The sequence below is a fragment of the Gracilinanus agilis genome, chromosome X (genome assembly GCF_016433145.1).
Source record: "Gracilinanus agilis isolate LMUSP501 chromosome X, AgileGrace, whole genome shotgun sequence".
NCBI classification, from domain to species: domain Eukaryota; kingdom Metazoa; phylum Chordata; class Mammalia; order Didelphimorphia; family Didelphidae; genus Gracilinanus; species Gracilinanus agilis.
The window spans coordinates 64,424,728-64,496,060 of NC_058136.1; the positions used below are offsets into that span (position 1 = coordinate 64,424,728).

The 71,333-nt window shown below is 46.1% G+C and overlaps 1 protein-coding gene across 2 annotated transcripts; it reads right to left on the minus strand.

Moving 5' to 3' along the window:
• Positions 1–23,725: 23,725 nt before the first annotated feature.
• On the minus strand, positions 23,726–57,757 carry ACSL4 (acyl-CoA synthetase long chain family member 4). 2 transcript variants are annotated; one of them, XM_044682957.1, is made up of 15 exons: positions 57,714–57,757; positions 47,368–47,604; positions 46,489–46,666; positions 41,496–41,605; positions 40,863–41,001; positions 37,044–37,194; positions 36,362–36,485; positions 35,498–35,569; positions 33,938–34,077; positions 32,157–32,329; positions 31,539–31,613; positions 28,270–28,461; positions 27,287–27,401; positions 26,060–26,217; positions 23,726–24,666 (listed from the first exon to the last, which is right to left on the minus strand). In XM_044682957.1, exons 2-15 carry the CDS (start codon positions 47,593–47,595, stop codon positions 24,509–24,511), a joined length of 2,013 nt encoding a protein of 670 aa, XP_044538892.1. In that variant the 5' UTR covers positions 47,596–47,604; positions 57,714–57,757; the 3' UTR covers positions 23,726–24,508. The 2 variants fall into 2 exon arrangements, with proteins under 2 accessions (XP_044538892.1, XP_044538891.1); XM_044682956.1 differs by lacking the exon at positions 57,714–57,757 and having other exon boundaries at positions 47,368–47,771.
• Positions 57,758–71,333: the final 13,576 nt, after the last annotated feature.

The window sequence follows — 71,333 nt, forward strand, 5'->3', positions numbered from 1 at the left end:
AATTCTGAAGTTATTTTCCTTTACAGTGTTGTATTCATTGTAGAAATTGTCCCTCTGGTTCTTCCTACTTCCTTTTGCATCAGTCCATAGGCTATGGTGTCCCCAGGCTTCTCTGAATTGGCTCCGTCCGTCATTTCTTGCAGTACACTAATATTTCATTACCAGAATGGACATTTTGAAGAGAATACTCAAGGGAACGGGGGATGGAGAAGAAAATGAGTATTCTGATGGTCACATACTAAGAAGTGGTTTTTCATGGCCAGGGGACTTTCCTCCTAAGTCATTGAACCTGGGCATGAGGACAAAAGGAAATGGTCCACTGACTTTGTTGGGGAAGTGGGTTAATCATAAACTAAAAAATGAGTAGAAGTTTCCTTTGGTTGCTACTCACCATAATTGAAAAATTGGTCATTCATGTACATATACTTAAAAAAATTACAGGACATATTAGAAGAGAATAAAATGAGGGGATCGATCCAGATAGTTTTATAGAAGGCCTCAAAAATACAGATGGTCAATGCCAAAGCTAGAGAGGCTCAGTTAACTGAATTTCCCATGTCCTTACTTGGGACTTTGGAATCAGAATAGCTGTATTCAAATCCCATTTACTACCTGTGTGACCTTGAGCCTCAGTTTCCAACTCTGTAAAATGAGTAGGTTGCATTCAAAGGCCTCTAAAGGCCCTTCCCACTCTAGATCTACTCCTCTAAGTTACTTCCCCTCCCCAGGCCTCAGTTTTCTCCTTTTGATCCTTCCACCTGAGCATCTTCTGCCTAAGTGTCTTCCCTCCCTTCAGTGAGTCTTCTCCTTCCCCTCTAGGTGCAAAAGTACCTTCTCCCTGGGTGCTTTCCCCTCCCGCATAGGCATCTGCCCCACCAACAACTCTATATCTGACCATGGAGGATCCTTGGATAACCTGGGGCAGTTGCTAGATTAGGGATAGGAATATTGAAGAGAGTGACTTTAGTGGTGTGTTATCTCTTTCCTACCCAACTGTTCTCTATTAAAGTGTTGCACTCTGTATAAAATTGTCCTCTCGGTTCTTCCTACTTCCCTTTGCATCAGTCCATATAATATGGTATCCTCGGGCTTCTCTGAATTGGCTCCTTTCATCATTTCATTCATTTCTTGCAGTTTACTAATATTTCATTACTAGAATGAACATTTTGAAGAACATACTCAAGGGAGCCGGGAAAGGGGAAGAGAGTGAGTTTTCCATGTTGGTCACATGGGGGCCCCCCGAAAAGATAACTTGTTTGTCCTGAGTCTATAGATCAAGTGCCTATGGACCTGCAGGAAGGGTCAAAAGGAAACAGTGGAAAACAGAGAGAATAATTTCAAATTACATAATGCTAGGGAGGGGCAGTGCTTTCTGCTAACTCTCAGGAGAAGGTAAGAGAAGCCTTGAAGGCAGATATCCTGAGAGAGGTGGACTTCCTCATGTTAGACTCTAACAGTCAGAGGATGTTTTGAGGAACTCCAAACATGTTTTACGATGCAGTCCTGAGCAAGTCCTTCCCCTCTTTCATGATGTCTCATCTGCCCCTATTAGAATGGATCCTCATTCATGAGCTCATAGAGCACAGATCTAGAACTGTCAGGGACTTCAGAGGCCGCATCCAGTCCCAAACTCCTTCTTAAGTAACAGGCACAAGCAAACCTCCAACATCTTGACTGCCAAGGGGGAGCGGGAGCAATTGCTTCCTATGTTTCCTTCAAGGTTTCTCAACTTCTTTGCATATATGGCACAAAGTGGTTTGCCAGAGGCAGAGTGGCTTAGTGGATAGAGGGGCATCCTTGGAATCCGGAAAACCTGAGTTCAAGTTTGCCTTTGTCACTCTGGGTATCAGAACCTCCCAGGGCTTCCAGGAAACTCTGTAATTTGTTAAACTCTGTGATATAGACTCCAGATTTCCACCCTTGTCTTGGAGCTCTGGTCCATGGCTAGCTTTGGCCATTTTCTTCATATCCTTTCTCAGTTTTGCTGCGTGCTCCTTGACATTTCTTTAAAATAATTCAAACAAAAATGAAAGGAAGGCAATCAGACAATTAGTTTGTAGTGATCGTTTACTAAGTTCTTATAATAATAATAGTTGGATACAAATGACAAGTACTTACATACAAGTGAGTAGATTCCGTTTAGGATCAGCTCTGGATTCGAAACTGTTAGGGATCTGATTTTGTAGTAAGAAATAGTTCCAGCCATTGATAGATTTTCATAAGCTGAATCGAGTCAATTTTGAAATTTAAGATGAATGGTAAGCTAATCATTTAGATTGAAAATATGCGTATAACTGACTATTTGTCCTCTCCCCTTTTGAAACCCGATTGTTACAAGTTACCTGCGTATTAACCCAAAGGAAGAGTTTCTTACCTGACCATGATCAGATCCTCTTTTCAAGGGAGCTGTCAAAACAAGATAACCAAATGATGGACACATATATACTCCTATCTGATCCAATGTTAGAATTGTCAGAAACCTCACCTTAGACACACCTTGGAACTTGCCATGGTAGGGTTAGGAGCAAAATACTGCAAATCATTTCATCCTGGGATCCCCCTATCCACCTGCACCTCAATTTGATTTTACCTTTCCTTTCTTAAGTTTCCTTGATGGAATCCCTGTCTTTGCTCCTCTTCCTATAAGAAAAATCCTACTAGCTGTGGAGGAATTGCTGCTCTGCACTGGTGGTGGGAGTTTCCATACCATAAGTCCCCCCACACTGCTGAAACAAACAGCCCTCTCCTCACAAACAAACCATCAACCCACAAATTCTTTGGGCAGCATTTCTATTGCACTACCCGGCATTCACCAGCAGGTGTCAGAAAAGCAATATCTAGACCAAATAACCATAAGTGGAGAAAATTGAGATGCAAGTTTCAGAGGTTTGGGCAGACTGGCTACTTATATGCATAGTGATGGAAATGGTAGTGGGGTTGGGGGTGAAACCATTTCAAAATGTATATGGCCAGGGAGACAGCTAGGTGGCTCAGTGGGTTGAGAGCCAGGCCCAGAGACAGGAGGTCTTGGGTTCCAATCTGGCCTCAGACATTTCCTCTCTGTGTGACTCTGGGCAAGTCATTTGACCCCCATTGCCTAGCCCTTCTCTCTTCTGCCTTGGAACTGATACCCAGTATTGATTCTAAGAAAGAAAGGAAGGGTTAAAGAAAAAGACCTCAGCCACTTTCCAGCTGTGTGACCGTGGACAAGTCACCTAACCCCCATTGACCAGCCCTTACTGCTCTTCTGCCTTGGATCCAATACATAGTGTCAATTCTAAGACAGAAAGTGAGAGCTTTTCTTTTCTTTTCTTTTCTTTTCTTTTCTTTTCTTTTCTTTCCTTTCCTTTCCTTTTCTCTCCTCTCCTTTCCTTTTCTCTCCTCTCCTCTCCTCTCCTTTTCTTCTCTTTTTTAAAGGGAAGCTGAGATCACAAAGAGTAATCAGGTCTCTGGCTCAAGAACAAGTCATACCAGACTAAGCTTATTATTTTCTTTTTCTTTTTTCTTTTTTTAATCAGGTGACTAAACTGGTTGATCAGGGGAATGTTGTAAATACAATTAACCTAGATTTATGCAAAGCTTTTGATAATGTATTTCATGCTGTTTGGGTGGGAAAGATGGGGAGAGGAGGGCTAGAGGCTAGTAGAGAAAGATTCTAAAGTAGTTGAGTGGTACTCAAAGAGTGTTGTTTAAACTGGGAAGGAAGACTTCAGTAAAGAGCTCCAGGAATCTGGCCTTGGCCTCGTCCTAGTTAACATTTTTATAGATTACTTGGATGAAGTCACAGATGCAAATGCCCATCAACTTGGCAGATAGCACAAAGCTGGGAGGGAGAGCTGATATACGAGATGCCAGGGAGAGGTTCTAAGAAGGAGAACTGAATAGGATAAAATTCAGTGGGGATAAAGGTAAAGTCTTGTCCTTGGGTGCAGAAAGTCAACTTAACAAGCACAGAATCTATAAGGGAGCCATGTAACAGAGAACTGGAAAAAGTCAAATGAGGCAGGGAAGAGAGCACTGGACCTGGAGACAGGAAGACCTGAGTTCAATTCTGGCCTCAGACACTAACTGTGTGACCCTGGATAATGCACTTAATCTCTGCCTACCTTAGTTTCCTCCACTGTAAAATGGGAATCAGAATAGTGGGCAACTCACTTATCCTCTTTCTACCTCAATTACTTCAACTATCAAATGGGAAAAAGAATAGAGGGCAACTCACTTACCCTCCATCTACCTCCCTTTCCTCAACTGTAAAATGGGAACAATAATAATGGGCAAGCCACTTAGCCTCTGCCTTTCTTAGTTTCTTCAGCTTTAAAAAAGAGAATAGTGGGCAATTCACTTAAACTCTGTCTTACCTCAGTTTCCACAACTGTAAAATGGGAATAGAACCTAATTTCACAGTTGTGAAGACCAAATGAAGAGAATATTTGTAAAGCACTTGGCCTGTGCCAGGCCCATAGTAGGCACTCAATTCATTCTTGGTCCCTTTCTTTCTTCCCCAAATAGCTCTTTTCAAAAGAAGGAAAGGGATCGGTCTCTAAACTATAAGCCAGTGAACCCTGTGAGGAGTGAATTGAATTGGATAGATTCCAGACTGGTTGAATGGCTAGAGCTAGTCCTAACTAATTAGTTCAATGGAATCTTGGGGGTCTCCAGCAGAGTGCCCCAGAATTCTGTACTTAGCCCTCTGCTAGTCCTCATTTGTATCGATGACTTCATGAAAGCCCTGACGGAATGCCCGTCAGCTCTGCTGAAAGGGAGAGCTGACGTCCTCGACAACAGAGTCAGGCTGCAGCAGGGGTTCTTAACCTTTTCAAAGTCACAGACCCCCTTGGCAGGCTGGTGGAGGGAGCCTAATGGGCCCTTGCTCGGAATGCCATATTTTTTAGAATTCGGGATTGGAAGGAAATGTTCCATGTCTATCAGAGGCTGGTGAACAGAAAGGGCTACTTTATTCTCATCCAAGTTAGTAGACCTCTAAAATCTCTCCACAGATCCCAGGTGGAGAACCCTGGATCTAGAGCCTCTGAGAATTCCATATACCTCATGTGGCTCAAGGACCCAGGAGAATTTCATGGCCCCATAAACCCCTCAGGACTGAACCTGCTCTACAAGCTTGAGTGCAGATTGAGAGGGAGAGTGCCTCAGTTGACCCAGGCCCAGCTCCAGTTTGCTGTAGTACTTGGTAACCAACTGGGTTTTCCTAGGTACTAAAATGGTAGAGGCTAAATGAAAATTCTTTTTGTTTTAAACCTTCACCTTCCATCTTAGAATCAATACACTGTATTGGCTCCAAGGCAGAAGAGTGGTCGGGGCTAGACAATGGGGGTTAAGTGACTTGCCCAGGGTCACACAGCTGGGAAGTGTCTGAGGCCAGATTGGAACCCAGGACCTCCCGTCTCTAGGCCTGGCTCTCAATCCACTGAGCCACTTAGCTGTGCCCTCTGGGTAAATTCTTATTGCTTTCCCCAATTCTATACTGATTGCAAAATTCTGCCTTTTAAACTGTTCTTTTCTTGCCAGATCTCTTCCATCTTTCTCATGATGTCAGATTTGAACTCTTGAAGATCTTGTGACCCATTTTCAATTTTTTGGGAAGGGTTGGAATTGTTTGTCCTCCTCTGTTTTCTGGGGGTTTTCTGTGCAGAAGTTATCAAGTGTTAGGGTTTTTTTCTTTGTCTTGTTTATTTCTTGGGCCTTGCTTGGCATCATTATGTTTTATCCTCCAGAAGGCTGAGTAAGGTGATCTGGTTCTCTTTGTACGGAGTTAGGGAGAAGTTTTTGCCTGAGGCTACTTTGTGAGTCTCCTGGCTTCTCTGGGGACCCTCCTGGGGTCTCTGGTCTAGCTGTTTTCAGGGTCGAGCCCCCATGTTCCTAGCCGGCTGCCCAGAGCCCAGAACTTGGCCCACAATTGCTCCTCCACCTGAGATCTTCCCCTGAGTCTGAACGCACTGAGCGCTGCTGCTGCCTCTCTCAGCCCCACTCCCGTGTCCAAGGTCTGTGCTCTCCAGCCTCCTGGGGTCTCAGGTCTTGCTGCTCTCGGGGGCAAGCTCCTAGTGGTGCCAGTTAGCTGGCAAGGAGCTAGATTTTGTGCCCCCGCTGGCTCTAACTCTGGTGCTCACTGACTCTGGTACTTTGGGTGGAGTGGGGGAGGGGTGATCCACTCGCGTTTGGATGGAAGCTTATAGCGTGGAAGTGCCCAAATCCCACGTACCTTCAATACTGCGCCTTATTGTGGGGTCCCTTCTTTCATCTGGATTTAGTTTTCTTGTCCTCTAGTTGTACTCTATATCCGTTGGTAAGGAGAGAAAGTCGCCCTGCCTCTACTCTGCCACCATCTTAACCCAGAAGTCCCCCCCAATTCTATACTGAGACAGCTGGTGGTATAGTGGAAAGAGCATTGACTGGCTCTAGAATCAAAAGGATCTGAGTTCAAATCTTGTCTCAGACACTTACTAGCTAGGAGACTGAGCAAATCACTTAACCTCTCTTTGCCTCAGTTTCCTCAAGCTATAAAATGGCTATCATCCACCTCCTAAGTGATGCTTTGAGGAACAAATGAGAGTGTTATTGTAAAAGCACTTCGTACAGGGTCTTCCCTTTTTCATCTGTATCTTTTGGCTGGCTTTTCTCCTACATAAGGGATACTCTCCTTCCTCACCTTTATTTATTGGCTTCCCTGACTTCCTTCAAGCCTCTGCTCAAATTCTCTCTTCTGTAGGGGTCTCTTCCTCCCCACCAATTACTGGCCCTTCTCAATCGCCCTTGCGTCTATACTGCCTATGAGCTATATGTATAGTTTTTTTTTTGCTTGCTCATTTTTTTAAAATAATTTTTATTTTTTAGAAAAGTTATCATGGTTACATGATTCATGTTCTTACTTTCCCCTTTACCCCCCAACCTCCCCCCCCCCATAGCCGATGCACATTTCCCCTGGTTTTAACATGTGTCCTTGATCAAGACCTATTTCCAAATCGTTGATAGTTGCATTGGGGTGGTAGTTTCGAGTCTACATCCCCAATCATGTCCACCTCAACCCATGTGTTCAAGCAGTTGTTTTTCTTCTGTGTTTCCTCTCCTGTAGTTCTTCCTCTGAATGTGGGTAGTGTTCTTTTCCATAAATCCCTCAGAATTGTCTTGGGTCATTGCATTGCTGCTAGTACAGACGTCCATTACATTCAATTTTACCACAGTGTATCAGTCTCTGTGTACAATGTTCTTCTGGCTCTGCTCCTTTCACTCTGCATCAATTCCTGGAGGTCTTTCCAGTTCACATGGAATTCCTCCAGTTTACTATTCCTTTGAGAATACAATAGTATTCCATCACCAGCCTATACCACAATTTGTTCAGCCATTCCCCAATAGAAGGGCATGCCCTCGTTTTCCAGTTTTTTGCCACCACAAAAAGTGCGGCTATAAATATTTTCATACAAGTCTGTTTATCTATGATCTCTTTGGGGGTACAAACCCAACAATGGTATGGCTGGATCAAAGGGCAGGCATTGTTTTATAGCCTTTTGAGCGTAGTTCCAAATTGCCAGCCAGAATGGTTGGACCAGTTCACAACTCCACCAGCAATGCATTAATGTCCCAATTTGGCCACATCCCCTCCAGCATTCATTACTCTCCCCTACACTCATTTTAGCCAATCTGCTAGGTGTGAGGTGATACCTCAGAGTTGTTTTGATTTGCATTTCTCTAATTATTAGAGATTTAGAGCACTTTCTCAGGTGCTTATTGATAGTTTTGATTTCTTTATCTGAAAATTGCCTATTCATGTCCCTTGTCCATTTATCAATTGGGGAATGGCTTGATTTTTTATACAATTGATTTAACTCCTTGTATATTTGAGTAATTAGACCCCTGTCAGAGTTTTTTGTTATAAAGATTTTTTTCCCAATTGTTGTTTCCCTTCTGATTTTTGGTTGCATTGTTTTTGCTTGTACAAAAGCTTTTTAATTTAGTATAATCAATCATCCCATTCACATTCAGAGTTATAATTATCAGTTGTGTATTCCCCAACATTTTGGTATCCTCTCTTAGTTCTACCCCTTCTTCTTAGGCTATTTCCTTTTAAACCAGTGATTTGTTTTAAACCAGTAACCCTTGTCCCCTCCCTTGATTTACTACCCTTTCTACCCCTTCCCTTGTTGTTCACCTCTTTTTATTTTTAAGGCCTAATGAATTCTCTCTCATTCCCTCCCTTTTTTGACCTCCCCACTCCTCTGCTCCCCTTGGTTTATCCCTTCTCACTTTCTCAGTAGGGTTAGACAGAGTTCTATATCTCAATGGATATAGCTACTCTTCCCTCTCAGGGTTAATTCCACTGAGAGTAAGGTTTACATATTACCTCTTCAAGCTCTCTTCTTCTCCTTCTTATAATAGTATCCATCCCCCACCCCTTCCCATGCCCTCTTTGTGTGTAATAGAATATCCTATTTTTCTTATTCATTCGAGTTTCTCTTGGTGTCCTCTACTATTCACTCCCCTCTTTCCCACCCCCCCCAACATCTTAGACCACTTAGTACTCCAAACTCTCCCTGTGAATAATTCTTCTAATTACTATAATAGTGGATACTATAATAGTGAATAGAGTTCACTACAGAGAATTACACATAATATTTCTCCATATAGGAATACAAATAATTAGATCTTATTGAAGCCCTTAGAGAGGCAACTTTAAAAATAAGAGTTTTCTTTCTTTCCCCTCTGTTTCTTATTTACCTTTTCATGTTTCTCTTGATTTTTGTGGTTGGATATTGAACTTTCCATTTCGTCCTGGTCTTTTCTGTGCAAATACTTGGAAATCTTCTATCTTGTTGAATGCCCATACTTTCCCCGGGAAGTATATAGTCAGTTTTGATGGGTAGGTGATCCTTGGCTGTAGACCCAGTTCTCTTGCCTTTCTGAATATCATATTCCAAGCCTTGCGTTCTTTTAGTGTGGAGGCTGCCAGATCCTGTGTGATCCTGATTGGTGCTCCTTGATATCTGAATTGTCTCTTTCAGGCTTCTTGTAAAATTTTTTCTTTTACTTGGAAGCTCTTGAATTTGGCTATTATATTCCTAGGGATTGTCTTTTCAGGGTTAAATGTAGAGGGCGATCTATGGATCCTTTCAATGTCTATATTGCCCTCTTGTTGTAGAACTTCAGGGCAATTTTGCTGAATAATTTCCTTTAGTATGGAGTCCAAATTTCTATTAACTTCTGCTTTTTCAGGAAGACCAATGATTCTCAAATTATCTCTTCTAGATCTGTTTTCTTGATCTGTCAATTTCTCAGTGAGATATTTCATGTTTCCTTCTATTTTATCAGTCTTTTCACTTTGCTTTATTTGTTCTTGTTGTCTTGAGAGATCATTGGCTTCTACTTGCCCAATTCTTGTATTTAGAGACTGGTTTTCTGCTATAAGCTTTTGATTTCCCTTTTTGAAGTCTATCCTGTTTTCCAGCTGTTTGATTTTGGTCTCCAATTTGCTTATTAATTCTTTTGATTTGGGGGCATCTTTTTCTAATTGCCCAATTCTAACCTTTAGAGACTGGTTTTCGGCTATAATCTTTTGGTTTTCCTTTTGAATCTGGTCTGTTTGGTTCTTCAAGGCTTCCAGCTGGTCATTTCTGGTCTTCAGTTTGCTTATCAATTCATTTGATGTAGTGGAGGGGGGGGGCGGACATCCAGAGTAGCACCATAGTCTAGAAGGCCCATGGAGGTTCCATAGATCCCAGAACTTGGGTTGGAAAGGCCTGAAAGGCCACCTCATCAACCCATATCTGAAAAAGCATCTCCATTATGGCTAAATGTTCCATAAGAGAACGAATGGTGGGGCTTTCAAGAACAAAAATCCAGATGGAGAGAAGATAGAATTTCTGATGAGAAAGGAGTAGGGACCAATATGGCACCTTGAGAGTTACAATCGGGTTTTAAAAGGCCACATATGAGGGTAGAAGTCAGGGCAGGTAACTGCTGAGAAGAATAAAAATGTTGTGTGGCCCTAGAAGAATGAGGGGGCAGTGCTGGTGCCTTGAAGAAGGATATTGGGGATGAGAAGCTGGGTGGTTCAGTGGCTAGAGAGCCAGGCCTGGAGACAAGAGGATCAGAGTTCAAATCTGACCTCAGACACGTTCTAGCTGAGTGACCCTGGGCAAGTCGCCTAACCCTCATCACCTAGCCCTTACTACTCTTCTGCCTTAGAACCAATATACAGTATGGATTCTAAGACAGAAGGTGGGGCAGCTGGGTGGTTCAGTGGATGAAGAGTCAGGCACAGAGATGGGAGTTCCTGGGTTCAACTCTGGCCTCAGATACTTCCTAGATGGGTGACCCTGGGCAAGTCACCTAACCCCCATCACTTAGCCCTTACCACTCTTCTGCCTTAGAACCCATATATGGTATGGACACTGAGATGAATAATCAGGGTTTAAAAATACAAAGAAGTCAATAATAAGTCAGAGTTCTGAACTAGGGTTATGGGCACTGAATTCAAATCCATGTTCTTTCCTATTTATCATCTGTATAATCCTGGGTAAGGCCCTTCCTTCCCTGGGCCTCAGTTTCCTCTTCTGTACAATGAAGGAGTTGAATTAGTTGGCCTCCCAGGGCCTTTCCAGCCCCATTTCTATAAACCCACAGGTGTGGCCACACCTGAGCACATTGTAATCCGTCCCTGCCTTCTCATTTTGTTCCGTTCTTGCCTATGCCCTCCCATATGGAACATTCCGTGCATGTATTAGACTGGAGGGCTGCCTTCTTCTTCTTTTATTAACCCTTACCTTTCATCTTAGAACCAATACTGTAGATTGGCTCCAAGGCAGAATGGGAAGAGCTAGGCAATTGAGGCAAAGTGACTTAGCCAGGGTCACACAGTATATCTACAAAATATAAAGTATATATAAAAATATATATAAAGACAGAAGGTAAGGGTTTAAATTACTTTCTGTCTTAGACACAATACTGTGTATGGTTTCCAAGGCAGAAGAACAGTGAGGGCTAGGCAATGGGGGGGGGGAGGGTAAGTGACTTGCCCAGGGTCACCCAGCTAGGAAGTATCTGCAGGACCTCCTGACTCTAGGCCTGGCTCTCTAGCCACTGAGCCACCCAGCTTTGCTGGGGTTGCTTCCTTCTTTGGTCTCTTTCCATTTCCTGGGTAAATGTGCACCTGTTAGTCCTCTGGCTCGCTCCATGGCCAGCCCACTTCTTTCTCCTATCATGTGTGTCTTCGAGGGTGTCCTCTGGGCCACCTTTTGCCTAGAAATCATCATTGAGAACTTGATGCAGCCTGTTTCCACCCACTGTAGCTTTCTCTCTACATGGCCCTCTGGGTTCCTTTGGCTGGAGAGATGGGGATGGGGTAGAGGGCGGCGTGGGCCTTCCTTCAGCTCTAGGCCACTCGGGCTGCTTGGTGATTTCTATGACCTTTATTAAGATATGCTAAAGATGTTTACTTCTTAGAATTTGGTAACTGAAAGTTCTTATCTGGCTTTGTGGGAATACAAATGAATCGAGAGTGTTTGCTAGAGACTCTGCAGCCCACGCCCACATTCGGGCTGTGCTGCCTTCATATTTGGGGCCTTGGCCCCGGGGTTGGGATCTTTGTGCCCATGACAGAATTCCAGACGCCATAATGAAGAATAATCTCCAAGGAAAAAAGCTATCACGACCTCCAAAGGTCTCGGCTGGAGGACCTTTGAGCTCCACTTGCGGGACCAGCCCAAGGCTGGCCTCCTGGCATTCGTTCCCCAGGGAAGACTCAGCTCCATATTACTTTTTGTCCATTAACCCTGTGTACCAGGGGTCGGCAACCTTTCTGGCCGGGAGAGCCCTAAACGCCACCTTTTTTAAAATGTCATTTTGTGAGAGCCGTACAGTGCTCACAGTGCCGCTCCTGTAATAGCGCCTGAAAAAAAACGGACTTTATGGCTCCTGCAGAAAGAGCCATCTCTGGCCCTCGAAAGAGCCAGATATGGCTGAAGAGCCATACGTTGCTGACCCCTGCTGTATACCAATGACGTCTTATCCATTCCTTTCTTTGTTCATTCACGTGTTGATTTCAAAGACCCTCACCTTCTGTTATAGAACTGATACTGAGTAGCGGACACTGGGGTTAAGTGGCTTGTCCAGGGTTACACGGGGAGTGTCTGAGTCCGGATTCGAACCGAGATCCTCTCAATTTCAGGCCTGGAGCTCCTTCCACTGAGCCGTCTAGCTGCTCCTTTTAAAAAAACCAAACACCCTTCCCTTCCATCTTAAAATCAATACTGTGTATTGGTTCCAAGGCAGAAGAGTGGTAAGGATAGACAATGGGGGTCAAGTGACTTGTCTGGATCGCCTAGCCAGGAAGTGTCAGAGGCCATAGTTGAACACAGGGCCTGGTTCTCTATCCACTGAGCCACCTAGCTGCTCCTACCTACGTCATTTTAATTACCTCTTGCTTTCTTTTGCTGTCACTCTTGAAACTAGCCTAGAAGCCTCTGTTTCCCCACTTAGATAACTTCCGAGATTATCGGTCCCCTCAACCAAAGATTCCCTGAGTCTGAATTTAGTGGTGGAGGCATCAGACAAGGTTTCGTTCCCCCATCAATCGCCATCTTGGTGCCTGCCCAAAAGGAGGAGCGTCCCCACTCTATGTCACAGATGGGACTTTTCCCGTACCCAAAAAAGAAAAAGGAAGGAAGCCACCTTTGGAGCTGCCGTCCACTCCCAATATGGACTCAGACTTGAAAGGCCTCCACCCTTCAACCCGCTGTAAAGGGTATCCTTTCATCTATCTCTTTTGGCTACATAGCTTTGTTTGTCCTTCCGAGAGGCCCCACGGCCACCCATTTGGAGAGAGGCTTTTGCCACCAAGGGGAGCAGCTCACACAGAGAGCTCAGAGCTGGAGAAAGGCCACGATTCAGGTGGTCCGTGATTCATGGGCCCGGGACATGACCGAGGTCAGACAGATGGCCACACCAAACCGAACCCACTAAATGAACAAGAGACGCAAAGTACCGTCTGAGGTCTGAGCAAGTTCTGACTTAGAGAGGCAATTTCTGGAGTCAGAGCACCTGGATTCCAATATTAGCTTGGATGCTTAACCCTGTTGTGACTTGGGGAAATCACTTCCACTCCCTGACCTCACCCAGTTCTAAATCTGCAGTCCTCTAGGTGACCTTGAGCCAGTTACTTAGACCCCCCCCCCTCGCCGAGCCTCAGTTTCTTCCTCTGTAAAATGAGAAAGTTGGAGTTGATGGCTTTTGGCAGCCTCTGTACCATTGCTTCTTTGTGTCGGGCTAGATAGCCTCTGATATCCCTTCTAGGATCCTATGAGTGACCTTAGACAAGTCCTTTCCTCTCCTTGGACCTTAGTTTCCTCATCGGACTAGATGGCCTTGGAGATCCCTTTCTGTTTTAGATCTAAGAGGTGACCTTGTTGAAGGAACAACCTGTTAGGGGCCCAGTTTATTTTTCTGTAAAAATGAGGGGATTAGATTAGCTGAACATCGAGGCCCCTTCTAGCTCTTCATCTATGTTATCCTGTGTGACCTTTCCCGGGCCTCAGTTTCCCCAACTGTAAGGCCAAGAGTTTCATGAGATGGCCTCTGTGGACCGTCCCAGCTCTAGATCCACGAGCTTATGTTGAGGAGAGGGAAGCCTGGAATGGTAAGTGGAGGAGCTGGTATATGAGCTGGCTATTGTTGGCTGGGTGGGACTTCCAGGAGTGGGCATAGGGAGAGGGCCAGCGGGGAGAAAGCAGAACTTGAGTAAAGGGTAGGACAGGCATGGCCATCACTGAGTGATGTGTGTGAGGGGTGTGAGGGGAGGGAACGAGGTGCAAGGTGGGGAAGGTAGGACTGTGCCAGACCGTGGAGGGAGGAGGCAGGCCACGAGCAATGGCAGCGCCTCTGAGATAAAGGGTGGAGTAAGGAGGAGCAGGTTTGGGGGGGTTGAGAAAGTGACAAGTAGAGGCAGGCCCTACAAATGATCTCCTCAACAGGGTTTGAAATGCAAATCATAGCTTGGGAGAAAGCTCAGGGCTCTTTGGGAAGAGCAGAAGGAAGGCTGGGATCCCATTGAGAAGCTCTGTTCATGGCTGGTGTGCATGTGTGTGTGGGTGTTCAGGGAGGCCCAGCACCTCCGGGGAGAGGGCTCTCCTCTCCCTCTGGTGTCCACCTGCCACCCAGTTCTCACCCGTGGCTCCAAGGAGCTGTAGCATGGGCAGTGGTCACACCCCAGTAAACCGTCAGGGCAGGCTAAACCAGGTTGAAGGTAACCAACAGGTCTCAAGCCCATTGGTGAGTCAGGGAGGTGCCTACTCCAGGCTTGCAGGCTTCCCCTGAGGGAATGGGTGGATGAGAACAGTTTGTTCCATGGGCCTTAGAGGAGGCCGAATGTGAGCGCTTCGAGCTTGGGCAGATGTGGAGGAAGCCAAGGCCATCACCAGTCGTGCCTTTGATGACTGGAAGGGAAGATGAGGCCGATTGATGACTCTATGCAGCTCTGCCACACTTCAATCCAATTTATGCACAGCTCGAAAGCCATTTTGTTCCTCTTCCAGTACAAAGGACGATAACCACCCAACCACCCAACCACCCAACCGACCATTTCCCCCAGGCTTTGAGCAACTCGGACCTAGAGATCTGGGTTCCTTTGATGTTCTTGTCAGTTGGCTTGGATACAAAGTCCTGGATGTCACGCACACTGGTTTTGCAAATGATGCCAAGCTAGGAGGGCACAGTTGGCACCCACAGGGTCTTAATAAGTGGAACATTAGGAGGGAGCCAACAAAACGACGTTAAATAGAGAAAAATGTAACTGCGCAAGAAGCAGTCTAGTCTGGCTAGTCTCAGAATGAGAAAGATCTGAATTCAAGTCTGCTTCTGACCTAGCCTGGCTGTGGGACCCTGGATAAGTAGCCGTTCACAAGCTCTTTGGGGGTCATTTTCTTCTTTTTTTTTTCAACCCTTGTACTTCGGTGTATTGTCTCATAGGTGGAAGATTGGTAAGGGTGGGCAATGGGGGTCAAGTGACTTGCCCAGGGTCACACAGCTGGGAAGTGTCTGAGGCTAGATTTGAACCCAGGACCTCCCATCTCTAGGCCTGACTCTCACTCCACTGAGCTACCCAGCTGCCCCCAGGTCATTTTCTTCTGGGAGTCACAACTGCTGCCTCCTACCCTTCTAGTCTTCTCCCAGTCTCCTCCCCACCACACTCTTTTAGCAACTGGCTTGTGCTCCACGTATGGAACGTTGCCCCTCCTCATCTCCGCCTCTAACTCCCAGATTCCTTGTCTTCCTTCAAGGCCCAGCTCTTAATACAAATGGCGGTCATATCTAAATGAAATGTTTATTCAGGGCCACACCAATCAAACTGCCAAATAATTATTTTCTAGAACTAGAAAAAATAATAACAAAATTCATCCGGAAGAACAAAAGGTCAAGAAGACTCCACTCAAATCCCACCCTCTGCAAGAACGCCTTTCCTGGTCCTTCCATCTGCTCGTGCCTTCCCCTCTGAGATTACCTACCATTTCTGCTGTCTGTATCTTGTAGGTACATCATGGTTTGCATGTTATCTCCCCCTTAGAATGCGAGCTCATGTTTTTATCTTTCTATCCCTAGTGCTTAGGGAAGGGCCTGGCACACAGTAGGTGCTTAATAAATGCTTGGCAATTGATCAATCCATTTACAGCTTATAAGTGCCTCAGACAGCTCTTGAAAACCATGAATGGCAGAGCTATTGCACTGTAGAAGCAATCTCCTTCCAGGGAGTTCTCTACATCCATGAAAGTATAAATGCAGGGATTTTCCATTAATTTACACTTGTGGTCAAAACCCTGACTTCATCCACCAAGATGGAGGCATGGTTTAGGCAGCAGCTTGGTGGAACAGGTAGGTGGTTCAGTGGATAGAGAGCCAGGCTTAGAGACGGGAGGTCCTGGGTTCCAATCTGGCCTCAGACACTTCCTAGCTGGGTGACCCTGGGCAAGTCATTCACCCCCACTGCCTAGCCCTTATCTCTTTTCTAACTTAGAACCAATATATAGTATTGATTCTGTGATATTGGAAATTTGGGAGTCCTTGAACTAATTTTGAGGTCCCTGATCTAAACTTTCTGTGGACATTTAGGACTCTTTCGAAACTACATTTCCCATGATTCCTCTTGTGTAATGAGGTGGACAGGAAGTGTGATAACGTAGACAGAGGTATAAAGACTCAGGACAGGATTGGTACGCTCTCTTTTCTGCGATCATGGAGCAGCGGGAGGATGGGAGGAGCTGGTAAATGGCGGGTCCCTTTAAAATAACTCAACGGGCATGTGGCTTCATTTTTCTAAATGGCTTTCAATAAACCCTTTGAAACCATGAGATTTGTAATTTTATCACTCTATATTAATTTTGCTACAATTCTAAGATGGAAGGGAAGGGATTAAAAAAGAAAAGGAAAATGATCTGGGGGTTTTAGTGGACTGCAAGCTCAATATGTCCATAGTGTGATATGACAACCAAAAAAAATTAATGTGGCTGGGTGCTGCTGGTAGAGGCCCAGAACTAGAAATAGGGGGAGATGGTCCCACCCTGTCTCTTTACCCCCTCCTCTGGAGTACTGAGATCAATTCTGGGTACCAGGTTGAAGAAGGCTATTGCTAGAGGGGGAAGCTCTCAGGAAGGCAAAGGGCCTTGAGTCTGTGTCATCTGAGCATTAGGTAAAAGAACTAGGGACATTTCACCTGGAGAAAAGCAGCCTTGCCGGTGGAGATGGGGATTCTACTGGTTGCAAATGGCCTCAGAGGACAGATCCAGGCATGAAGGGTGAGAGTTGCAAAGGGGTAAATTGAGGCTCACTCTCAGGAAAATCTTCCTAATGATTTAGTTAGGAACAGGGACTGGAATTGTGATTTCATCGGTATAAGGAACTCCTGGGGGAGGAAACCCCCTTTTCCAAGGGCTGGTTGGCACCTCAGGGTCTCACAGCCAGGTTGGGTAAGGGATAACTTAACAAGTAGAAAGCATCGCATCAAGACAGAGTGTGTCTTCAGGCACCGTAAGTCTTCAAGCAGAGGCCAGAAAAGCACCGGGCACATGGTAGTGGAGGTTCTCAGGGGGTATGGGTTGGACTAGACACCCACAAAGGGCCCTTCCGACTTTCAGATTCTGGGATGACTGTGTGCAAGGAAGGACCAGGGATACCAAGTGAAAGGAGCCAGGCCTGGGCCTCAAGGACCTTAGAGGAAATAGGGGAAACAGAGGCTGGCCCTTTTCCACTGAAGGGACGGAGCAATGCTTACATGAGTTGACTTCTCTCTACAACGTAGAGTCTTAGGGAGCTGGCTCAGGGTCCCATGGCCAGTCTGGATCAGAGGCAGGTACTGAACCAAAGTCTCCCTGGAACGGAGACGGATGCCAGGGGTACGAGAAAGTGCAAAAGAGAGATCTAGGCCAAATGTTCTGGGAAGTTCAAGGAGAGAGCAGAGTGCCTACCCCTAGCAGGCAGGAACAAAGAAAGCTTCGTGAAGGAAGCTGACCGAAATGGGCTTCCAGCTTTGAAGGGAAATAAAGACATGCTGATGGGGGTCGCTGGGTGGCTCAGTGGATTGAGAGACAGGCCTAGAGACGGGAGGTCCTGGGTTCCGATCTGGCCTCAGACACTTCCCAGCTGCGTGACCCTGGGCAAGTCACTTGACCCCCATTGCCTAACCCTTACAGCTCTTCTGTCTTGGAACCAATACATAGTGTGGATTCTAAGATGGAAGTCAGTGGGTAAAAAAGGGGGGTGGCTTAGTGGATAGAGCTGGAGTCAGGAGGACAGGAATTCAAATGTGACCTCACTCACTAGCTGTGAAACTAGGCAAGTTGTTTAACCTCTGTTTGCCTTAATCTCCTAGAGGAAATGGCAAGCCACTCCATTATCTTTGCCAGCATAGCCCATGGGGTCACGAAGAGTCAGACACGACTGAAGGGGGGATGTAGGGGTGAGCCAGTCTGTTCCAGGCATCGGAGCCAAAATTTGGGCAAAGGCAGAAGGATGAAAATACGGTAGTGAGCCCAGTTGGGCTAAGCCGGAGTCTGAGGGGACCAGCATGAGATAAGACTGGTTAGATTATGGAGGGCAGCAGGTCGGTTTCGGTATTCAGTAGGGCCCTGAAGATGTTTGTAAGAGAGGAGTAATGTGCATCAGGAAGATGGAAGTGGTGGGAATGGAGGAGACATCAGAAAGGGGAGGGTTGTCAAAGCTGAGAAGAGCTAAACTCAAGGTTGCATTGAGAGTGGAAAGGAAGAGACAGGCGAGACCTTGTGGAGAGGGGAAAGGGCCTTAGTAACGATTTGAGGTTCCAACAACTGCCATCCCTAGAAATAGCAAGAAGTTAAGAGTTGGCAAGAGAACTAGACGGAGCTGACCAAGAGAAGGGGTTCGATCCCAGAACAGAGATGGGGGAAAAGACAGAGATGGAGGAGTCAGGAAGCCATGGGAGTGACTGATGAAATGGTGAAGGGAGAGAATGTGGGAGAAGTTGCAGAAACAAGGTGGAGGGGAGAGAGCCCTGGCTCCTGAGGCAAATCCTGCCTCTGCCCATCTGTCCTTTTTCTGGCTATGCTAACAGCAAGACACAGTGGCCAGTGCTTCAGGCTAGTTGCCCCAGTTTCTCTAAGCTCCCCAGCAAATATTTCAGACCTTTGCACCTCAGCTATCAGCTCTTGGATGGTTTTTCTCATGTGGTCAATACAAGGCAGGGCCATATCCATATCTGCACAAATGAGGTAGGTGATGCCCGATTTGAGAATGCCAAGAGTTCAGCCAGTATTTCTCCCATCCTTCCTTCCCTTATATGGGCCCCATAACAATTTATGAGCTACTTTTGGTACAAAGTTGGTGGCGTGTTTCCCTAGGAGAGAAGTATCATGGGAGAAAGGACAAAGAAAGCAGAAGGATGGTCTGCTTTAAGGACAGATGCCTGGACACAAAATCTACTAGGATTGAGCCTGTTTTTTGAGGAATCTTTTTCAGTGCCTGCCTATACATCCCGCCTCAAAAGACAAAACATTTTATTAGAACCCTTACTTTCTGTCCTAGCAACAACTCTAAGGCAGAAGGGCAAGGGCAAGGGCTAGATGAATGGGGTTATGTGACTTGCCCAGAATCATACAGCTAGGAAGTATCTGAGGTCAGATTTTAACCCAGGTCCTCCAGGCTCCAGGCCTGCTTCTGTATCCACTGAGGTACCTAGTTGCCCCAAAAATACTTCACAGCTTCCAGTTCATAAGCAATTTTCTTCTAATTTGGGGGCAATATCCTACTAAACACAGAAAACTTGTAACGTCCCTCATTAACTAAAAGGCTTCGGGAAGAAAAGCATGGCACTACTGAGTGCCAAGAAACCATATGATCCAACTTCTTCATTGTCCATAGGATGCAACTGGAGCTCAAAGGGATGCAGGAGGCCCTTCCTGCTGGTTAGCGGCAGAGCTGGGACTACCCTTCCTCCTGGGCCAGTGGCATTTCCCTGTAGGCCTCAGGAGTCACACCAGTGGAGCTGTGAATTGATTGAACCATTCTGGAGGGCAATGTGGAACTATGCCCAAAGGGGCTATAAAACTCTGCATATCATTTGATCTGGTAATGCCACTTCCAGGATCCCAAAGAGATCATAAAAAAGGGGAAAGGATCATTTGTACAAAAATATTTCTAGCAGCTCTTTTGTGGTGGCAAAGAACTGGAAACTGAGGGGATGTCCATCATTTGAGGAATGGCTGAGCAAATTGTGGTACATGTTGGTGATGGAATAATCCATGTGTGCTATAAGGAATGAACAGGATGATTTCAGAAAGAAATGGAAAGACCTCCATGAACTGATGCAGAGTGAAACGAGCAGATCCAGGAGAACATCGTACCCAGTAAATGAAACATCGTGGACTGATGAAATGTAATAGTCTTTGCTACAATCAGCAATGCAATGATCTGGGACAATCCTGAAAGATATGATGGGGAAGGGGAAGGCTCTCTACCTCCAGAGAAAAGATCTGTTGGAGCTGTGTTTCACATCATATCAGTGTAGTTTTGGTTTTATTTGGGGGTTTTGGTTGTATATGAGCCACTGACCAATATGAAAGTTTGTTTTACACAGGCAGCTGGGTAGCTCAGTGGATTGAGAGTCAGGCCTAGAGATGGGAGGTCCTAGGTTCAAATCCGGCCTCAAGACACTTCCCAGCTGGGTGACCCTGGGCAAGTCACTTGACCCCCATTGCCTAGCCCTTACCACTCTTCTGCCTTGGAACCAATACACAGTATTGACTCTAAGACCGAAAGGTGAGAGTTTAAAAAAAAATTCTATCAATGTCTGAACCACAGAAACAAACAAATACACAGAATCTGTTAAGGGCTTAAAAAAAGAAAAGAAAAGTTTGTTTTACATAATAAAAATGAAAAAAAAAAGTCATACCAGCAACTCGCAGGGCATTGGATCATCTGGTATTTTCCAAATTGTATCAAAAATAAATAGGGACAAAAAGGAATACACCTTCTTTTCAGCTGCACATGGTACATTCACAAAGATTGACCATGTTATAGGGCATAGAAACATTGCAAACAAATGCAAAGGAGCAGAAATAATAAATGTAACCTTCTCAGATCATAATGCAATAAAAATAATAATCAGTAAGGGCACCTGGACAGGCAAATCATAAACTAATTGGAAATTAAATATGATTCTCCAAAACCAGTTAGTCAAAGAAGAAATCATAGAAGCAATCAACAATTTCATCGAAGAGAATGACAATGATGAGACATCCTACCAAACTCTGTGGGATGCAGCTAAGGCAGTACTCAGGGGGAAATTTATATCCTTGAGTGCATATATTAACAAATTAGGGAGGGTAGAGGTTAATGAATTGGGCATGCAACTTAAAAAGGTAGAAAGTGAGCAAATTAAAAATCCCCAGATGAAAACTAAATTAGAAATACTAAAAATCAAGGGAGAAATTAATAAAATCAAAAGTAAAAGAACTATTGAATTAATAAATAAGACTAGAAGCTGGTATTTTGAAAAAACAGATAAAACAGACAAAGTACTGGTCAATCTAATTTAAAAAAAAAAAGGAAAAGAAGGAAACCAAATTCTATCGATGAATGCACGAATTGGATGAGACACAGAATTTCCAGGCTCTAACAGCATGAAGCCTAGATAATATGGGAATCAGTTTGGTCTCATACCCAAAATCTCTCTCAAAAAGAAGGAGTCTCAATTCCCATGATCCTTGATCTCACGTGGGGCAGACAGACAAAATGAATGGGGGCAGGTGTAAATTCTAGTTTTGTGTGAATTTTTTTACCTTCTATTTCTTGGTGGGGTTTTTGAAAAACCAAGTTTTAAGTTTTAAATTGAATCGCCTGCCAAAACCGGGATAGAGAAGGGAGGGAGGCAAGGAGATAAGTTCAAGCAGATATTTTAGGAAAATGTGTGTGGAAATTTGTTATTACATGTAATTGGTAAGATGTGTGTGTGTGTGTGTGTGTGTGTGTGTGTGTGTGTGTGTGTGTGTGTGTGTGTAANTGTGTGTGTGTGTGTGTGTGTGTGTGTGTGTGTGTGTGTGTGTGTGTGTGTGTGTGTGTAACTAAAACGAAGTTTTTAAAGATCCTTAAAAATGTTTCCTGGCACCCGCGCATCCATTAAAATTCTACTTTATAACAAAACCAGACACGAATTGGCTTGATACTATGGATGAATTTATTTCTCAAGATCTGAGTGCAAACTTTGAAAATACAACAAAACTTTCCATTTGGAATCAACACACCACACCCAATAATGATTTTGCAATCATGCATTTAAACAGAAAGTACAAATAGGTGCATATTTGAAAATTAAACATTTCCCCCTAGACCAAGAAAACAGCACACTCCTCTCTGTTCCTATTTCTCTACTTCAGAAACACGTTACATATTCTAGAAACAATATCAGCTAAGTATTCTAATTCATCTCTGTGATCAAAGGAACGAAGCCCTCTTTCTAGGTGCTCTGACTTCGTGAACCATTCAAATGTATTTCATCTCTGAAAATTATGCAATTATACTTCTACATACAATGGAGATCATGAAAAAAAAACAGTAGAAATTGAGGCAAGATGAGATATTGTAGGTGTCGAAAGCAAAAATCACAGAGGTTCAGCTTAGAATCATGCCTATGGAATTGGGCTGGTTTTCGGTTTCATTTTTTAAAATTATGGCTTTTGTGAAATGGCTGACATAATAAAAATCAACAGTGAGCAATTTAAACAAGTATAAAAAATATGTGGGGTCAGTCTCTGGGATCAAATCTCTGAAAAGCCACTAGTGATAGGGAAAAGACTTTTCTGTTTATGTAAACAAAGATGCATTTAGATTTAAAAAAAAAAAAGTGGGGCGTAGTGGCATCTCCCTGGTCCTGGTCCCTTAAACGATATTTGGATTTTTGTAAAGAATTAGCAGCACCTAAAAGTGTTAATTTTACTCGATCTAAAGGGTCTAGACAATAGATTAGTTGGCAGTGTTCTAGCTTTAGGGAGATGAGAATAGGAAAATGAAAATCTGAGAGAAAATATCACACATATTAGATCAAAGTCACCTTTTTCAAAGGTGGCTTTAAGATGGAAAGAAAAATTAAGTTAAAACAGTCTAAGAAAAGAGTCCCTAAAGGCCAGTCCCAAAACAGCAAGCCACAAACAGTCAAGGTTGGTGAGTTGTCCACTTACTAACAATGGTTGACTTTTACAGATCAAAGGAGAGCTAGGGGATAGGGAGAATATCCACATACACATTTCATTGCACAATTTGCCCAGAATTTCACATCCCTGAACACGAAGCAGATACATCTTTAACAAAAACCTTCATTCCAGATTATTTTCCTTTTTACCATCATATACATAACATTTAAATATTTATGAATAGAAGAATCTATTTTCTTTATAATATAAATATTTTAGAGTAAGGAACACTATCCTGTTGTAGTGGCGGCCAACTTTTTTTTTTTAATTTTTTTTTTTTTTAAGAAATGTAAGGAGTACACGCACACACGCAACATAAAATGATTAAGAAAAAAGTGCAAAGTAGAACGTATGTATTAAAAACGTTCACTTTTTTTTTCTTTAAAACAGTAATCATAGTTCAGGTGCGAACAGCCAGCAGGAAAAAGGGAGAGTGAAATCTTGAAAGGGTTTAAAAAACAATCACACACACACAATAAGTTACAGCATAAACAATAAACGAACACTTATTGAACGGGCCCACACTCACACCTAGAACTTCCAGTTTCTAACTTCTTCCACCAAGAGGAAGAAATAGGATGACAGTGCTTTCTTCCCTTTTAAGCCAACTTCCAAAAACGGAACCAGGTTATTCACCCATCGGACCCGAAAATGATAGCTAAGGAAATACTGTATTTGTCAATCTACTAGAATTAGGGTGAACAGCAAGACTTGGCAAAATGAAGACTACTAATGATCCCAAACAGTGACAGAAGACCCCCAAAAGGGAGCCATTATAATGGAAGTACACTTAGAAATGGATTCCCCAGAGTCATCCAGACAAATAGCAAATGTGAGCTCTTCTTAAGTCCTCAGTGCTGTGTGTTAGTCACAAGCACTGGTGAGACCCCATCGTCTTTCAGATGGCACATATTGTAACCTTCCAGCCATCATTTTGCTTTCGATCCCAGACAAACGATGATAGACATTGACAGAGACCCCGCCCCCCCCCGCCCCCCCAGACACATGCTCGCCACTTATAAATGTCAAAGGAATGTGGTTTATTGAATTTGGAGCTCCTTCAGTAGGAAGAGCAATCCAGTTCCCCTTAAGTATATTACTTTAGTAATGTTTTTTGTTTCAGTTCACGCTTCAGGCACTGTAAGAAGTATTCCCAATATTCTACTGCCATACAGATGACACCATCTCTACCAGGCGTCTGTAAACGGATTTCTCTGGCTTACAGACCCTTTCCAAGAATACTGTATTTCGTTTGTATCTGGAAATGACGCTAGAGCCACAAATTGGTCTTTTGGTGACCGTCAAAGCCCCCGGGCGGTGCCGCACTGAGTAGTGATATCATAGATTTGTCAAACCTGACTTGTAGAGAGGTTTCTAAATGAGGAAAACAACTGACCCCAGAGAGTGCAGATTTGCTCTACTGGGGCCTGAATTTACTTTGCTTTTCCACTTTTGCTGTGGTTAAGGGATCAGAAATGAAGCCGCGGCCCAATCGCGTCCGGGAGTCATGTTTTGGCTTTGTGGCTCGGATGGGGTCAAAATTTAAAATCCAATCAACTAGCTAGAGGCGAATGACTTCGCGTCTAGGTTTTTGGTTAGAATCATGTAAGGAAAAGTTAGAGGAGACCCAACAGCCATTGGGATTGGTCTTTTGTTTTGCTTTGATTTGATTAACTTTAGATTGTATAGCTATATGTATAGTCTAATAGCCAGAGAGGCGAAAAGAAAACACTGGGGCTTGGGGCTTGGTACTGTCGAGGGCACGCCCCAACTCGATTTGAGAAAAGGCCCGCCAATCATTTGCCCCCGTACATTCTCTCAATGTCATTGAGATAATGGTTCTTCAGTTCTTTCCGTTTCAACTTGAACGCGTCCGTCACCAGGCCAGTTTCAGGAGTCCAGGGCTCTGGGCTCAGGCGGACTTTGATTGGGATCTCAAAACGCTCCAGTTTCACTAAAGGGAAACCAAGTTGATTAATAACGTGTTTCATAGCACAGCAATGCTCCGTACACGCGAGAAATGAGCTCAATGGGAATGTGCGCTAGCGCAATAACAACAACAACAACAACAACAACAACAATAGTGCTGCCAACCCTTCCTCTATTAAAAAACAAAAAACATTCACCACCTGCCATCTTGGAGTTGATAGTGGGTATCGGTTCCAAGGCACAAGAGCAGTAAGGGCAAGGTTAAGTGACTTGCCCAGGGTCACCCAGTAGGTACTCCCTGTTTCACAAGGTGGTTTCATGTCCCTTCCCTTATTTGGATGAGCTGCTTGCCTAAGGAGGCACTTTCGAAAGCACGCCTTCCAGGCATTATGGGAGCTCAAGTACTAAATAGGAGATATGTCCCAAGCCTTCCTAGATAGACTTCACCAGATTGCAGAGAAAGACAGGGGGAAACTGACTCTTAACACTGGGAATTTCACCCTAGTAGGAAAGTCTCCGACGGAGCAGACATTCCATTTAGGAAGCTTTCTTTGTGACCTCAGCTAAATCCCTTTGTCATCTACCAAATGGGGAAAACAGAAAGAGGTCAAAAAGAGCCTTCTAGCATTACTGCATAATACTAACTTCCTGGGGCAGCTGGGTGGCCCAGTGGATAGAGACTCAGGCCTGGAGATGGGTGGTCCTGGGTTTAAATTTGACTTCAGACGCTTCTTAGCTGGGTGACCCTGGGCAAGTCACTTGACCCCCATTGCCTAGCCCTTACCACTCTCCTGTCTTGGAACCGATACACAGTATTGATTCTAAGATGGAAAGTGAGGGTTTAAAAAAGACAAACAAGACGGACTTCCTGAAAAGATTCAAGTGTGAAAACACACTAAAGGAAACTATTCCAACTGAGAATCTCCCCCTTTGGCAATAATAATGTCATAATGCTGCTTAGGACTTAGGCAGTGCTTTTAAGCTTGCAAAGCATTTGGCACACGGGATTTTTAAGACAGAAATGGTGATTGGCAATGGCCTGCCTTGGAAGACAAGCCCACTTTCTGTGCTGAGCGCAGCTTTAAAATTTTCTGCAACAGAATTCAAGGGGTGTCAAACTGCTGAAATCATTCGGGGCGTTTCCAGGCTTCCCTTATGTGTGGGTAACCTCCAGGGCTCTCTCCTGTTCACTCTCCTCTGCTCATTCTCTCTGTTCCCATCAGTTCCTGGTAGGGGAGACCCTGTCGCAATCCTCGAGTATTTGAACTGCTGTTTGGGCTTAAGAGGGGGGCCCTGGAACCCCTGGACTAAGCAAATAATTTCAGTGACATTTCAGAAAATGTAAAGCCCCCCCCTCGGTTCAGGGAAGAGGACAGCGTGGTCACGTGGGAGTGGCCAGAAGCCAGTGTCATACGTACTAGTGTTGGCGGCTTCTTTGATCTCCTTCAGTATTTCTGCTTCCATGGTGGGGTTGTTGCAGATGTCCACCCACGATCCTTCTACCCCTTTCTGCTGGGCCAACGTCATCAGCCTTTTTTGATTAGGAACCACAAAGCTGATCACGTAAGACTGGTCGCTGCAAGATTGGCAAAACACGTGACATTGACAAGCTGCCGATCACGGACGACGACAGAAGAGTTAGGGACGGCCTGCTGACTACGTTACCACAGAAAGAGGACGCACCGACCCGCGCAAACATGTGGCTGCGAAGCTCCACGCCATGGTTTCGTGCATCTCAGCATTAAAGGGTTTCGGCTCTACACTTCCCCGACAGTCTGGATGTACATGTATACCATGCCACAGTTTGAAATAAAGCCTGATATGATGCTCAGTAAAAATTGGTACAGCATGACGTCCCCGGGAGCTTAGCTTTAACATTTTCTGTGGCAGCATTCAATGGCCTGTAAGAGCTCCCCAAGGGGGGTCCGGCCTCTCCTTCTGAACGAGTTGCACAACTGGGTTTATCATACCCTCAGGGAATCCCAGAAGTAGTTAGAAACAAATTTTGGGCCCCCAAACTGGGCAAGGGCTGAAAAAACTGGGGTTTATGAATGTGTCTGACTATTACAACATCAGAAGGGGGCAGCTGGGTAGCTCGGTGGATTGAGAGTCGGGCCTAGAGATGGGAGGTCCTGGGTTCAAATCCAGCCTCAGACACTTCCCAGCTGTGTGATCCTGGGCAGGTCACTTGACCCCCATTGCCCACCCCTTACCACTCTTCCACCTAGGAGCCAATACACAGTATTGATTCTGAGACGGAAGGTGAGGGTTTTAAAAAAAAAAAAAAGCACATCAGAAACTCGCTTTCTTAAGATAGAATAAAACACAAAGAGGGGGAAACGCTATGCACTGTCGGTTGCGATCTCCATCTTTTAGAATTTTGCTTGTGTGTGTGAGAGGGTAGGCACGATGGGGTGATTCTTTCTTGGAAAGCGCACGTGTTGAAAGAAATATAACAAGAGAAAGGAAAGAAAGAGAGAGAAGGGTGGGGCTACAGCTCTGAAGTTCCTTCCATTCTGGAGCATTCTCTAAGTACAGGACGGACGGGTAGGCACCCAGCCACCGCCCGGAGCTCCCTCCTTGCCCAATAAGCCCTGCTCCTGTCAGAATGCCATTCAGCTACAGAGGGCCCGTCGGGCACTGACCTTTTGGCGTAAGCACAGATGTTGTCTATGAGTGGACAGTTCTTCAAGGCAGCCTCCACCTTGCCCAGAGACACATACTCTCCAGCTTGCAGCTTCACCAAATCTTTCTTGCGATCTAGGAAGTCATGGAGAACTTTGGGTTACCCAGAATGTCTCGTTTAGCCCAAATCTGGATTTCACTTCCTGTGCCGCAACGTCCGCTCCTTTGCTGCACCTCCTCGTCCTTGACCTTTATTCTCAGAGCAGCTCGGAACAAGAACACAGCACTCTATACATACAGCCAGATCTGAATTTGAAACCCCTGAAGAAACCTGTGACAAAATCTCCTCCTACTTGATCCAGGACAAATGCCTAAAAAAGAAGACCCGAATGGGCCCAGCGAGCCCGTGGCTTGAAGTATTTCGCTGTGCTGGAGCTCCAAGGGACCAGGAAAAAGGCCTTTACAAGCCGAGCACTGGGGCCAAATCAAAGGCTGTGCAGAGTCCCAATCCAAATGGGATTTGAGAAAAGTCCCAGAAGTCTAGGGGGCTCAATGAGCCTCTCCCAAGCACCCCCCCCCCCCCCCAGGAATCTTCTGAATGAGGTAGGGTCAAAGCAGGAAAAACCGAAATCTGGCTGTCGTTTCCCAATGATTCAATCGGGCTAGGCCTACTTAAGAAGCGATCTCCTACCAAATCTGTCTGTGCCACTCCTTGGCAGTCTGGCAATGGGAGCGATCCAGAATTAGGGGAAAGTATAGGTGTGGGGGGCCAAGTGAGCTAGGACAGAGAAGCAGTGTTGTTCAGAAGGGCCCACAGGAACGGCGGTGGCTGCACACCTGTGGGTTTATTTTCACCAATGCCACTCGTTGGCATCGCGCCGCCCCTGCCCTTCTCAGCTCATGAGAGCCCCAGCCCTACACCTAGCCCCGCGCTCTGCAGATAGGTAGGGCCCGAGAATTTGGTTACCTCAAATTAAGCCCGCAGAAAGGAAAAACTACTGACCAATGATCTGTAAGCAGCCATCAGGATGGAATTCGCCAATGTCGCCAGTACAAAACCATCGCTGCCCGTTCTCGTCCACAGAGTAATCTTCGGCAGTTTTCTCCTCGTTTTTAAAATAGCCCATGGAAATATTCTGTCCGCCGATGACAATCTCTCCCCTGGGATTTGGCTTGTCGTGGATTGTGTAGCCTCCTGGAAATCAGAGAAGCAAACGGGCTACCTTCTAGCTTCTAGAAACACGGCATTCTTTGCTAATCCTTCAAGCAACCGTTGCTATAACTGGCTGATGATCAAACATCATGACAAATTAGGCTAAAATAGTGTTTTCCGTAGGGTTGGCCTCATGTGTGAGTAAGCTAGGGAACACCCTGGGTGGCAATGAACCTTGAGATCATTCTATTGGAGGGCCGGGTGAAATCTGAATGGAAGGGGCAGCTAGATGGCCCAGTGGATAAAGAGCCAGATCTGCACTTGGGAGGTCCTAGCTGTGTGGCCCTGGGCAAGTCACTTAACCCCTCCCTTGCCTAGTCCTTAATGCTCTTCTGCCTTGGAACTGATACATCGTATTGAGTCTAAGAAGGTGAGGGTTTAAAAATAAATCTGAGTGGCTGTCACGAGAAGGGCAGACTGCGAGTGTTCTTCTATTTGGCCCCGGAAGACAGAAAATCAGAGTAAGGGCTTGTAGTTAAAAGGCCTCGAGGTACGCTCGATATAGGGTAAGATGCACACAGAGCTACTGCAAAGTGGACCGGACTGTCTGGAGAACACTGGAAGAAAAAGACTGGACGACTACTTGGTGGGTGTGAGTGAGACACACACAGGCTTCTCAATTCTGCCTTAGTCTGTAGAGCAGGCCTAGAACTTGGGGTTCAATCCAAACGGTACCGGGGAAATTGCGATCTCGCAAACACTACCGATGACCGGGTTGGATTCGCTATCTCTGTCTCTTCTCCAATGGCTCACAGTAAATAAACTGCTTCTAACACATCTTGCGAGACTACAAATCGTGCATAGCAGACCCATTTCGAAAGCCTGCTTTGTAGAAGAGTCTTCTTGCAGACAAGGGAGCCCAAAGATCTTTTTCAATGTCTCCAGATTTGACAAACGGTCATACTGACTTGGGAGAGGGCAAGGTTTTGTTTGGGGGGACCTTAGGTGAGAGATAGGCTAACAAGTCTTTTCAGTGGGAATTGGGAGCTTGATTTATGCTCTAGGCCAGTGATGGGCCAACTTTTTACAGAGGGGGCCAAAGGAAAGGCAATGCTCCTCTGTCAGTCTGTTTCTAAGGCGACTCTTTCCAAGTTTCATTGTATCATGTCCTACTTGTTGTCTTTGTCAGATTAGGAAGAATGTCGCAAATAGAACATTTTGGGGGGGGGTTTTTCGCATCTGGCCCGTGGGCCAGAGTTTGCCCATCACTGCTCTAAGAGGTAGGATAATAGAAGAGCCAAGGGAGGGAAGATACAAAAATGGACAGGCCCTAGGCTTAGCAGCAATAATGAGAATGAAAACCCAAGGGAGGCAGCACAGCCCAGTGGTTAGAGAGGGTCCAGGTTCAAGCTGTATGATCTGAGAAAATCACCAAGCTTCTCCAGGCTCCAAGATGTAGCCAAATTTGGGTGTTGGGACCAAATTGGCCTTTTGCACTGGTAGAGAGTTTCCACACTGGGAGTTTTCTCCAAGCTGGAGAAATGGCCGTTGGGTCCCGGGGAGCCGCTTCCCCAATAACGGCGACACAGGGAGCATTCTACTCCCAGCTCCAGAGGCTTCGGGAATGGCTTCTTTCTCACAATATCCCAGCCCCGGGGGGCAGGGGAGATGCACACTGGCACAGCCATTTTACAGCTATGGAAACTGTACTAAGGGTAATGCTGGTCAGCGTCTTAGAAGGAGGGGTCTGCTCGGTCCTTCTTTCCGCCACTTCCTACTGTCTCACGGATTCTGCAAATGACCTTCCACTTCTTTGTACTTCAAAATGATGCGTCTGTACTTCCTGTTGACAAACTTCTGACGGGCTGACTGGACTACAGTTCAGCCGCCATCTTCTTCATCGATTTCCATTGGCAAACGAGGCATGCCCTCCCTCAGAGAAGCCGTGAGGCCGCTTCTTAAAGTCCCGCCTGTCCTGAAGTGGAGGCAGGTGATCCAGATGCCTGGAGGCCCTGGAAAAGCCTGGACGATCTGCTTCGGCTACAGACCAGGTGATGGCCCGTGTGTCCAGCGGTCGGGGTTTGGCCAGAGAAGTGCCAGGTGACAGCACCCTCTGGGCGCCACCCGCTGAGAGCCACTGCATTCTAAGGCTTGGAAGGGGCAGAGCAGTGCAGTAGGGAATTCTCATATTCAAGATCAAATGATTCAAGCAAAATAGAATTCGGTGGTGGTAGTTGGCTGTGTGCGTCTCAAAGGAGACCAGGGAGAATCGATTCCCAGGCATGGACCACTATATTCTAGGGCTGACTGTCAGGAGAGATAGAAGAGATCAAGAAGACAACCTGCCCTCGGGGGAATCAGCCATTTGTGTGGGGACATTAATGTGTTTATTAACTTTCTTTGGCTCTTTATGGTGAGGGCTGGCTTACATTTCCCTTCAAGAGAAAAGGGGGAAAAAATCAGATAATTATCAGGGGGCAGCTGGGTGGCTCAGTGGATGGAGAGCCAGGCCTAGAGGCAGGAGATCCTGGGTTCAAATCTGACCCCAGACACTTCCCAGCTGTGTGACCCTGGGTGAGTCATTTCATCCCCACTGCCTAACCTCTTGGAACCAACACACATTTGATTCTAAATTGGAAGGTCAAGGGTTTTAATTATTAAAAAGAAATCAGCCAAAAGAACATGAGAAGGGGGGGGGTGTACAAAGTGAATTACATTTCTAGCTGTTGACCTGCGTTTCAACACCCAGCAGGCACAAGTTACCGAAGGAATGTCCTTGGGTTTCTGTCAAAGATTTCCAAAGCCAGCATGAATATAGTCTCTTCTTCTAGGAAACCCTGACGTGGCGGTTGAACCCTGAAGGGGAAGCTTAAGGCAGAAGGCCCGCAGCCTCAGAGAATTTGGTCCTAGGAGTATCTGGGAATTGCCTGCCAACCCAGTGACTAAAGGGCACAGTTAGCACAGCAACCACTACACCTCCAGCCACTTTCCTTATTGCTCTCCCAGCACCCAGGCTGGGCCGTGGGTGAAGGAGCAGAGCCAGAGACCCTCCAGGCCCTCCGTGAGTGCTCTTGAAGGGGGTGCTGGCCAATGGCCGTAGGGAAGTCTAGAAGTCTTACCTTCTTGCCAGTCTTTCAGTTTAATTTCACAGCATATAAGTGGGGCTCCAACTCGGCCAGTGCTATAGTCCGTAACTGGGAGTGAAGGGGAAGAAAAGAGAGCAGCATTTACCATGGCATGTGTAGAGCGGCTAATATGAGGGGAAGGGCAGAGAGGAAAAGCAAAAGGCAGCGGGCAGGAGAGGAACTGCTCGGTGCCGGGCACCGTGCCAAGCACCACGGAAGGGCATACCAACGGATGAAGCCCCGGAGGCAGGGCAAGGGGGATGCTGTGGGAAGTGTCACCTAAGTGACTGATTCCAGGAGGAGGAGGGAGAACGTTGGGCCTGGAACACAGAGCACAAATAGCTTCTGAGTCTCGTTCCCCCAACTATGGGCGAGGATTCCCACCCATAAGTCTTCATGATTCCACCCAGAATCTCGCTAGAAACAGGAAGCCCCCATCCAGTCCCTTTAGAACTGTCGGTGGGGAGGGAGGGAGTGTTTCCCGGCTCTCTAGCTCAGGAAAGGTGCCGCCAAGGCCCCCCAAGGTTATGCTCATGTTTGCGTACCAGTGGAAATACCTGGAGGGCCGGAGGGTATACTTAGTGTCATTAATCATTCGACAACAAGACTGACCTTCAGTAACTGTTCCAGCTCCACAAGACTCTGTTAATCCATAACCCTGGCCAATGGGGCAGCAGAAACAAACGTTCATGAAGCGGTGTGTCTGCGGCGAAAGCGGGGCTCCTCCAGACAGCATCATGCGCACATTGCCACCCAGAAGGGCTTTTACCTTTTTGAACAGGAGGCTTGATGGGAGGGGCGGGGGAGAAGAGAGAGGATTTACTGCTTGTGCTGCTGTTGTGAGAAGGCTTTCTCTGCTCAATGTAATGAAAACATAAGAATTGTGCAATGCTCCGTTTTTATAAAGAATGGAAGTTATCCTCGTACAAGGATCTGTAAAAGGGAATCCTGGGCCAAATCCTGGGCCAAATCCTGGGCCCACGTATGGAAGGGAAAGAAAAGGAATCAGGTGACCCTGAGAAAATCTTTTAATAAATGAAATTTACAAAAAAAAAAAGAATATATGTTTAACTACCTGGCTGGGTGACCCTGGGGAAGTCACTTCACTGCTACTGCCTGGCCCTTACCACTTATCTATCTTAGAATTGATACTAATAGGAGCAGCTGGGTAGCTCAGTGGATGGAGACCCAGGCCTAGAGAAGGGAGGTCCTGGGTTCAAATGTGGCCTCAGACTACCTCCTAGCCATGTGACCCTAGGCAAGTCACTTTAACTCCACTGCCTAGCCCTTATTGCTCTTCTGCCTTGTTACCAACCCTCACTATCAATTCAAAAGCTGGGGGCAGCTAGGTGGCCCAGTGAATTGAGAGCCAGGCCAAGAGACGAGAAGTCCTGGATTCAAATCTGACCTAGCCATGTGACCTTGGGCAAATGAGTTACTTCATAGCCCTTATTGCTCTTCTGCCTTGGAACTGACCATAAGTATCTACTCAAAGACAGAAGGGAAGGGTTTAAAAAGTATTTTTAAAATATTAATGGGTGTAGAAATTCACATTGTCACCCCGTTTCCCGCTATTTCCAATTCCCGTCTCTTTTTGTGTCCCGTGGAATTTATATATAATCTTGTGTTTTTGCAAATGAACCATGAGCTTCCTCAAGGCCAACATACATCTGATGTTCTACTCACTAAGTCGTTTTCTGATTCAAAAGCATTACCCATGTAGAATTATCCTAGGGGCAGCTGGGTAGCTCAGTGGAGTGAGAGTCAGGCCTAGAGACAGGAGGTCCTGGGTTCAAACCCGGCCTCAGCCACTTCCCAGCTGTGTGACCCTGGGCAAGTCACTTGACCCCCATTGCCCACCCTTACCAATCTTCCACCTATAAGACAATACACCGAAGTACAAGGGTTTAAAAAAAAAAAAAGAATTATCCTAGAACATTACTTAATAATGAATAATCTATTTAAAATAATAGCGGAGATGTTGAAAACCAAGTTCAAGAATTCTGTTCTTTCACAGGCAAATGATGACATTCTCGATAGCCGAGGCATTGAAATTCATTCAGTATTATAAGATATAGAGATATATATAGAGAGAGCCAAACTGCTGGCAAAATTCATTTCCCAAATGTAATCACCATGTTCCTTCCGTGAGCAATCAAAGAATTTGAATACTTTCACACTAAGAAGAAATGGTGAAAAGGGCTTTTTAAGGTATTATCTGGCATGGTGGTCATTCTAAAAGAAAGTCGGCTCGCCCCTTAGTGCGAGGAGAGAACCTGGGGGTCACCTGGTGCGACCCCCTCGTTTTATAGATGAAAAGGAAGCCTCAACAAGGGAAGCCAAATGCCCAACGTATGGCCATTGCCCAGCAGTGAGCCAGGAAGTGTACTTACAAGTTGCACAGAGGAGCATCGTATCCCTTCTTGATCTGTTCCAACTTATAGTCATAGCCTATCTTGAAAAGAGTTTTCTGAAAATAGTTCATCTCTTGAACTTTGCTCATAACGTTCTTGTAAATTCTGTCCATGATTTCCTGAGTTCAAGAGAAGATGGGCGACAATTGCAAACAGTGCCTTCTAGGCAACACACACACACACACACACACACACACACTCTACACTCACACACTTCACTGAAGCCAGTTTGTGGTTAATAATTGTTGGGGACAATTTGCGGCGTATCATACCTACTTTTTTCCTTTAATCTGTAATTAATTTGACTGACTGTTCAATTGCAGGTAATAATTAACTGTTGAAAAATGACTAAGGTATGAGGTGGGAGTTGCCCCTCTTGCACACTTAAGCTTAAAATAAATTATTTAATAAACATGTCAGGGGCAGCTAGGTGGCTCAGTGGATTGAGAGATAGGAGGTCCTGGGTTCCAATCTGGCCTCAGATACTTCCTGGCCATGTGACCCTGGGTGAGTCACTTAACCCCCATTGCCCAGTCCTTGTATCACTCTTTTGCCTTGGAACCAATACATATTATTGATTATGATTAAGACAGAAGGACTTTAAAAAAATGTCAATATTCTCCATACAAGGACTTGGGGTAGGTTCACCGTGCTTTGCACTCTAGCTTGATGTCTGATCTTGGGCAAGTCACTTCATTCCTATTCTCCTGAGCCTCTGCAAAATCAGGGGGAGATAAGCTGACTGCTTTGGGGATGATGCACTACTGAGCTACTACTCAAGTGACTCCCAGCCACAGGCAGCAGCTTTGAAGTCTGAATTGTGTGGCAGGACGATAACGAGAGAAGCAACGGAGGAAATAAAAGCGCACGTGGCCAGACCGGAATGGAGATAAATAAGTGGACTGACTTTGGCAGCCTAAAGATCACCACCACTTCCATTTCCTTGGCAACCCCTCTACATCAAAAGAAAAGAATCCAGAACCTGGAGTCGGGAGGCTCGGGGCCCCAGTGCTCTGACACTCATCACAAGGCCCGTGTCCTCTGCTGCAAAATGGGGAGAGTACCATTAGTGCCGCCTACCTCACGAGGCTTCTAGAAATGGGAATTTGGAGCCTTAGCGCGAGAGAGAGCTGCCGCCGCAAGAGACACTTTGATCATCTGGCTTACTGGAGTCTACAATGAAGAAGGCCAGAAGCGGGGCAGATCTCGCGACGCCTTTTCTCAAAAGCTTAGGTGACTTTCGGCCACCCAACTGAGAAAAGGACTTTTCTCAGGCACCAAATAAAAAAGCCCAAGACGTCGTCCAGGCGTGCTATGGCCCGCGGCCCCGGCCTCTCAAACAAAGTCATGGCTGTTGATGTGTGTAAAACCGGATTTGATTCGGAGTCAGAAGGCATGGGTTTGGGCCCAGTTCCTGACACCCGCACTAGCTGGTGGTCTAGTTTCCTCTTCGCTTAAGATGGAGAGAATACCTTTACTGTTTCCTAATGCACAATGCTGAGGGAAGTGCTTTGGGACCATTATCATTCCCCGACTTACCGGAACGGCCGCCATGAGCGTGGGCTTCAGAACACTGCAGTCACCTTTGCTTCCTTTTTTAATTTTGCTGGACTATATGACAAAGGAAAAGTTCATCATTTTATATGAAGACTCCCCCCCCCCCCCGCAAAGTCTAGGAAAGTAAATAACTCAGATGCTGTCTTAGTGAAAAAAGTATGAGAGTGTCCTTCAAGGATTATGTGAGTTGAGCGTGTCTGGCAGCAGCCACTAATCTGAGCTATTCCAAGACAGGAGGAGCTTCGAATGCCAAATGGACATCATGTTAGCTCTACTTGTTTTTGTGCCCACTCAGGCAGACAGATCAAAACCTCACTGTGCCTTCTTGTTCCGGTGGGGTTGTTCAGTTGCCCAGCCCTTACCGCTCTTCTGTCTCAGAAAGGATATTCCGTATCTGTTCTAAAATGAATGGGAAGACTTTTTAATTAAAAAAAGATGTTAGGGGCTGCCCACGTGGGCTGATATTTTAAGCTGCTGCTCTCAGCCACAAATAAAAGCCTCTGGGGGTCCTGCAGGTGTCTTGAAAAGACACCGAGATGGCAATGAAGCTCCTCCAAAATATGTCCATACTGAGTTGAGCTGCGGCCCTGGTTTCTACTGTCGTGGCTTCTCCGAGCATTAAGAAAGCAAGACGAACTGATCCCTTTGGACATCGTCTAGTGCTTTGCCGACAAAATGCAGCTTTGGTAAAGTACCACTTGTCCGCCGTACCGTGGTCTAGACCACAAAACCCTCGGGAACCATTAATGTGACAGAGGACGTTTTGTGGAATGAATGTGTCTGTTGCTTTCCAGTAATGCGTTATTAGCAAAATGAACCATTCTGAGATAATGAAAAGGTTGTCACCTGATCCGACAGCGTAAGAGGAGAAGAGTAGCCAATCCTACAGCCGTACGTAAAGCATGATATTTCTGCTGTCAACTCCAACACGTGAGCCAAAGGCAAGTAGCCAATATAGGTGTCTTTTGGTCTGAAAGAAAAAGAAGGCTCGGGTTAATGTCTTCCTTCCTTTTTTCAAAATGCCTCCCTTCTCCTCTCTTAGAATCACTCCTGTGTGTGGGTTCCAAGGCAGAAGAGCAGTCACATAGCTAGGAAGTGTCGGAGGTCACATTTGAACCCAGGACATCTCCCATTTCTAGGCTGGGCTCTCATTCCACCGAGCCTCCTACCTTCCCCGGACAATCCTTTTTTTTTTTTTTTTTTAAACCCGTACCTCTCATCTTAGAATCAATACTGTATATTGGTTCCAAGACAGAAGAACAGTTAGGCCTCGCCATAGGAGTTAGGTGACTTGTCCAGGGTCACACAGCCAGGAAGTGTCCGAGGCCAAATTAGAACCCAGGACCTCCCATCTCCAGGCCGGGCTCTCTATCCACTGAGCCGCCTAGCTACTACTCCCAGGTTATACTTTCTTGTGGCATTTCCATTAAGGAAAGAAAGGAGATGACGGCTTGAAAATAAAATAAGAAGTGCCAGGGCTGGGAAATGATCAGTGGCAATGCCAATTAGAGGGCCGAAGAGTCCTTACCCCAAACCAGGAATCCGTTCACATTGCCCTGTCATTCCGGCTATCAAGTTGCAGTGATGCATCATTACTCCCTTAGGTCTCCCTGTAGAGCCGCTGGTGTACATCACAATGGCCAGGTCTGAAGGGACTGGTCTGATCGGCATGAAGTTTGCTGGGGGAGAGAATCATATTGTCTTCAGTTTCAGAGCTTGATCGCCGGGCCACGGGCCAGGTTTATCGGGTTATCATGCTAATGGCGACACGTCGGGCAAGTCCCGAATGCACCCGGACTAATCCCAACGCTGCAGCACAGGACTGAGAAAGGCACGGCTATGGGGACCTTGGTGCGGTCTGGGTTTGGAATCTGTGGCGACGGCCCTGCTCAAGACTATCAGCATCCCAAAACCCGAACCCATGGGCGATGATGGCCAGTGGAAGGAGCCCATTGGCACGGCTGCAGGCCCCAAATGCTACAACCTGGGCCGGTGTGGCTGTTCCTGAAATCCTACGGAAGGCCTCCCCCTTCTTGGGCACAGAAGCTCTGGGCACAAATTCCCTTCACATTCTACACAAAAACAAAAAGATCCCAAAGCTTAAGAAGCCAAATAATTTCCTGGGGCTTCAATAGAATAAAATAAACACACAGACTCAGTTTCCCCTCCAAGAGGGCCTTCAAGCTGTGATTCTTAATCTTCATGTATTATCCTGTGGAAAGAACTTTTGGACAGCAATAAGCATCACCTTTATTTATTTATTTATTTATTTGTTTGTTTGTTTGTTTATTTATTTGTTTGTTTGTTTGGGGTCCTTGCCTTCTGTCTGAGGATCAATACTAAGTATTGTTTCCAGGGCAGAAGGGTGGTAAGGGCTGGAAATTGGCATGAATTGATTTGTCCAGGGTCACCCAGCTAAGAAGGTGTCTGAGGCCAGATTGGAACCCAGGACCTGGCTCTCTATCCACTGTGCCACCTAGCTCCCCCAATTTGCATTACTTTTAAAACAATGGGGGTCAACCAGGTAGCTCAGTGGAGTGAGAACCCAGCCTAGAGACGGGAGGTCCTGGGTTCCAATCTGACCTCAGACACTTCCCAGCTGGGTGACCCTGGGCAAGTCACTTGACCCCCATTGCCCAGCCCTTACCACTCTTCTGCCTTAGAGCCAATACACAGCATTGACTGTAAGACGGAAGGTGAGGGTTATTAAAAACAAAACAAAACAAAAAAACAGACCAAGCCCCAATGTCTCTCTTCCTGTGTGCCTCTCTCTTGACGTCTCTGTCTCTGTCTCTTGGTAGACTAGCTGGGAAGGTGTGAGGGACTTGGGGGACTCCCCTACAAGAAACATGTGGAAACAAATGCTCCGTGTACACAGGCCTTATTATTTTTAGTAGCCCAAATTTGAACAGAGATGTGCATTGGCACCTAGAAGGCACTGGCTGAATGAATGGTTGCCAGCTTGCAGCCAGGGAAGCCAAGGTAAACGAGATCTGTTGGAACGGAGGGAGGAGAGGTGCCGCCAGGGCACAGTCTATGCAGATGTCGACAAGAAGATGGTGAGAAGTGGGCTCAGGGAGAGCACAGGTAAGTGGCCCAAAGGGTCACTGTGATAACCGCCTTCAAGGAGAGGAAGGACTGTCATTGGTCCTGGAGAATATAAGGCCAGTGAGTTGAAGTTACAGAGGCTTCCATTTCAGTTCAATGTAAGGAAAAATTTCCTAGCAATTAGAGCTGTCCAAAAAGAGGAGGTACCGGGCTACAGGTCTTCCTCCCGTTCTCTTCTGCTATTGGCTGGGCTAGATGATATCTGGGTTCCCTTCCCATTGATAGTTTCTATGCTTTGGGAAAAAGATCACCAGCTCCTAGAGCTTGCTGGTTAATTTCCTGGGGCCCTACTGAGTTTTGTTTTGCTTTTCCAGCTGCTAGAATTACTTCCTCAACTGTCTGCAACTCCAAGGAATGCTGGTCCTTAAAATCTAACATACATTAACCATGCTTTTAGTTTGAAATCTTACAGCATTTTCTGAAAAGGAGAAAAAAAGCTTAAATGCCTCTAATGTTGTAATCAGAGATTCGAAGGCAAGAGTGGTTCAGTGCTATGTTCAGATTAGTAGCTGGGCAAGTCTTGGCACGAAACCCCTTACGACTTGGGAAAAATCACCACTGTCCAAGAAGAGGGAATTGGTTTTTTCCTCTTACTCTTTTTTTTTTCATTAGAAGAAATGGCTGGGGCAGGTAGGTGGTTCAGGGAATAAAGAGCCAGGCCTGGAGTTGAGAGGACCTGGGTTCCAATCTGACTCCAGGGGGCAGCTGGGTAGCTCAGTGGATTGAGAGCCAGGCCTAGAGACGGGAGGTCCTGGTTCCAATCTGACCTCAGACACTTCCCAGCTGGGTGACCCTGGGCAAGTCACTTGACCCCCATTGCCTACCCTTACCACTCTTCTGCCTTGGAGTCAATACACAGTATTGGCTCCAAGATGGAAGGTGAGGGCTTAAAAAATAAATAAGTAAATCTGGCTTCAGACACTTCATAGCTGTGTGACCCTGGGCAAGACATTTAACCTCAATAACCTAATCCTTGGAAGCCCCAATTCCTCTTCTGTCTTGGAACCAATACCTAGTATAGATTCTAAGACAGGAGGTATGGGTTTAAAAAGGATGGCCCTACAGGAGGAGGGTAAGGAGAAGGATATATCAGGAGATAGGCAACATGAAAACAAAAGATATTGATGTTTAAAAAAAATAAGAGAGGGGGGCAGCTAGGTGGTTTAGTGGATGGAGAGTCAGGCCCGGCGATGGGAGGTCCTGGGTTCAAATCTCACCTCAGAAACTTCCTAGCTGGGTGACCCTGGGCAAGGCACTTCACCCCCATTGCCTACCCTTACCACTCTTCCACCTTGAAACCAATACACGGTATTGACTCCAGGACGGAAGGTGAGGGCTTAAAAAATTATTTTTAATTTAAAAAAAATTAAGAGAAGAATGACCATTCTTACTTGGTTTAGTAAATAAAAATCATTTAAAAATATGTAATCTATCAAGCATTGGGGGGCGGGGGTTACTTAGGGAGTCTGCCAAGTGGTAAAGGGCCTGGAGGAAGCAAATTTCATTTTTGCCCCAAAAATAGGTGCTAAAGAAAATAAAAGCTGGTCAGCCAGTATTCTAAAGTCAGAACTGTTTTTATTTTTATTTCAAGGAAATGGCAGTCATCTTTAAAAAAACCAAACAAACTCTCCAAATCAATACTGTGTGTTGGCTCCAAGGCAGAAGAGTGGTAAGGGTAGGCAATGGGGGTAGTTAAGTGACTCGCCCAGGATCACACAGCTGGGAAGTGTCTGAGACCAGATTTGAACCCAGGACCTCCTGTCTCTGGGTCTGACTCTCAATCCACTGAGCCATCTGGTTGTCCCCAGGAAATGGCAGTTATTTTTCTGAAAGAAGAACAATTCCCAGAAACATAGTTTTATTTACTTTACAAAAAGTAATTTTAAAGGCAGGAACTGCTCAATGATCCAAGACAAGTGCAAAGGACTCATGATGAAAAACGCTTTCCACCGCCAGAAAAGGAAGAACCGATGAATGCCGAGTACAAACTGAAGTCTAGTTTGCTCACCTCATTCATCCTTCTTGCCTTTTGGGGGGCAAGATGGCAACACGATGTGTGATTTCACAGGTGATATCACATTGCTTGACTTCTCAGTGGGTGGGAGGGAGAGAATTTCAAACTCAAGATTTAACAAGAGAATGACAAACACTAAATGAATAATAAAGAAGAGCGGGGAAATCCAAATCACAAGATGTGAAAACTACTACTAAGTCACTTAAAAACACAATAATTACTTACCATTTTCTGGCCTGGCTCCCAATTCCTCCACTGAATTCATGCTATGAATCTCAAATCCTTCGGGGTATTCTGATTTATCAATAGTTTTCTTGCCCACATAGATGATATGCTGAACACATTTGATGTCTACAAGGGCAGTCTAGGAAACGGAGAGAAACCTTGGCAATTACTTATTGGTATAAGTCAAAATCCTGCCTCAGACATGGACTGCGTGACCCTAGGCAAGTCATTTTATCTCTACGAACCATCTGAAAAATGGGGGCAATAATAATAAGCCATGTAAAATGCTTTGCAAATTCTCTGTAATTCACCACCTTACTGTGTAAATAGAATTAGCTCTAGCCCATTCATTCTAGCCTTTTGGCCAAAATCTGTAAAAGTTGGACCAAATGGCTTCCAGGGTCCTTCACAGCTCTAAATCCACGTGATGCACGTTAAGTGGCTAAATCATCATCTCATTAGATAATTCTCATACTGGGATGTTGGATGATGCCGTACAATTGATGACCTTTGAGAACTCCTGGGACCCCCAGATTCCCAGTGTGGCCACCCCAGTCCTTTGGCACTGTGGGATCACGAGGCGCTGAAAGTCAGACTAAAACTCTGGAAAGAATAAGTACATTTCGCACCTACCTTAAGTTTATGTTCCAGAAGGTCAACACTTGTGATCAGATAGGATGCTTCCGATTCATTCAGTCCATGGATTACGGCTTCCTTACCAAGCGTGGCATACAGAGTTACAACTGACCGATAAACACAGGGGCAACAAAATGATCAATGGTCAGAATGCTAAAAAGGACCTTCATCATCAACAACAAACTTTAAGTTTATAAATTATGTTGCACGGAGAGAGAGACTATAACCTACCCTGCAGGTTATAGTCTACAAGGCAAAGTTCTCATACAGTATTGAATAGTGGCGATCTAATATTATCTGGTGGAAAATGAAATGCTCTGTAACAGTTGACAGGGGATTTTATTATTCCATTAAGTTGGCATGAAGAAGGCAGCCATGTGTATTGGGCTTTAAAGGCAGATAAGATTTCAACAGGCAGGAAGGCATTCTAAATAAAAGCTTGGCCTATCATTAGAAAAGGCATAGTGGGCTGGGTGTGGATTGAGAGCTGGGCCTAGAGACAGGAGGTCCTGGGTTCCAATCTGGCCTAGCTGGGTGACCCTGGGCAAGTCACTTCACCCCACTGCCCAGCCCTTACCACTCTCCTGCCTTGGAACCAATACACAGTATTGATTCCAGGATGGAAAGGAAGGGTTAAAAAAAAAGGCATGGAAGAACTAAGATGTAGGGCACGTTGGAGTGTAGGTTGAAGGGGCTGATAATCCAGTTGACGTAAAGTATAGATATATGAAATGAAGCTTTAAAAGGTAGGGTGGGACTAGATCGTGGAGGGGCCATGTATGACCTCCTCATTGTGCATTCTGGCAGCAGCAGGATGGACAAAATGGAGGACGGGAAAGGAAACAGATGTGGGAAGACACGGGAGGCGATTGTAATAGTTCAGGGAGGGGCTGATGAGGACCTGTACTCTGGTGGTAAGTGATAAAAGAGTAAGGGAGTCTTGTGTATGGTCTAGGCAAGCACCAGCTTTGGAGTCCAAAGGCCTGGGTTTGGAATCCTATTTGCAAGCCCCTGAATGACTCTGGAGAAAGCCATGTAACTGTACCAACGGAGTCTGCTACAAATTTGTTATCCTGCCTCAGCTGGCCCTCACTGCCACATGGCAAGCCTTATTTTGCCTTGATTGACTCAACTGTGTCCCTGTTCTAAATTCTCACCTTCTCTGCCCCTTTAGTTGAGCTTCATCAGTCTTCTACTCATTAGATGTCTCTCTTGGCCCTTCTCTCACATGCACACACATACAGACACATCTATGCATATGCACACAATACACAGGCAATTATGTGTGTGCGCACGTGTATGTCTATACACGGAATATATACACAAGTATATGAGTATGTGTGTGCCTGTCTGTGTATATAGAATATCCCCTTTTTGATGATCTCATTAGCAGCCACCCATAGGTTCACTCATGTCAGAGCAGAAGAGTCCCAAATCTACATAGATAGCCCTGATCTCATCCATGAATTTCAATCCCTTCAAATCAACATAAGGAAAACAAACTCATTATCTTCCCTTCACTCCAATTAAATCTCCAATTTCTGGGCAAGAACCAAGGATCCAAGGATCCGTGTGTGTAACATCTGAGGTAATTCTGGATCCAATCACACCCACTTACTCGTCCAACATTTTGGCCATCATCAGCTCTCACCTAGACTACTACAACTGAACTCCACGCTTCCCGTCTCTCCTCTCCAAAACGATCTCAGCACTGATCATGTCACTACTGCCAACACACATATACTACTTGCTGTTCCCTAAGAGCGGCAGCCATGGCTCATGCCCAGAATGCCCCTAGAATCTTCAGCCTCTTTTGAGATCCAGATGAGATATCAGCTCCCACAGGAAAACTTGCTCCACCCCCTTCTGGTTGTTGGTTACTATCCCTAACTAGCGACTATCACGTAGGGACCGATCTGTTTGCATACTGTAGATTCCAGCAAAATAGCAGCTCAAAGGCAGTGGCTGTTTTTCCTCTTGTTGCTCTGGGCCCAGTTTGTGGCACAGTGCTGTGCACATAGCCTGCTGGTAATATATTCTTTTTCTTTTAAACCCTTACCTTCCATCTTGGAATCTTTACTGTGTATTGGCTCCAAGGCAGAAGAGTGGTGAGGGCTAGGCAATGGGGGTCAAATGACTTGCCCAGGGTCACACGGCTGGGAAGTGTCTGAGGCCGGATTTGAACCCAGGACCTCCCGTCTCTAGGCCTGGTTCTCCATCCACTGAGCTACCCAGCTGGCCCTGCTTTTAATATATTCTAGCTGAAGTCTCAGACGGGGCATCTACAGATGATGAAATGGAGCTGCTCAACTATTTATTTTGATTCTATCATATCTTTTCAAGAGAATGACCCCTAACTGGCAAGAAGAGAACACAGATACCTAACTGGGAGATTAGATAGAGGAAAGCGGCTAGCTGATCTTTGTGAGCTCAATCCACCAGGCAGAGAAATTACACCCTGGGGTGCCAAGAGCTACAAGGTTTGACTGCTGAGTCACAGAATGAGAAGAGGGGAAAGAGAGGGGAGGGTGGTGGTGGTGGGGGGGGGGAGAACACCCAGAATCAAGGCCTCGTATGGTTTGGATTCTCAAAAATGGAGGAAAAAATGTAACCTGCAGATTTCAGGTCAGGGAATAGCCAATTCTAACAAAATCCTGGTACATCTTCTGAAAGAGCTGCTTAGAGAACACGCACAAAGGAACTCGAGCAGAGGTCAGGACAGGACGGCCTGACCTCCCTTTGTTGACCCTTTGTTGACGTCGAGATGGGAGGACCATTGTGCCTATAGCTCAGCTGGCTTCTGAACAATGCGTGTGACCGAGGCTCTTTCTCGGGCTATTCTTCTGGCGGCTGGCGTTCGGGGTCAGTGCACTTCAAGCTGAGAATGATGTGCCTCAGTGTCTACACCTAAGGTTTCATTGGGTTTTTTCATTTGGGCCCAGTGCCGGACACCGATAAAGGTGTAGACAGCATGCCGGGACAGTGGCCCCAGCTGCCAGGCTGGTAAATGTAAAGTTTGACACATGACAAAGCTTCAGAATGGCCTCTCCCAGAAGAAGCTGGAGGCTTAGTGGCGAGGCAGCAGCTCAGCTTCTTTGTGGACTGCAAGCTCGATACCAAGAAAATGCAATCTCACACTGTATTCCAGGAGACACGTGGCGCGCCTAGGCTTGGGCAGGCCAGAGCCCCCCATCCTCCAGCCTAGGTAGAGAGCGGGGTTCAGCGCGGAGGGCCATGAACGAGCTAAAGAATCACCAGAAAAGGCTGTGAAGGGATAGCAAAGGGCCTTATGTTCAAGCCATCTGAGGACTGGTTCAAGCAAGCGGAGATGGGTTTATGGATCTGGGACGGGGCTGTCACCTATGAGGAGGATCTGACTTAGAGACTTAGTCCCAGGGGGCAGAAACAGAAGAAGGAGTGGAGACTAGAGATGCAGATTTAGAAAACTTTTAAAACATTTAAATTTAAATTAATCTAAATTAAAAATTTAGAAAAGTTTTAAAACAAGGAAGAATTAAAACAATTCAACGGGGGCAGCTTGGTGACAGTGGATAGAGCACCTGGCATCAAGTTGGGAAGACCTGTAACCGTGGGCAAGTCACTTGACCCTGCCTGCCTCGGTTTCCTCACCTGTAAAATGAGCTGGGGAAGGAAATGGCAAGCCACTCCAAGATCTTAGCTGTGTAGCCCTGTCTGCCTTGGTTTCCTCATCTGTAAGACGAGCTAGGGAAGGAAATGGCAAACCACTCCAGGATCTTAGCTGTGTGACCCTGGGCTAGTCACTTCACACTGCCTGCCTCAGTTTCCTCCTCTGTAGAACTGGGGAAGGAAGGAAATGGCAAACCACTCCAGGATCTTGGCCAAGAACCCTCCAAAAAAAAAGGTTCACCCAGAGTCAGACACAACTGGAAAACAACTAAATGAAAAACAACGATAAAAATGGGGCTGTCAAGAGACAGTGTGGATTTGCTATTCAACAAGTCTTTCAGCAAAGACTGGACGGTCACTTGTAATACAGGAACGCGATTCTCACTCATATATAATTGGCTAATATGGGCTCTCTTGCATCCTTCCCCTTCTATCCATTCTGATCTCTCGCTGCACTATTATATGGGCCCCTAATGGACATCTCTGCCTCCAATCTTTCCCCTCCCCGATTCATCCTTCAAACGGCTGCCAAAAGAAGCTTCTGAATACCCAGGAGGTCCCTCTGCTCAAGGATCTTCAGTGGCTCCCTTTTTCTTCTTCACTAAGCCTTTATGAAGTGCCTACTGTGTGCTAGGCACTGGGGGTAGGAAGGCAAAAATGAAACACTCCCTGTTTTCTGTGCTTAGAGACCCGCTGGGGGTGGAGGAAGCAACATGGACCCAGAAAATTCAATTCTGAGGCCTTCGTAGGGGAAGGCATTGGTAGTGGGTGCCACCACCTGAGCTGAGCTTTGAGGGAAGCCAAATAATTTCTTTTCCTACTCGCTTGTTGTAGTTCTAGTTCCCAGACCCACTTCTTTCAGGAACGGGATCCCTGTCAGGGATTTGAAACACCTAACACAGGTAGCGACTGTTACTTTTCTGTCACTGCAGCATAACTGTATTCCTTATATAAATTCTAGAAAAACTTACAGATCACAAATTCTAAAACAACTTCCCGCCTAATGACTATACTCATGTCAATTCGAGTTTCGTTCTGTGTGTAAGCTAAGTCGCCTGAAAGCTTCTATTAGAGCCTCCTGTGTGCCAGGCACTATGGGAAGTGTCCAGAAGGGTTAACAGAACAGAAAAGCTGTCAAGAGAATTCAGGTCAAGGTTCTGAGCCACCTGGGACTGCAGCTCTAAATCAGGACTTGTCGCTCGCTTCTCGGGGACTTCGTGGGTTCTTGCTGGAAAAAAGGACTTTTGGAGAAAGGGGAGAGGAAGTCAAAGAAAAACTGAAAGAAAGCACTGCGGCAGACCGATATAATTACGCCTTTACAAAGCGAAGCCAAAATACTCACGAGGAAAGTTATACTTGAAACAGGTCTGTGCTGAGATCATCCATTCTGCCCGGGTCTCACAGAAGATGGCAATTGTGCTCTTTGGTTTCAGGCCTAATGCAGTAAGTCCATTGCCAAAATTATTCACTCTCTGGTTCACCTCGACATAGTTCATCCATTTATAGTTTCCTAGGATTAACTGTTGAAGCAAAACTCTTATATTGGCACAATCACTGAAGCAGGCAAGATACAAACAATTCGGAGCGAGGAGTATGAAAAACCACCCTCAAAGGTTTAAAATAGAAATACTACAAACATTTCTAAAACGAGGACCGATTAGCAAGTGTGTTTCTCATGATAATAAAAATAATTAAAAAAAAAAAATCGCACAAGTGGGCCAGCTGGGTGACTCTGTGGATAGAGCACCAAACCTGGAGGCTGGAGGTTCCAGATTCAAATGAGGCCTCAGACATTTCTTGGCTGGGTGACCCTGGGTAAGTCACTTAAGCTCCACTGCCTAGCTCTTACTGCTCTTCTGTCTTGGAAGGGATACTCAGACTGATGGTGAGGGTTTTCAAAAAAGCGAAACACGCAAGCTTTCTTAACCCAAACAAGAAGGAACAAAGTTCTGTAACAAAATACTAGCATACTCAAAGGTAAGGAAATGTGCTTTCCTCAGTGGGTGGCGGAAGAGTCCCCAAACTGTTTTGTTTTTGTTTGTTGGTGTGGGTGATGTGTTTCTCCCCGCCCTCCCCCTTTTGAAAGACTTTGTGCCAATGGATGGCTCCCAGGGTGAGGCCAGGGCTCCCCACCCACTGGGGGAAAAAAGTCTCCAGCTATCTTTTTTCAGTAAAAGTGATCTGAAGAGAAACTAGAGTCTCTGCTATCATTTTTGTTTACCTTTTTAAACACCTTTCCATTTGGCTGCATCTCATTTTCTTCGCTTAACAGCTCCCGGGTGCCGAGACAGTCCTTCTTCCCAAACTTGGCTACTGCGTGATCAAACAGTTTGTCCAGGGTATCTGCGCCAGGGATGTCTATGACAGCTAGTGAGTCGAAGTGGGTGATAGAACGGTAGGGACTTCCGGGCTTGTTTGAGGTGGGTTTAGCTTTAATTCGTTTTGCCATAGTGCTTGTCTTCTTGGCATTGGTAAGAAAATACCATGGAATAAATATAAGGGCACTGTATATGGATATTAATAAGTGGACAGGGAGCAAAATAAGAGTAAGCACATCTAGCTTAAGTTTCATTGTGGAAAGGCGTCTAAAGATCGTGTTTGTCTTTTGTTATTCTTTGGATTTGGAGTGTTGTTTGAAGAAGGCAGTAATGGAAGCAGTAATAGGAACAGCAGGATAGCCAAGGCAGTTCAATTTTAAGGTTATAGATAGAAGTTAGTAATCTTTGGAAGCCGACAATAAAACACACCTGTAGGCGAAGAGGACAACCGAGGCAGAGAGCAGGGAAAACAAAAATAAAAGAAAGTTAATAAAGTAACAGCACCATGAACTTAACTGCTTTAGTCTTTACTGACTATCTTATTATGAAACTCGTCACAGAAAGCTGAAATAACTGGGATGAAAATAGCAGTCCATGTTTATTCACTATCTATTTTGAACCCTTTTCAACATTCGCCTTGGATTTTTTCCCTTGTCGCCAATGCCCCTGAATAGTTTCAGTTTGTTCTAGCGGCGTGACCCTGGGCAAGTCACTTAAGCCTGCTCTCACAGCCCTGACCACTCTTCTTCTGCTTTAGTGTCGATTCTAAGATCCTATGGCTGGCCAGACTAAGAGAGAAGTTACACAAGGGCTGCCGTTTCGCAAGGTGGTTGAATAATCCTAATCGTGTGCTTAAATAACTCTTCAAACTGTGGTAGCTGCTGTGCTCACAGGAGCAGGAAAACCCCCAAACAGAAAATGGCCTTGTTGTTCGAGGCGACTTTCCCTTAGCTGGGCCTGGCTGGTAGCCCCAAGACCCTGGAGATGCTCAGAGCAGGGGGATCCGGGGGGGCACTGAAGCTGCCTCTGCTTGCTGCCTCCCGCCCCCTGGAGGGGGCTACATGGGGCCCAAGTAACCTCTTGAGCACCTGGCCTTTCTTTCAGCACCGTCCTGAGGTAAGAGGGCCAATATGGAGCGGGGGGACGATAGTCCGGGATCTGAGCCCTCGACATGATCGACAAGCTAGACGGGTGGACAAGTCTGAAACACAGACTCGGTGCTGTGGTCTCTGAAGGGAAGGGAAGGGAAGGTCGCTACGGGCTCGAATCATCTGGGAAAGCTTCGTGGAGGAAGGCAACTAGGTGAGGACCTTGGCCAGGGAATGAGATGGGGGCGAGCTGATGGAGCCTGAGCAAACTGCCCCAAGAAGCCTACCTGGGGGGTCGGGGTGAAGGGAGGAGCAGAGGGTGCACCCTGGGGAGATCTGATCCGCCAGGACCAAAGATAATAAATCTGGAGGCAGAGGCTCCGAAAAGGGAGCTGGGAGGGGTTTCAGCAGAATCAGCAGCCCTAGAACTAGACTTGACAGCAGGCCTAGAAGGAAAGCCAAACTCTGCTGTGGCAGCTGCCACTTTTATGGGCGTTTACAGCTCCTGGGGACCTCGGGTTGGTCACTGAAAAGCCTTGGATCTCCTCGCTTCCACACAACTGTAGTTCTTACTAGCCACTCCCCTCCCCCGGCCCCCCATGAATAATCTGGTCCAGTCAAGCCAGTCTCATTTGAAAATGGGCGTTTCTCCCTGTCTTCTTGCCCTCCACCCCAACCAGAAATGTCATCATTAACTTCTCTATCTGAAGCCCTGCCTTCGGGGGAGCTAGGGGACAGAGACAGAGCCAGGCCAGGGGTCAGGAAGACCCGAATTCAACTCCAGCCCTGGACATTTACTAGCTGTCTGCTCTGGGGCAAGTTATTTAATGGTTTGCTGGTGTTTCCTCTACCCATCTGTCAGGGTTGTTGTGAGGATCAAATGAAAGAATGTTTGTAAAGGGTGGTGCCTGGCCCGTGGTAGGGGCATTATAAAGCCTTATTCCCACCCCATTCTCCTCTTCCTTCGAGGCCCACCTCCTCTTCATGAAACATCCCCAACAACTTTTCTCTTCTGGAATCCCTCTTAAGTCTTTGCTGGACATTCTAGAATTTGCTTATGCCAGGACCAATAGGCATCAGCTGAGTGCTTCGCGCCAGCCTGATGCCACAGAGGGTTTAGGTGCTTGCAGTGCAAAGGACTGCGGAAGATGGCTGCTGGCGCTTTAGGATTTACCACTTGGCTGGCCTATGAACTATACACTAATACCTGGCTGCTTTCTGGAGTCAGGGGGGGTTTTGTCAAGGAGAGGCCTGGCCCGAATGACTTCTTTTGGGGTTTGGGCTTACACACGACAAGAACGACACCTACTAGCACCACTACAAGCTGACTCGAGTATTTTATATTACAAAGTAAGCCCCCTTCCCAGGGCCAAGAAACAGTGGCAAGTGGGAAGGCCTTTGCCAGAAGTAGTCAGAGTTTAGGGATCCTCAACTGAGATGTCAGAAGGCACTCAGGGACTGAAATCAATCCTGCCTTGCGAGAAGAGCAGTAAAAAAGAGGCAACGGGCAGGGAGGGAGAAATGCAACGGGGCCAAGTGTTACAGGGCCAGACGTTGCCGTGGGCCTGCCTACCATCTTGATACCTTCTTCCTCCTCCACGTTTTTTCCTCCCAGCCTATCAGGAGATTTGGGCCATGGTAAGACATCTTGGCTCTAATGGGGAGAAGAAAGGGGAAGCGATGATGGAAAAAACCAAACCATATTCCATAAAGTAAAGAGGGCCCGGCACGGGAAAATGTCCCGATCCAGTGCAAGCCCGAAGGGACGAGGAACGCTGTCCTAAAGACAAATCTCCAAGCAGGAACCACATGGTCTGAGTCCAGCTCCGCTCATTTCAATATTAGGGCTTGGGCAAATCTCTAAGAGTAAGGAATGAGGGTGACGATAATACGGACAGCAATCTAATTCACACGGCTCGGGTGGCTGTGGGTGTCGTGTGGTCAAAGGAACTGACGGAAGGTGAGACTTCGCTGGAGGGCGAGGGACCCTGGAGGGTGAGTTAGAGCACTGCAGACCGAAGGCAGCTGCCTGACTTTGGCTACTTTCCGTCTTCTCCATGCCAAAGTGGCCTATCGCTGACTTAACATCTCTGATTATGCAGATACCGACATTGCTCCACAGCGCCGGGAGACTCTGAAGTGATGGAGGCAGCGGGGATTGTGCCAATTCTGCGTCACATGAACCTCGAATAAGAAGAGCTGCCCTTTCTACGGGAGGCAGTGAGAGTACTAGCAGAAGCGGGGGCCTCCCTTATACTTTGTGCTTAGGGGATGCCGTCGTGGCCTGGTGGAAAGGGGCAGGAGCGTCCACAGGAGAGAGACGCCGTCCTCTGGGACAACCCCCCCCCCCCCCGCGGGAGAGGAGGCAGCTCGTTTGGCATCGGTTTGGGGTCTGGGTCTCTGTCCTGCGTCCTCTCCTTGTGTCCGTCCCCAGACAAATCCCTCAGTGTCGACTGGACCCTCCCCCCACCTTTTTTGTCCTAAAGTCGAGTACGCTGGAGCTGTTTCATTCCAGTTACTTCAAGTGTAGCTTCTGATGAGAGTTTATTAGGCTCCACCGAAAACAAGGGTTAGTACTTACTACGTGAAGTTGTAGTCAACAGACAGCACAGACCGATCAAAGCTTGGCCTTCAAACAGGAAATCATCTCACCCTCCCCGCAAGCAAGCGGCCCCCACCAAGGAAAGGCGAGCGAGAAATTAAATGGCCTCCATCGGGTTAACAAAGACACCGCATCGCTGTCAGAGCCAAGGAGATGTTATGCCTCTTGTTAAACCTCGGATAAAGCAGGGGGGGCCCCGATCCACCTTTCCTCCATTTCCCCTCAATTTGACATTTTGCAAGCACGTGAATCACTTGGAAGCCAAGAGTCGAGGGCAAAAATGCCACATGTCAGGACGTCGACTTTCTAGATCCCGTCCGCTCTCAGGTACTTCGCTGAGAGTTTCGGAGAGATGAACCAGACGAGAGTGATACCCATTTACTTAAACAGATTATGTTGCTAAGTACATGTTGCATCACCAAGAATTCTGTAAAGGGGCGGAGCGCTCGGCAGGGGAAAAAAGGAATCAAAGCGCTTTTCCTTTGGGAATGGAACTCCAGCGGACCCCAAACTTTCTTGCAGGGGGAGGCCTCTACTTGCCACATACACCCAAACACAGGTACGGTTTCCAAATGACCAGAAAAGCAAGCGTGAAAGCATGAAGACCAAAAAAGCTACAGCTAGCAGGCAATGCGCACAACTGGGTTTGTCCACCATTCGACCATTTTTTGGCTCCTCTGTCAGAGGTCTCAGGTAACTCATAATAAAGGATCCCACTCTAAGCACAGATGAGCCTGCACCATCTGCAGAAGAAAGCCCTGAAGTTATCTGACAGTCTGGCCAATAAAGACAACATCTTTCTTTCAGACAGAAAGGAGGAAGACAAGGATTCCCATAGTAGGAGCACAGATCAATACACTACCCCCCACCACACCACCGGGCCTGGCTAGTTCAGCCTGAAAGCTTCCCACAACTCTGATCTCTGGGTGCGACTCCCACAGGATTAACCCAGCCCGTTTGCTTCATCACCTTGAGAGATATTAACTCCTGAAACCGCCATCCTGCGAGTTTCTTTCCAGCCTTTCCCAGCAACGAAAGTACTTCAGCAGCCATGATGAAGATGGGTCCTTTCCCAGAATGCCTCAAGAATGTCCTCAGGAGGTACCAGATATATATGTGTGTGTGTGTGTGTGTGTGTGTGTGTGTGTGTGTGTGTGTGTGTGTGTGTGTGTTTTCTAGGTCAGAGTGGTATAACGAGGAACCTATCTCCACAAGTGTTGAAATGTTGTGGGATATGGGTATGTAGAGTAAATATTGCTGCCTACACATTCCATATGTAGCGTGTGCAAGTACCTACAGGCACTCCTTCTAGGGAAGGTCAATACGCAACAAATTTGGGAAATAACACTGATTTCACTTGAGAGAACAGGAAGCTTTGATTGGAGACTGTGTGAAATACTGACTCGGTCCACTATGTGTGTAATACACTGTGCTAGATACCAACACATACAAGTATCTCATCACTGCTAAATCCAATGGCCTTTTCTCAATGGCCATCCTACTTGGAGGCTGTGGCTCTTATCTGCCATCTCTCACCTTTCTCTGTCCATAGCTACAAGTCTCTCTCTCTCTCTCCATCTCTCTGTCTCTGTGTGTCTCTCTCTCTCTCTGCTTGTCTGTCTGTCTGTCTGTCTGTCTGTCTCTTGCTTGTCTGTCTGTCTGTCTGTCTGTCTGTCTGTCTGTCTGTCTCTCTCTGTGTCTGTCTCTCTCTGTCTCTGTCTCTCACTCTGTCTCTGTCTCTCTCCCTCGGGTCTTCTCGCACTCCTCTGCTGGATAATCTTCCATGTAGCGCCATCTCCTGAGCCCTTTCATCTCTCTCTGCTCTCCTCTCCTCATAGGTTCAATTCGCATCTGTCCATGGAAGATTCCCAAACAGATTCTGCCTAAACCTCTTTCCTTTAGTCTTTCTAATGAAGCCAGATGACGTTCCCACTGGAAGGGCTCAGGATATGTCCAACACCAAATCTGCAGCTGTTTGTGGAGTCCTGCAGTCCTCTAGTCTTTCGAATCTGTAACCTGAAGCTCATCCTGTACTCGTTCCTTTCCGAAGGTGACAGATCTAGGACCAGAAGGGTTCTCAGAAGCCATCTGGCTCATTTTCAATGAGGAAACGGAGTCTCTGGGAGGCTAAATGACTGGCCCCAGGTTACCCAGGAGGCGAGTGCTAGAGGAGGGTTTTGAATTCCAGAGGCAGTGCTTTTCCCACTGTACCACCCTGCCTCCCTCATCCCCTTCCTACAGCCACTCAGTAGCCAAGACATCTCTTAACATCTCCCTTCTCTCCAGTCACTTGCAGACCTCCCTACATCTGGCTCTCATCACCTTTAGCCTGGACTATTTAGTCATTTTTCGGTCATTCCAGTCATTTCCAACTCTCTTGGGGTTTTTCTTGGCAAAGATACTGAACTGGTTTACCATTTCCTTCTCCGGTTCACTTGACAGATGAGGAAACGGAGGCAAGAGAGGGTGAAGTGACTTGCCCAGGGTCTCACAGCTAGTAAGTGTCTGAGGCTGGATCTGAATTCAGGGAGATGGGTCTTTCCAGCCACCTCTGCGCCACCTAGCTGTCCCTGGACGTATAGCAATAGCCTAATCATCCCCTGGTTTTCAACCTCTTACCTAAGCATGCCGGGCTCTTCGGGGAAGCCTCACAATACCCAATAAACTTCCCTGGCTGCCTCTTGCTTCTAGGAGAGGACATAAAAAAGAGGCCTTCAGCAGGCCACAGAAAGCTGTTCCCAGGACCTCAACCTCCCTTTCTGGCATTTTTTCAGATTACGTCTGTGATGCAGCTTGATGGTTCACCTCTTGAGTCTCCTCCATGCCTTGGGAAAGGCTGTCCCCCATACCAAGCATGCCCTCCTGCTTCACCTCTGCCTCGCAGAGGCCTCGGCAAAACTCAGTCCTTCCTGATCCGCCCTAGTTGTTTGGTGGAGCTCTCTCCCTTCTTCAAATGTCTTGTCTTGCACTTGTATGCCACTTGTATCCTCTGGTAGAATATAGGCTGCTTCTTCCTAGCTGGGTGACCCTGGGCAAGTCACTTCGCCCCCACGGCCCAGCCCTTACTGCTCTTGATTCTAAGATGGAAGGCGAGGGGTTCAAAAACCAGACTGTAAGCTTCTGGAGAAAAGGAATCGTTTTCCATCTCCACCACGGCTGTGACCTCTTACCTATCTGGTAGATGCTTCATAAAGGAGTTCCAGGACAAGAAAAAAATGTCAGCTGGTGACACCTACAGGGCATTTGAGACATTACAGCCCAACTCTACTGAAAAAAGAAAAAAAGAGGGGGGCAAAAGGCTGACATTTAGAACTATGGAATCAGGGCGGCTGGATAAAGCTCCAGGCCAGACCTGGGTTCAAATACAGCCTCAGACATCTTAGCAGGGTGATTGCCTAGCCCTTGTCGCTCTTCTGTGGAAAAGACAGAAGGTCAGGGTTTAAAAATAATACCTAATTAAAACGTACAAACTAAACGACATCTAAATAAAAAAGAAAACTATGGCATCTGGAGGTGGCCAAGCATTGAAGAAATGGGCCTGGTCTGGAAGAGAAGGAAGATGGCTGATGGTGAAAAGGAGCTACAAAAACTGGGAAAATACTGAAAAAGAGAACCCAAACACATACACTCGGGCTCCGAAACTACAACGTCCAGCATGCCATGGGGCTGGGGCGGGGTAGGGCAGAGAGCTTCATCTCTCCTCCCATTAAAAGTTTTCAATATTACTTGAAGGAGGCTCATCACTGCTTGTAGGACAAGGTCGAATTTTCCCATGAAAGAAAGCAGGAAAATTGGGGTTCGAGAAATTAACTTTATAGGCAACCGTCCATATTTGCACAGAGGGGAGACATTTCACTTCTGGCCATTACATAAGAGGCTGGTCTTCTGCCAGTGCTATTTTCCAAAATTCCACAATGATTACAGCGATTTAAATTATTACTTGCAAAATTGCCCGCTTTGGCTCATCTAGGCATTCCAGATAGGTGGTGCAGTACAGAGAGTGCCAGGCCTGGAGTCAGAAGACCTGAGTTCAGATCTAGCCTCGACAGTTACCCAGTGACTCTGGACACTAAGCCTCTATTTGCCTCCGTTTCTATGTCTGTAAAATGAAAATAATGGCATCTAACTCATGGGGTTGTTATGAGAAGCAACTGAAATAGTCGTAAAAGCATTTAGCACAGTGTCTGGCACATAGTAAGCACTATGTCAATATCGGCTATCATCATCATCATTGATATCATCATCATCATCATCATCATCATCATCATTTTTATTATTATTATTAAATGCTCAACCCTGTCGAATTATGTTGTGACAAGTCTCTCTGGTGATTCTGCATTGCCATCTAATATAAAAATGTCTAGGAGTAAGAGCCATTCCCCAACTGATAAACCGTCAGAGTATTGGAACAGACATTCCTCAAGGGAACCAAGCGAAGGACGGCCTTGTGAAGGTGTTCCACTCACTAATAACAAGGGATAACAATGTAACAATATAAATAAATAACTAACAATAATAAATCAGCTCGGTGGCTCCACCTCACCCCCATCCTGATTGGCAAAATGAACAATAATTCATGAGAATGGCAAATGCCTGAGGGGCTGTGGAGAAAGAGACACACTGATCAATACCCTGCTGGGTGGTGCTGGGCACTGATCCAGTCCTTCTGAAAAGCAATTTGGTGTGAACTCCCAGCCCCAATCACTACATAACTGGTACTAGGCTTATATCTAAGACATCCAAGGAAAAGGACCCGGCTGCAGCTCCTTTCGTAGTGGCAAAGACCTGTTAAAGTAAGGAGAATGGCTGGAAAAAATGTTATAATGTGAATGTGATGCTAACATGCCATGAGCAATGATGACACCTTTGGCTATGGGACTCTGGGAAAAATGTGAAGGGAGAGGAACAGAGGTAGAAACTCTCTAAAAGAGCATTGAAATTTCATTTTGGGGGGGAGAGGCTAGGCAGCTCAGTGGATTGAGAGCCAGGCCTCTAGATGGGAGTTCAAATCAGGCCTGAGGCACTTCCTAGCTGGGTGACCCTGGGCCAGTCACTTAACCCCCATTGCCTAGCCTTTACCGGGCTCTTCTGCATTGGAAGTGATACACGGTATTGATTCTAAGACGGAAGGTGAGGGGTTAAAAAAATCCATTTTGGTCCTTAAAATATCAGTGTGAGAATATCCTGCATTCTAAGAATGAGCAGTTCTTAATCAGTGAAATGCAAGGCAATGAGCTGGTCTCAGAGTCTGGTAGAGCTAGATTCAAAACCAGCCTCAGACACACACTGCCTATTTGGTTCTTACTCTTTCCGGGAATATTTCGGGGGCTCTATTGCCCCTAGGAGCTTATTTTATTTTTTATTTTTTTAAATCCTCTCCTTGCCTTAGAGTCAAAACCGTGCATTGGTTCCAAGGCAAGAAAAAAGTCCAAATCTGAAAGATCCTCTTCTACCTCCTTGCTCAGTGCCTTCGAGCCATTTACTCCATACCACAGCTGAAAAGTATCGCTTTCTCTAGCGAGCGCCGCTGGCTGGCCTGAGGTCTCTAAGCTCCTTGCCTGTCTGACCCAGGCCTTTCCTGACTGGAGAAAGGAGAGGGAAAGAAGGGAAGAGGGATGGGCAATTGGGTATTTGGGTTTTACAAAGCTATTTTTGGAGTGGCTGGCCCAAGGAGGTAGATGGAGAAAGCCAGGCCACTCTGAGAGTGATCAGAGAGATATGGGAACTCAATTCCCTTATCTAGAGATGAGGAAGCTGAGGTCTAGAGAACTCAGGAGGCTTGCCCAAGACTTTCTCTCTCTCCTTTACTCCCCCAGTCCTTGATGAACCACAGGAGCTATATGTCTACCTACGGTAGCCCCTGTTGCTCGCCCTCTTTGGTTACCTCTTTTGCCATTCGGTTCTTTCTAGGCTGCAGGCCCATTCTGGGAAAGTCAACAGAGGAGGGACATTGAGGAGACCGATGGAGAAGGAGTCTGTCTCCGTGTGGCCTGCTACACTAGCTCTTAGGGCAGCACTCTGACATCTTTAGTAACTCGGTCCTGGCGACCAGAACCAGAGTTCTGAGCTGCGGTGGCTCTGAAACAGATGTCTAACCCGAATGACTCGAGCAGAGCTCCTCGCAACACGTCTGGAAATCGACATCGTGAACTTTAGCACTAAGCACCAAGCAGGCTTCCGCTGGCATTTCTGAAGGTTGTGGACCTGTGACTCGGTTGGCCATCCACTTCTTCCAGCAAAGCGAAAAAAGGGCACTAGTTTCATCTTACTACCAGCGGAAGTCTGGTTTGGAGGTGGGCTCGCTCAAGCTTTTTTTTTGTTTTGTTTTCTTTTGTTCCGGAACATTCCCATACAGCTTAAAGAGGGCCCGAGAAGTGGGGCATTTTCACTCTCGGAAGTCTCGTCAATTTGATAAGCCCCGTAAATACCGTACTTGGCGTAGTTGACGAACCAGGCCATCGGTACACATAATGATTACGTTTCTTAAAAGGCCAAGCAAATTCTCCATTGAGCTTTTTTAAAAACAAACAACATTTAGGGAATCGTGATACTCACAGACCTTCCGCTTTATGACGCCTATTTCTCTCTTCCGAGATTAGAATCTGTAACAGAAGACAAGAAGAAGTGAGTCAACTTCTAGAGGGAGAAAAGGACAAATCCCAATAGAAACTGCAGAGCAGGAAGACCTCGGGCGGTGAGAAGATAGCAGAGGCCACCGAAGATCCCAGGGCTAGCATTAGAGGTATAGTAGAAGAATGGTAGGATCACCTGCCTCACACGCAAAGAATTAGGACTCCAAAAAGGCAACTCAAGACGTTTTCTAAGTGGCAGCTTAAACTCTGTAGCTCTGGTGGGTCTATTTCTAGCTCCCCCTCCCACCCGAACACCAGGAGAGGCTATCTGAAGGCAGCTCATTACAGAATTACAGAAGGGGTCATCCGATCCAACATATACCCAAACAGGAATGCCTTTCAATAACCGCCCCAGAGAACCTGTCATCCAGCCTCTGCTAGAGAATTCACTGCCGTATTCAGTCCAATCCAGCTCCTCGTGGCCTTGTTTATGGTTTTCTTGGCCAAGATACTGGAGTGGTTTGGCATTTCCCAATGACTTGCCCAAGGCCACATGGCTAGGAAGTGCCTCAGGCACTTGATTTGGATTTGAACTCCAGTGTCTCTCTGATTCCTGGCCCAGAGCTCTTTCCACTCACCAAGAGCCAGTTGGCTGCCTCCCAGGCAAAGAGATTAAGTGACTTGCCCAGGATCACACAGCTAGTGGAGGGTCTGCAGCTGGAGCTGAACTCAGGGCTTTATGACTCCGGGACCAGCATTTTATTTATTTATTTGCTTATTTTTATTATTTGTACATTATATTTATTTATTTACTGAGCCACGTAGGCACCTTGGAGACTTCATTACTTTTTGAGAAAATCCATTCTGCTTCTGAACGGTTATGGCTGCTGCCATGTTTTTTCCTTACATTAGGCAAAAAGTTGTCACTCACCAACTTTTCCCAGGTGGCGCAGTGGGCAGAGCACTGGACCGCCCTGCGGTCAGGAAAACCTGAGTTCAGATTTGGCCTCAGACACTTACTAGCCATATGACCCTGGGCAAGTCAATTCATCCTCAGCTTCCTCATCTGCCAAATGAGCTAGAGAAGGACATGGCAAGCCATTGCAGCATCTTGGCCAAGAAAAACCCAGATGGGGTCACCGAGACTTGGACATGATTGAAACAACCGAACAACAACAGCAAACCTTCTGGCTGTTCCCCTGGTTCTGCAATTTGGGGTCAGGCAAAACAAATTTCACCTTTGCATCAGCTAGCCCTGCAAAGTGAGAAGGTTGGCCCTCCTCAAGTCAGCTCTGGCATGGTGTAACTGAGGAAAGGGCCGGATGAAGGAGAGCTGGTGTGTAGTGGGCTCTCTGCACTTGATGGTCTCCGAGATGCCCTCTAGAGCTAAGACAAACTGATGAAAGCAGAGACTGAGCAAGAGCGAAACCCAGAGGTTCTGTCCATGGCAGAGTTCTAGTATGGCGTCTACGGAGAGCCTCAAACACTCCCAGATACCCAGGAGCCACACCAGATCTAGAACATTTATTCAGGTAGAGAAAACGAGTTTACGTGTAGACCAGAAGATCTTGCCCCGTGTTGCCCAAGGGAAGATTCTGTGGTGAACTGTGGTCTGAGGGCCAGCATGGTGGAGCCAGGAAAAGCCCAAGCAGCATGCTGGTGGCTACGAAATGCTTGGCCGCCACCACTCCCAGAGAGCAGCTCCTGGGCTACAGAAGGGTTCTGCTCTGTGCCTGAATTCTAAATGTAAGCTATGACTTCACTTGTATTTCTTATTACAATTTACTTTGATTAATTTTAAAGCTTAAGAAAGAGCATGGCGGGGGGGGGGGCAGCTGGGTAGTTGAGAGCTAGGCCTAGAGACAAAAGGTCCTGGGTTCAAGTCTGGCCTCAGACACTTCCCAGCTGTGTGACCCTGGGCAAGTCACTTGACCCCCATTGCCCAACCCTTACCACTCTTCTGCCTTGGAACCAACACACAGTATTAACTCCAAGACAGAAGGTGAGGATTAAAAAAAAAAGGGGGGGGGGGCCTGGAGTCAGGCCCTGAGTGCTATTTCTGACCCATACTATCAGTTATCTTCTCTGTGCCCCAGAAAACTCACTAAAATGAAATTACTCATTGATATCATTAGTAGAGATAGTTTTCACACTTGGAAATTCCCACAGATTAAATCATTGTAAGGATGAAAATAAATGTAGTATGACTGGACTATTTGGGAAGAGCAAAGGGGGGGGGGCACATGATTAATTTTGAGTTTAAGTGTCTACGAGCCATTCCCCAATTGAGAAATGGCCAAACTATATGACTAGGGGGAAGCTAGACAGTGGATCGAGGATGGGGTCTGCAGTCAGAAGGACCTGGGTTCATATCTGGCCTCAGCTACACCCTAGTCGTGTGACCTTGGGCAAGTCACTTGGCCCTGTTTGCCTAGCCCTTGCTCTTCTGTCTTAGAGCTGTTACTAGGACAGAAATGAGGGTTATTAAAACTACACGTATTTACGAACAAGCAGTTTTCAAAGGAAGAAATCCAAACTATCAACAATTATAACACCAACGATGAGAGGAAAGCAAACGAAAGCAAGCCCAAGGTTCTCCCCCTCCCTGTCTTATTGGCAATAGTGACAAATGAGGAAAGCAGGCACTGGTAACGGAGCCCCAGTGAACTGGGACAGCCGTTCTGGAAAGTAATTTCGATTTATGCCCAGCAAATCACAAAACTGCACAATCCTTTGCCCCAGGCCTCTGCACTAAATCAATAAAATAAGCAGGAAAGGGGCTTATATGTACAAAATTATGTAGAGCGGCTCTTTGTGCTGCCCCAAACTGGAAATGAAGGCAGGGCCCTCCTATTGGAGAATGGCTAAAGAAATGGCAGTTAGGTGGCACGAGGGAGTCAGGAGGACCTGAGTTCAAATCCAGCCTCATATAAATATTAGCTGTGTGACCCTGGACAAGTCACTTTACCCTCTTTGCCTCCGTTAAATGAGATCAGTTAGAAAATGACAAACCACTCTGTATCCTTGCCAAGAAAACCCCAAATGGAGTCAAAGAATTTTATGACTGAAGAACAACTAAACAACATAGAAATGGTGGTGGGGCAGCTAGGTGGCTCGGTGAATTGAGAGCCGGGCCTGCCCTTACCCAACTCACTAGCGCTTACTGCTTTTCTGCCTTGAAATTGATACTCAGTATTGATTCTAAGACAGAAGGTAACAGTTAGGAATGTAATGAAACAGTAACCAGTGGATTGAGAGTCAGGCCTAAAGACAGGAGGTCCTGGTTCCAATCTGGCCTCAGACACTTCCCAGCTGGGTGACCCTGGGCAAGTCACTTTACTAGCCCTTACTGCTCTTCTGCCTTGGAGCCAATACACAGTTTAAATTTTAAAAAATGTAAAGGACAATTCAGAAGAAATTGAGAAGGAATGAACTAATTCAGAGCAAAGTAAGCAGAACCAGAAGAACGATTTACACAATGATAATATTATAGAGGACTTTTATAACTATCAATACAATGATAAGTCACCGGACTCCAAAAGAGAGTACATTTTGCCAAACTATACAGACATTAATTGAATTAATCAATTAATGTTTTGGGGGTTGGGCTTTTTTTTTAGATCTGCTCTAAGGGGGACAGGGGAGAAGGGGGAAGGAGAGATAAATTTACAAAAATACTGTTGAATGAAAGAAAAAACACCAGACTAAGTGCCTTAGTCCTCATTAAGATGAGTGACAGTTAGTTGGTGGTATCTCCCCAATTCTGAGAAGGGAGTATGAACCTGAAGTAATCTATAGTTGGATAAACCCAGAGATCCAAGCTTAGGGGCAACAACTCTCCATTTGACAAGAAACGTTTTGACCAAAAAAAAACAAACCAAACCCGGAAGATAGTATGGCAGATACCAGGATTGGGTCAAGATGAGAACCTGATTTAGACATAACATCAATGATATCCTGAGAAAAATTACCTGTCAGATGTGCGGCTAAGGGAAGAGTTTATCATTTTGATTATATTAAGTTAAAAAGGATTTGCACAAACAAAACCAATGCAGCCAAAATTAGAAGGAAAGCAGGAAACTGAGGAGAAAACTTTATAGCAAGTTTCTCTGAGAAAGGCCTCATCTCTCAGATATATAGAGACCTGGGCAAAAGCTATGAAAATAAGAGCCATTCCCAATTGATAAACGGTCAAGGGATGTGGAATCAAAATGACAAATCATCTAAAAATGCTCCAAGTTGTCCATAGAGAAATACAAATTAAAATAATTGTGAGATACCATCTCATACCCATCAGAGTCGCTAATATGACAGAAAAGGGAAATGACAAACAAGTGCTGCAGGGGATACGGGAAAACAGGTACACTGAGGAGCTGTTGGTGGAATTGTGAACTGATCCCACCATTCTGGAGAACAATTTGGAATTTGGGGCATAATAAGTTGACCCAGGAATTCTTCTACTTTGTCTGTACCCCGAAGATATGAAAGGGAAAGGGAAAGGCCCTCTAGGTACAAAAATAGTTATAGAAGCTCTCTTCGAGTTGGCAAATACCAAATTGAGGAAATGTCTGTCACCTGGGGAATGGCTGAACAAGGTGTGGTATTAAGGTTGTGATGGAATGCTGTTGTGCTATAAGAAACTCCAAGAAGGGAGGGGGATGGGAAGAAGGAAACCCATTTGGATCTTGTGATTTTGGAAAACGTATGATGAAAATTGCTATTCTAAGTAATTGGGGAAATCAAATATCTTTTAAAAAATTATGAAGGTTTCAGAAAACATGGGAAAACATATGAACTCATGCAAAGAATACTGTTTTTTCACTTTAGTTTTTCTTGCCTTTTATTTTTTTGCATGATGGCTAACATGGAAATGTTTTGCATGAATTCACATGTATAATAAGGTATCATATTGCTACCTTCTCAAATAGGTGGGGAAGCAAATTTTGAACTCAAACCTTTTTTTAAAAAATGTTAAGAAGGGAGCAGCTGGGTAGCTCAGTGGATTGAGAACCAGGCCTAGAGACGAGAGGTCCTGGGTTCAAATCTGACCCTTAGACACTTCCCAGCTGTGTGACCCTGGGCAAGTCACTTGACCTCCACTGCCTTTAAAAAAAAATGTTAAGAAAATGAAAACAAAAAAACCACTTGAGAAAAAGTCTTGTGTTGTATAGACTAGAAAAGGCCGAGGGAGCTGTTACTGTCAAGCAGTGTAAGCAAGAGATGAAATCTGGACCAAAGCTTGCAGTCATCTAAAGAAAAGTGGGCATTATCCAAGAAGGATCAACAGTATTTTGTAGCAGATTATCAACGGCACAAAGGCCAACCAGGAAGAATTAGAAATTGAAGAAATTCAGAAATCTCCACCTATTATCAAATCCATATTTTTCTATCGTAGAGTAAGTAGAGAGTAGAAGGAGTGCTGGGCCATTGGGGAAGAGCCAAGTCAGGATCCACCCCCTGACCCTTGCCAATTGTGGGGACCCTGGGTAAGTGTGCCTCAGCGGAAAGAAGAGAGGCTTTGTAATGATTCTTTTTAAGGGCCTGCCAGAATTTCTTAGCTGGAAAACAAGACTTCCAGGGCTTTTCCCCCAAGGTTTCAGGTAAACAACTCCCACTAAAAAACAAAAAGAAATCCAGTTTCTGAGGTATAAATTGACCCGGTGGATCATGGTACGTGGCATTTTCACACCTCAATGGAAGACTTTTAAATTCTTCAGTTTGCACCATAAACCTCAGTAGTTATCATCCTGCAGATTAGGCAATGGGCTAATTAGTCATTAATTGGAATTGTTGAGTGCCAAGAGAGAAATGGAAAAAGACCAATGAGATGGGACAGCAAGAAGTCATCACAAATTGAGGACAGGAAGTCAAATATGAAGATTTGATGAAAAATTCAGCAGAATAAAGTAGAAAAGTCTTTGGAGCACAAATTTCAACCATGAAGCTAGAGCTATGGGAATCTCTTTTGTTTGTTGTTGGGTTTTTTTAAACCCTCATCTTCCATCTTAGAATCAATACTGTGTATCAATTGGGTCCAAGGCAGAAGAGCAGGAAGAGCAACAGGGGTGAAGTGAAGTGACTTGCCCAGGGTCACACAGCGGGGAAGTTTTTGAGGACAGATTTGAACCCAGGATCTCTAGGACTGATTCTGTCCTCCTGAAACATTTTTCAGATCTGCTCTTCACCTAGAATGACAAGGCCTAGCCCTCATCCCATCTCCTCCTCTTCCTGGTTTCTCTAAATCTCCACACGGTAGGAAGGTTCTTCCTCTTAACCATACTCTATCACCAATCTCAGAAGCAGGAAGTGGTTCCCAGCCACTTATTCAGAAGCAAGATGCTCAACAGTCAACTTTCCGTCTGGAAAGCAATTCTGCCACCCTTCCCGTCTCCCTTGACCTCCTCTCCTCAATAGTCAAATACATCTCGGGCCTGCCAGTACAGGCTTCTTTCGCCTGCGTTATTCCCTTCTCTTGCTTGGATTTCTTTGGGGTGTAAATATTACTCTCGAGGGTGGGCAGGGTCTTAGAGGCTCTGGGCAGAGAAGGGGCAAGAGGGGAGTCAGTTCTATGCCTGAGAAGGGCCTTGGTTCAAATCCGGACTTGGCTACTTTCTAAGCAGCATCAAATACCATTTCATCATCTTCCAGGGGAGGATTGATTGACAAGGACAAAAAGTCGCTCCGTAGGTTTCCAAAGTCTTTTCGGGTAGGGACGCCAGAACCAAAACGCCGGAGTCCACTGAACTCTGCTGCCTGGAACATGGCGTCCAGGGGTCCAAGCTTCCGGGTTCGACCCCTCTGCACTCCAGCTGCTTAGCTGGTTCCTCTGAGCAGAGGATGCCACGTCTGGAGGCAGGAGAGAATTTGGATAATGTGGAGCCATGCTTTTACCAACGAGGGTCACTAAGGTGAGTAAGTGGCAGGGCTGGAATGTTGACCCGGCCGGAGGCATCCCCCCATCCAGTCCTTGCTGGGCGGCTGAGCTGGAGTCTTCCCTTCCTGTGTCCACTGACTGATGCCAAAAGAGGGGTCTGGGTGGCAGTTTCTCACATGATACAGAATCTTCAGAGAGAGATAGCTGGGGGTGGGTGGGGGCAGGGGATGGGGCTGGCATTGGGTGCCTCAGAGGATTGAGAGCCAGGTCTGGAGACTGAAGTCCTGGGTTCAAATCTGGATTCGGACACACATAAGGTCACTGGGTGGTTGTGGGCAAGTCACTTAACCCCCACTGCCTAGCCCCGGCCACTCACAATACACAGTATTGATTCTAAGGCCTAAGGTAAGGCTTCAAAAAAGGAGGAGCCTCAGATCAGGAAGGATTAGGCTTGTTCGGTTTCATGCACCAGGACAGAGGGACAAAGAACAATGGGCCTCAGTGACAAAAAGGTGGCAGGCTTTGGCTTGCGGTGGGGCTGGCTTGGGAGACAGTTTGTGCTTGGCAGGACCTAAAAGACCCTCCAGGTCTCGTCTCGCCCTCAGAGCCATCTCTCAAAGTCACACAGAAGATCCAAGATCTCAAGCTGGGAGGACATCTGGGTCCATCCAGGCCAACCGTCCCATTTTACAGTAGAGGAGACTGAGGTCTAAAGGGGAGAAGGGCCTGCTCCCAAGCCAGACAGGTAATGTGTGAGGGCCTAGTCTGCATTTTTCCCAGAGTACCGTGCTGCTTCCTCCCTTGTCGCCACTGGTTTTGACAAAGGGAAGTGCCGGGATCAAACATTCACTTTGCTGGCAAAGGGGCCTCCGAGGGCACCCAGACCAACTCATACCTTTTTTTAACCCCTCACCTTCCATTGTAAAATCACTACTGTGTATTGGTTCTAAGGCAGAAGAGTGCTAAGGGCCGGGCCATGGGGGGTCAAGGGACTTGCCCAGGGTCATCCAGCTGGGAAGTGGCTGAGGCCAGATTGGAACCCAGGACCTCCCATCTCTAGGCCTGACTCTCCATCCACTGAGCCACCCAGCTGCCCTCTAATATGTCTTCTTTTTGCTCCGGTCACTGGCCACTGAGTTCATGTGATTTTGACACCCCGGACTCACTGGCTACCCCCAGTGCAATTCCTACTCTAAGAAGGCCACTTCCGGCCAGCCAGCGCTGCTTTCTATCTCAACCCTGAATCTGCCTTTCGGCAATTCACACCTGTTGCCACTAGCTGGAGCCTTTGAGGCCAGGAAGGACAATTTGCAATCACTCAGAGTTAGGCGGAAGGGCCTTGGGAGGCCATTGAATCCAGGAGGGGAATCTCCTCTGCCCCTGGGGCAGGCCCTTCTTCCTCCGGACAGCTCCAATTGTTAGGAAATGTGCTCTGGCAAAAAGCTTCTAGTTGTCTCTCTTTGACCTCGAGCCCTTGGCTTTGCCCTCAGTGGCCAAGCAGCACCATTCTAGTCCCTCTTCCCAAGGGCCGGCCTTCAAATGCTAGAACCCCCTATCAGTTTCCCCCATCCAAGGCCTCTCCCCTCAGCACGGATATTCCTTCCACTTGATAAAAGAGAGCAGCCTACTATGGGGAAGGCAGGTGGCTCGCTGGGTAGGGCCAGGCCTGGAGATGGGAGGTCCTGGGTTCCAATCTGGCCTCAGTTATTTTCTACTTGGCTGACTCCGGGTAAGCCCCTCCACCTTGTCTAGCCCTTACCGCTCCGCCTTAGAACCAGTATGGATTCTAATAAAGGCGAGGGCTAAAAAAACCCAGCGAGATGCTGCGGGTGCCGGCTCGAGCCGCCCCCCAGAGCACCACGCTGGGCAGGTTCCTGGGTGTGGAGCGAAGCCTGAAGATTTGCTAAAGAGGATTTTATGGCTACCAATAAGAATGGATGGCAGCGAGCAGGCGAGGCTGTGTTCCAAGCAGAAGGGATGGCGGAAGGCTGGGACCATGGCGTGGGGGACCTTGAAGCAGCCCAAGGAGTGGAGACTGTGCCTGAGCTCCTTGGCTTTTTCAGCAGAATAAAGCCTGAGAGTTCTGTGCTCTGGGGACACCTTTGGGGATGGAGACACTAAACGACCACGCAAATCCAACTGTCAATAACGAGGAATTAGGCCTTGATCAATGATACGGGTAAAACCCAGCGGAATTGTGGGTAGCCTAAGGGGGGTTGGGAGTTTGGGGGGGAGAAAATGAAACATGGAACTGGGGAAAATATTCAAAAAATAATTTCAAAAGAGAAAGAGAGCAAGTAGTGTTGTCCCAAGATCAAGCTGGAGAGCAATTCCGTCTAGCAAACATATGGTCTGGGGTCCTGCACATCTTCCCCACCAGTGTACCCCGAGGGGTCTGCCCACTCCCTCACTTACCTCTTAAAGCCTCCTGGATCCAGGCTAGAGCTTGTTTGCATTTAAAATGGCTGTTTGGTAGACCACAGAGCCGACAATGCTTCTGATTTACAGCACGTGGGGCCATTGTCCAGCTGGTGCCGCCTTATATTGCACTTCGCATTTTGTAACTTCTTTGTTTCAACCCTCACCATCTGTCTTAGAATCAATATTAAGTATTGACTCCAAGGCAGAAGAGTGGTGAGGGCTGGGCAACGGGGGTCAAGTGACTTACCCAGGGTCACTCTGGTAGGACCTAGGACCTCCCATCTCTCAATTCCCTGAGCCACCCAGCTGCCCTTGGTAAACTTTGTCAGATTGTCAGGACACTGTGTCAGACTCTACTGGCCCAAGCCAGGAGTTTTTACCCAGAGTCTCTCTATAGGAACAGGAATGACAGAATGTTAGGTGCCCAACCCTTGGGCCAACTGAAGCTCTATTACACAGACTAGGGAGGAGGCATGAGGCTGCCTCTAGGGCAGGGGTCGGCAACCTTTTTGGCCGTGAGAGCCAGAAACGCCACATTTAAAAAAATATATAATTTCGTGAGAGCCGTACAGCACTCACAGTGCCGTTCCTGTAACAGCGCCTGAAAAATGGACTTTATGGCTCCTGCAGAAAGAGCCAGATCTGGCCCTCGAAAGAGCCAGATATGGCTCGAGAGCCATACGTTGCCGACCCCTGATCTAGTCTTGGAATGGGAAGTTATGCAAACTTGAATTCAGATCCTGCTTTAGATACTTCCTAGCTCCCGGACCCCAGCTTAGTGGTAGCATCTGACAGCCATGTCCTTAGAGGGAAACAGAAATGGGATTTCATCCCACTGGCTCACTTCTGCACTAACGCAGACTCATTGAGGGGGGATTGCTAAAGGACTATTTCAATTTCTCAGGTTCTCCCTGGGTCAGAGCCAGCCTGTTAACAAACTTAAAGAAGATCTAGAAAAAGAGACGGAGATTACAGAGAGGCCTGTGGCTCGGCTAAGAATGAGTCGTGCCAAATCTGGATTGTAAAATGTAAGAAACAATTGGAAAGAGGTTTCTACATATATTTTAATTTTTTTTTTAAACCCTCAACTTCCGTCTTGGAGTCAATACTGTGTATCAGTTCCAATCCAGGTCCTCCTGACTCCAGATCTGGCTCTCTATCTACTGAGTCACCTAACTACCCCAAGTTAGCACGTTGTTTTTTTTAAACCCTCACCTTCAGTCATGGAGTCAGTACTGTGTATTGGCTCCAAGGCAGAAGAGCGGTAAGGGTAGGCAATGGGGGTCAAGTGACTTGCCCAGGGTCGAAAGGCATTTCCATGCCCAGGACCTCCTGTCTCTAGGCCTGGCTCTCAACCCACTGAGCTACCCAGCTGCCCCCTGTTTCTACATATATTGAAAAAAAGTCAAAATCAAGTCAACAACAACAACAACAAAAAAGCAGCTGGGTGGCTCAGTGGATAGAGAGCCAGGCATAGAGATGGGAAATCCTGTGTTCAAATCTGGCCTCAAGATACTTCCTAGCTATGTGGAATAAATACTGAGTCTAAGACAGAAGAAGGCATGGGTTTAAAAAAAGAGAAAAGAATGAGCCATGCCTTGGGGCAACTAGATAGATGGCATAGTGGCTAGAGGACCAGGTGTGGAGTCAGGAGGCCCAGGGTTCAAATCTGACCTCTGACACTTCCTGGCTGTGTGACTGGGCAAATTACTTCACCTCGATTGCCTAGCCCTTACCACTCTGCTGCCCTGAGACTTGTACCTATTCTAAAACAGAAGGTAAGGGTTTTAAAAATAAAAATAATGATAACGATAAAGAACTGCTTGGTTTTTTTTTTTTTAATTTCAACTGATTGCAGATGAAATATAAAGTGTAAACTTTTACAAGGGTTAAAAGAAAATCTTCCAGGCCAGGAGAGGGAAGCACACAGTCAGCCTACAGTCCGTTGGCAAAGAGGGTGTGGGGGGGAGTGCAGGGCCTGACTTTCATGGACCCAGTAAGTGTTTAGTATGATGAAGCAGCCCCAAAACAATGAAGGCCATATCGGGCTATCCCAAGAGAAGGCCGCATCTTCATCACGGGGGAGCCCCAGGAGGGACATGCTCAGGCCTCTGCACAAGAAGCATCGTTTTAGAGGTGCCTCGGCGGGACAGAGAGCGACAAGGCCAAGCCTGGAAGCAGATGTCACCTTACTAGCTGTGTGACCTGGGCCAAGTCACAGTCCTTAGCCTCAGATTCCTCATTTGTAAAATGGGGATAATAATCAAAGCACCTCTATTGCAAGGTTATTTGTGAGGATTAAAGGAGATCATGCAAACCTAAAAGCATTATACTTGTTGTCATTGCTCAGTCATTTTTCAATCATGTCTGATTCTCTATGACTCCGGTTGGGGATTTCCTAGCAAAGATCCTGGACTGGTTTGCCATTTCCTTCTCCAGCTCATTTGCCAGAGAAGGAAACTGTGGCAAACAAGGTGAAGTGACTTGCCCAGGGTCACACAGCCACTAAGCATCTAAGGCTGGATTTAAACTGAGGGAAATGAGTCTTTCTGACTCCAGGCCTGTTCACCAGCCAGCTACATTTTAAATAGATATTTCAGATATTTACATGTTATATAATATAGACTATACTCACATATATTTTATATTTGCATATGCTATATTATACAAATGTATGGCATATACAATATTTTAATAGAATATATTCTATTTATATAGGACATAGAGTATCTATTTTATATGTGATTTCTATCTTATATACAATGTATATTTTAATATATGTAATAAGTATATCTAAAATATTTTAGATATACTTATATACCATATTGCATATTATGATACATTATATACATTATATTGTGTGTATATATTATATATATATTACATACAATATATTATATATATTACATAAAGCTACATATATTATCTATGTACTAGCTATTACTATTTTGGCAGCTATGTAGATTGGTCTGGAGAGAGAGAGTGGAAGCTGGGTTCAGTGTCTGACCTCAGATACTTCCTAGCTATATGATCCTGGGCGAGTCACTTAACCCCCACAGCCTAGCCCTTGCTGCTCTTCTGTCTTAGAACTGATATTAAGACAGTAAAAGTTCAAGAATAAGTGGGTTTGGTTTATGACCCACCCCCCAACCAACTTTCTTTTGTATTCTTTGCCACAAAAGAATGGCTCTCTGGGGAAGGAAGAAGGGATATATTCTGAAGCGAAACAAAGGAAAGAGCAATAAAGTTTTTTTTTAAATATTAATTAAAAAAAAACACTTAAAAAGGAGCATTTTGGTAGCTTAGTAGATAGAGCACCAAGCCTGGAGGTGGAAGGTCCTGGGTTCAAATCTGAACTCAAGACACTTCCTAACTGTAACCAGTGGGCAAGTCACTTTATCCCCAACTGCTTAGCCCTTACCACTCTTCTGCCTTGGAATTGATAAACTCAGTATTAATTCTAAGACAGAATATAATGGTTAAAAAAAAAAAGACTGAAAAAATCACTGGCTTTGAGACCACTGACTTTGTCCAAGTCACTCTACCAGTCCTGGGCACCGTCGTTATTAGCTACAAAGAGAAGCCTGGCTTGAGATTGGAGCCTCTCCAAGGGTTACTTAGTTACTTATGGAGCAAAGGCAATCCCATACTACATACAGATCTCTAGACAGATTTAGAGGTGAGGTTCTAGTAGACTCCATTCCATAGAGTAGAAAGCAAATATCCGCTTGCCCAAATGTTCTCACAAGCGTGACCTTCCGCCCCAATTCTCACAGCAGCCAGGTGTAAACCCGAACGGCGGACAAAAATCTTTGCATTCTTAGAGATTCCTAAAGAGCTTTTATTTTTGCGGATTTTATGATAGAGACAAAGTAGGGTTATATACCCCAAACAGGCTGCTGCGCTCCAGCTGACCAGCACCCGCTGAGATCTGATGGCAGCTTATACTGCTAAACGAGTCACAACCACATCTGAAATAGAACCGAACTGGTCTAACCTCGTGAGAACTTTTATTTTTATTTTTTGTCCCTGTAATTCCAAGAAAAAACAAGATGACAGAATGCCTTAAAATCATCTTTTCAGTGGATCGTGACGTAAGTGTTCTACTGTCTTTAAAAAAAACCACCTTCCTTTGGTCTTACAATCAATGCTGTGTATTGGTTCTAAGGCAGAAGAGCGGTAAGGGCTAGGCAATGGGGGGAGGGGGGTTGAAGTGACTTGCCCAGTGGTTACAGTTAGGAAGTGTCTGAGGCCAGATTGGAAGCCATCTCCACACATGGCTCTCTATCCACTGAGCCATCCAGCTGCCCCT

Excerpts from the sequence above, each read along its gene's own strand:
- ACSL4 (XM_044682956.1), bottom strand. The coding sequence starts at position 47,718 with ATGAAACTTAAGCTAGATGTGCTTACTCTTATTTTGCTCCCTGTCCAC. Across the intron at positions 34,078-35,497 it reads CGCTCATGGCGGCCGTTCCG|GAAATCATGGACAGAATTTA; the intron begins GTAAGTCGGGGA and ends TCTTGAACTCAG. Across the intron at positions 31,614-32,156 it reads AGCTGGAACAGTTACTGAAG|TTACGGACTATAGCACTGGC; the intron begins GTCAGTCTTGTT and ends CTTCACTCCCAG.